This window comes from Patella vulgata, chromosome 4 (assembly GCF_932274485.2).
Source record: "Patella vulgata chromosome 4, xgPatVulg1.2, whole genome shotgun sequence".
NCBI lineage: Eukaryota > Metazoa > Mollusca > Gastropoda > Patellidae > Patella > Patella vulgata.
In genome coordinates this window covers 10,440,132-10,495,370 of record NC_065882.2, presented here as the reverse complement: position 1 = coordinate 10,495,370, position 55,239 = coordinate 10,440,132, and the positions used below count along the sequence as shown (strand labels likewise).

General features: G+C 35.8%; 1 protein-coding gene across 2 annotated transcripts; it reads left to right on the top strand.

Moving 5' to 3' along the window:
- The first annotated feature begins 19,042 nt into the window (after positions 1-19,042).
- Positions 19,043-54,958, top strand: LOC126819028 (tubulin polyglutamylase ttll6). 2 transcript variants are annotated; one of them, XM_056100605.1, is made up of 18 exons: positions 19,043-19,184; positions 21,811-21,922; positions 23,393-23,630; positions 25,063-25,195; positions 31,265-31,305; positions 34,208-34,329; positions 35,423-35,553; positions 35,935-36,091; positions 37,513-37,656; positions 38,528-38,616; positions 38,963-39,188; positions 39,918-40,099; positions 40,431-40,616; positions 42,068-42,236; positions 42,949-43,176; positions 46,594-47,004; positions 51,998-52,202; positions 54,506-54,958. In XM_056100605.1, the coding sequence occupies exons 3-18, from the start codon at positions 23,435-23,437 to the stop codon at positions 54,766-54,768; spliced, it is 2,883 nt and encodes a 960-aa protein (XP_055956580.1). In that variant the 5' UTR covers positions 19,043-19,184; positions 21,811-21,922; positions 23,393-23,434; the 3' UTR covers positions 54,769-54,958. The 2 variants fall into 2 exon arrangements, with proteins under 2 accessions (XP_055956580.1, XP_055956581.1); XM_056100606.1 differs by having other exon boundaries at positions 46,927-47,004; positions 54,506-54,953.
- Positions 54,959-55,239: the final 281 nt, after the last annotated feature.

The following is a 55,239-nucleotide window of genomic DNA, read 5'->3' as shown; positions in this document are numbered from 1 at the left end:
ATAAAATCTTGGCCCGCCAGTTTTGAATGATTAGTAATGGTATCAGAAGTTATTTTAATTATGCTGAATAATACATTAAATAAGAGCCAAATCTGCATATTACAGGTCTTTCTAGAGTCATTCAGAATGAAGTAGTTTAGCTGACAATTTCAATATATTCCCTTTTCATTATCTATTTTTTAACTATTATAGTGAAAACTGTCAGTTCTTTATTGAAATCTTACATAGAACATCTTTAAACCATTATGCCAAGAACTTTTAGCTCTTTTTTTTTTATCCAAATCTTACATATTGTTTAATATCTCTTTATCCAAATCTTAAAACAGTAGGACGTTAAACCCCAATTCATTTCCAAATCTTACATAATGCATCTTTAATATCTCTTTATCTAAATCTTACATAATGCATCTTTAAATAATAATAGAAACATAACGGCTGATTTAAAGGCCCCAAATGACCTCAACATATTGGTCTTGTTGTTAAATTCTTTGCTAAATACGAGAGAACCATCGTCGAAACGTCGCCAGTAATAAATATTTTAAGTAAATCATATTCCATATAATTGTGTCATGTGTTATATTGGTGGTGGAAACGGGGATGGTGAATATGAAATCAATATTCTGAACAAAAAATTCAATTTCAAATATCCCAGATGACTTCAATATGTTGGTAATTGAGCACGAAAATCTCAAAACAAAAATTTTACGGGACGACCCGCAGACGTTCACCGCAGCCGTAGATTTGGCCAGTGCCGAACAAAATATTAGGAAAAGATTTGCGTTAAGATTAGGCGGGCAACACGCACATGTATATACAAATAGCGCACATGAACCCATGGATGTCGATTATGTAAGAAACCGCACGTGTGGAATATGTTTTCGTCGTGGTCATGTAAGTCGTGAATGTCGACAAAGACGAGGCGTAAACGAGGTTAAGGCGAGTTTTCAGAGAAATTTGACTTGTTGGTTTTGTGGCATAGAAGGACATTTTAAACGTGACTGTAAGGGATTTGCTGACTATCTTAAATCAAATCCAAAATTAAAACGACGAGATACATCAGTTAAGCCTAAAACACTACGAAAACGGGAAAACTAAGATACTCTTTTCGGGCGGCCTACGGAAGGAGTAGATATCAAAGGCCTTTGTCTGGTGTAAATGTTTCTGGCTCTTCTAGTTCGTGTTTGATTAAAATAGAAAAACGAAATTTTCGATCATTAGTTGACACTGGGGCTCAAGTTTCTTTAATTAGTAAACAGGTGTATGATTCTTTAAAATATAAACCAAAACTGCAGTCAGTAAATGGTATTGAACTCAAATTGGTAGGTTCTGCACACTTGGAATTTAAAATTAAAGGTAAAAATTTAAGACATGTGTTTCATGTTGTTTCCAATATGAATAGAAATGTAATTTTAGGTCGAGATTTTCTTGTTTCGCATGGCTGTAGGCTTTTCTTTGATTTAGGATGTATGAAAATAGGTAAAATGTATGTTTCCTTGGATAATGACGCAGTGATATCTTCTGTTTTGCGAGTAGCAAACGAAGTAATTTTAAAACCTCAGACAAGGTATGTCATTAATGTGAAATTGAAGAAACATAGTTACGATAGTGGGCAAGATTTATTCATGGTTGAACAAGCAAGTAAAGGGTTTGTGAGTAGTGAACCAGGACTTATGGTCAGCAATTCATTGTTCAGCATGAAACGTGCTAAAAGTTTAGGCAGAAGAATCCCAGTTTTTATTGTAAATGGTACGAACAAAACTTTTCGACTAAAAAGCGGGTGTGTTATTGGTCGCGCTGTCGAGGCGATTGACAGTACGATAGCCTCGGTAGATGAGGTTTTACGGGGAACTTCGGGGTGTACTGATGCTAATTTAAATGAAAAATTTGCTAAGATTAATGTGCCAGATACGGAACGCGTTAAGTTATTTAATCTTTTGAGGAAAAATCATGATTTATTTGCTGTAAGTGACTCAGAGTTAGGACAGATACTGTAAAAATGACTATTGACACGGGTCACCATTTCCCCATCAAACAACGGGCATATCGTACTCCGTTAACGTCTAGACCTATTGTTGATACTGCAATTGATGAGATTTTACGTAATAATATAATAAAAGAGAGTAATAGTCCTTGGTCGTTTCCTATTGTCTTAGTAGATAAGAAAGATGGAACAAAAAGATTTTGTGTTGATTTTCGGAAGCTTAATAAAATCACTAAAACTGTTAGTTGGCCCCTTCCATTGATTGAGGACATGTTAGGGAGATTAGATAAGTCAGAATACTTCACAACACTGGATATGAAATCAGGGTATTGGAAAGTTTTGGTAGAGGAAAAAGATAAGGAAAAGACAGCGTTCGTATGCCATAGAGGTTTGTTTGAATTTAATGTAATGCCATTTGGAATTAATAATTGTCCCAGCATTTTCTCGCATTTAATGGCACGCGTTCTTAAAGGACTCGAAGATTTTGCAATAGCATATATTAACGATATACTAATTTATTCTCGTTCGAAGCGAGAACATTATGAACATATTAAACTTGTATTTGATAGGTTGAGACAACGTGGATTGAAATTAAAACCCTCTAAATGTAATTTTTTTCAACAAGAAACTAAATATTTAGGCTTTGTAATCACTCCTAAAGGAATTAAAACAGATCAGGATAATGTTCGTGCTATTAAGGGTATGGATCAACCTCGTACGGTAAAAGAAGTTAGGAGTTTTATGGGAATGTGTAGTTATTATAGACGCTTTATTCCGAATTTTTCTAACATTGAGGAACCTCTAATCAAATTAACTTTACCCGCTTATTTTGAACAAGAAAGCGCGGTTGTACAGGTAGTATCTTTTGATAAAATTGTCAAATCGTTCAATAAAGCTTTAGATACTCTTTGGGAGCCTCTACACATTGCCCTTAGTAACTATACGCTTACTAAATTGCCACCAAAATTAGAACATTTAAGGGAAATTTCTATGGAAAGTTTAATTTGTGAGTTACATAATTTGAGGCAGTTAGAGAAAGACAAGGCCTGGCCATTTTGGTATTATATATTTATAATTCTTGGTTCAACACTGGTAATTCTTATTGGCTTTATATGTTGCTATAAACGCAACTCAAAATTTAAAAATTTCTTAAGTCATTGTTTTGGAATGAAATATTGTGGAAATCGTCCTGAGATCAGTGCAAAAGATGAAATGGTTCTATCAAGAAGGGGCGAGTTAACAACTAATGGAGATGAATTAGAGACCATAGAAACACACTCTGGTATTCTCCAATCAACTCCCGTGCCTGGTACATCCGATCCGACATCAAGCACAGCTGTTCCTGCCGCTACTGGTAATAGAATTCCAAAGGAAAGGAAATTAACGGAAAAGTTATCACACGACTTTGTTGTACCTGAATTAAGGGAGATGTTCCGTGTGACTTCATAAGAAGTGTTGTGTTAACAACAGTCACCCACTGAATGTGTGTATGTGTATTGTATACAACTATTGTGTTATGGGTGAATAACCCATTAATCAGCTATAACAGAACTTTTATTTCATAATCATTATCTATCTGAAAAAGAACGATTGTTAGTTTCTGGATTGTGAATAGGATTGAACGAACGTTTAACAACATGTTTTTTGTTTGTGTTTTACCATAGGAGTGTGAATCGTTATCGAGATTGACAGTAGGACACTTCAAGAATCAAAAACTTTTTTTTGAATTTGACTTAAAGTTTTTTTTATTATAGTCAAATTAAAGTGAACTTAGGACTTTGTAAGATAGTGCGGAATTTTTATCATATGGAAATATTTTATGCATGCCATTTTTAGTATATGTATGTAATTTTATTTCTTTTGCAAGGGTTCCTCGTTCTACAGTTTTCATTCACTCCCCCTAACACATATATTTTTTTTGCCATCATGTCTTAGCGATGGGAGGTATGTAGCACTATGGCCCTTGAGACAATTTTGGCTCTTTATAAAATTGTCTCTTCAATTTGGTCTATAAAGTCAAATCATAAGTACTAAATGAACGTGGTTATAGTTGTTCGTAAAAAACAGTGATGTTTTAGTTAAATTATAATCATTGTCAAAATAGTCATCAAATTCTAGCTGTTTATTGACCTATGGTCGGTTGACCAAAAATAGGTAATGTTGTCTGTCTTGTTTGTGGGAAATATAAAGTTATATTCCTTATATGGCGTGGAAATTCACGTCAAGGTTATTGAAGACCTGGGAAAGTAGGGGGTATAAATTAGGGTGTAGAGGAGAGCTAGATTAGAGCTCACCCAGAAATTCTTACCAGTCATTATATATTTGAGAACGAGGAGGAACCTGCAAAGTTATTTCCAGTTTACTAATAAAGCTGCGAAATCATTGTTGCTGTAGTATTATTTACGATCACAAGGAACACAACAAATAAAGAAGTCCGGTAGTACTACATCAGCTCTTTATATCTTACCTACTTCCTTTTTATATAAAACATAAATTCATATGGAAAACAATCACTGATTTTAATTAATATCCTTGATGTTTATTTTGTAATGTTATTATTGTACTTTTTATTAACCCTTTGATGGTTTCACATTAGTTATTGTTTTGTTACCTTTTCGTGCGTAATTGATTTCTTGCTATTATACTGTCATTACTTACTTGAGAACGACAAGAGGAACTTGTTGAAACGTAGTGTGAAATAAACCCAGTGATTGTTTTCCATATAAATTTTTGTTTTATATCATATGTTCAGTTATTAAATGCCGTATAAGGATTACTTCCTTTTTAATTGAATGTTAAATGATTGATCCATTCTCAGCTCAGATTGAAGTAATTTGACTGAAATTTTCAATATATTCAATTTTCGTTATCCATTTTTAAGTATTATAGCGAGAACTGCCAGCTCTTTATCTTATAAATTAAAAATAATCCCTATCTAAGTTAGAACTTCTTTGGGTACATGTAATTAAAAGGTATCTCTGATTGGTCAGCATTAATCAAGTATTGTTGTTTAAATGTATATATTGTCTTGTTATATTTTCAAATTTTATCATTGCTTGATAATGACTAGTTCAGCTCTGAACGTGGGTCTCATTACCCTCGACCTGTACGTTCAGGGAGTCCTATTGAATCCTTGTCGATAATCTAATCGCTTTCCAGTCTATTTTACTGAGCAACTTTTTACTGCTAAATGGTCGCGTCTCAGTCCCTGTGAACGCCTGAACAATATAAATGAACATTTTAGTGAGAAAATAAGACCTGGTTTACCTCGCTAGAACCAATATGGGCGACACAACACGCTGTTAACAAATACGTCCCCGTCTTCTAACCGACTTGGCGGACTTCATTGAAAGGGGAGCGCACAATTTACGAACTCGGCCATATAAGATGAAACGAATTTTTTTCAAAAATCCCAATTTTTTCCCCCAGGCTTGCCTAAATTTCGTTTCATTTATATTGTTCTGGCGTTCACAGGGACTGAGACGCGACCGTTTAGCAGTAAAAAGTTGCCCAGTAAAATTGACTGGGAAGCGATTAGATTATCGACATGGATTCAATAGGACAGTTCCTGAACGTACAGGCCGAGTGTAACGAGGCCAACGTTCAGAGCTGAACAAGATAATGACTAGAGAAGCCTAGTCGAAACGTCGTTCATTAATAAGCAGTAATTGTATTCCATAGAATTGTGACCTGTATCTTGTTACATAATTCCCCTGTAATAAAAGTCTGTAATGTTCAGTGTTAGCTGTTTCAATGCTGCAAGTACGTAACAATATGTCACGAAGATTTAAAACAGACATCTTGAATGGTTTCTGAGATGTGCTGGGACTGTTAATAATATACCAAATACCATACCAGTTAATTCTGTTTCCAGGAAGATTTGTCACTAATTTTAACCATACTGTTTTAATAGCGACGACATCTCGAAAATAAAACATTACGTGAATTTAATCCATACGGTGGCTGATTAGGGACATGAAAAGTAATATCATTTTTTTTTAATATTCACCCAAGTCAATTTTAATATAATTTGTTTTTTTTTATAATTTTCACCCAAGTCAATTTTAATTTTCACCCAAGTCAATTTTAATATTATTTGTTTTTTTATAATTTTCACCCAAGTCAATTTTAATATAATTTGTTTTTTTATAATTTTCACCCAAGTCAATTTTAATATAATTTGTTTTCTATAATTTTCACCCAAGTCAATTTTAATTTCCGCCCAAGTCAATTTTAATTACCACCCAAGTCAATTTTAATATAATTTGTTTTTTATAATTTCCACCCAAGTCAATTTTAATTTTCACCCGAGTCATTTGTAATATAATTTCAATTCTGTTGAATTTTCACCCATCGCGTGGTGTCATTTCAATTAGCCTTGTTTCCAATGTAATGTATTATGTTTTATCTTATATATAAGAGATATTTTTCTCATTCTGTAATTACATGTATCAGATTGTAATAGATTATGTTTTACCTTATATCAAAGAGATATTTTTATTCGCCCACATTTTCATGTGGACGTATAATTGTCGTCACCCCTGTATACAGGTCACAATTCTTATCCGATTTTGACGAGACTTGAAATATAGGTTTATCTCCAAAAGATCTAGGTTCCTTTCGATATTTGCATGTATCGGATTGAAACTTCATGGATTATGGCCCCTGATTGTACGAAAAGTCGCTCTTTTTTTTTTAGCGTGTGGACACTCTAGAGGTCACAATTATCATCTGATTTTGATTAAATTTGAAATGCATGTTTATAGCTCAAAGAGCTTGGTTCCTTTCGATATTCGCGCTTAACGGATCTTAACTTTCTGAATTATGGCCCTTGATTGTACGAAAAATCGCGTTTTTAGCGTGTGGTCCCTCTAGGTCACAATTTTTATCCGATTTAAAAAAAAACGTTTGAATATATCACCGTTACGCCCTAATGATGATTGAGTTCGAATTTTCTGAAAATCTGATCGAAACTGCCGGACAAAATGGCCGCCCCTCGAACGTCTGATAAAGAACAATCTCTAGTACGAGAATGGCATGCACATAAAAGCATCTTTGACAGGTCGAATTGCTGTTCTGGCAAAATTTCCCATTTGCATACTTCCTGTTGGTTGAGAAATTCATGCTACAAATCGAACAACTAGGGCATGTCCCTTAGACCCCACCCCGCCCCTCGTCAAAAATATACTTCGAAATGAGTTTACTAAGAAATAAAACTTACCCATGCTTGGATTTTATGGCCATACGATGGAATAATATCGTCGTTTAAAACTATTTCTTCTTTTACCAACCTAAAGAACAATATACAATCAGAAATTTCTGTGTACTGACTGTGGCAACTTCAAATCGCTGAACGTGATATGAGAGATTTGGAATATTTCGACTTAAAGAACAATGTTGGTGTCAGCCAATATAATCTATGTCAGGGCCCTGTTTCACTTAAACTTAAGGTAAAATCACAAAATAAATTTTAACTAAAATCAAAATGAAATTTTAGTCTAAGATGATTTTAATGAGATTTAAGTTTTTGTGAAACAGGGCCCAAGGGCCTATTGCTCAAAACTAAATTATGTTAAGGATCCGTTAAACTCTAACGGATCGTTATCTTGCTAACGTGTCGTTTGTTAACGGTCTATTAAATTTATGTTGCTTGAAAGTCAATTTCATTATCCGTTAGCTAACGGGCTGATTAAAGTTAATCCAAGGAAAGACTGTTTGTTCATTGGCTGAATTTTAAATTTTTAAATCGAATGTACATGTATAACAATTTCATTGAAGTTAGTATTAACGTGAAACTGAAGACAGGGTGACAACTGTGCAGTTTGTTCACAAAACTTGATAAAAGACAAAAAGATAACTGTATAATTTACAACAGGAAACAATATAAAAAAACTGTACACTACTTTAGTTTTACCTTTAGAAATTGTAGCATAAATTTGTAGGAAAAATGATTGGATTTGCACAACAGAAACCGTCGACTATCGGGGGCCATTTTTTCCTACAGGCCCCAAAAATTATGAGAATACTATAGAATTTCATCCTATAGAAAATAGAAAAGACCCCCCCCCCCCTCCCCGGACCACCCTCCAGAATGTACTATAGAAAATTACACTGGTAATATATGACTTTCTGCTAAGGGTATACTTCGACTGACAGCCGACTAATGCCATTGTTAAACAATAAAACAGTAATTAAAGTTAACGACATGTTAACGTTAACGGGGCTTCCAGTAACGGTTAGTGCTAGATGATAAGGCCAGCTCAATTTTTCGTCATAGGTCACGAAATGTAAACAGGGCTAGCGCTAATCCCAACTCTAACCCTAACCCTGCCCTAGCCCCAATGCTTACAGACTATCATCGCTTGACAAAGGATACCACTCCGAAATGTGCATCGCGAGTTAATCGAGGAACTTCACTACTATATTTCATGTAAGATTTTTTTTCTTTTTGCATATTTATTGTATATTTTATGTAACCCCCACACTTTTGTTATACTTGTAAAAATTTTTTTTATTTTTTGAACTGAATTATTGGGATTTAACCACACTACGGTGTGACCAATAAACACTTAAATTCAAACCATTTATTATATTTTCACAGTTACTGTTCTTCCAATTTCATTCCGTCACGTTACAATTCAGGGAAATTACTATAAACGCTTGAGCACAAGCCTTAATCAATCCGCCATTTAATTCCGCATTCTTTGTCTTAGCATCGCCGAATATCTGGCAAAGAACATAACTACATATATATTAGTTTAACTTGCATTTAGGTCTTACATTCACAAATATTACACCACATATATTACAGAGAACAGGTCCGAGCACAACCTATACACATCAATCCGCCATTTAATTCCACATTTCTTTGTCTTAGCATCGCCGAATATCAGGTAAAGAACATAACTGCATATATTTTGCATTTAGGTCTTACATTCACATATATTACACCACATATATTACAGACAACAGGTCCGAGCACAACCTATACACATCAATTTTTGTCCCCCTCTATTGTCTCGTCTCCCCCATTTGCATAATTACAAACACCTTCCCCAACCTTTGGAACATGGATAGGTCCCGCACCAGACGTCCTATTCTTCCCACGCCCACGCATCCACCAATGGACTGGCCTCAATTAAGAAATAGATTCCAACCACCACCAGGCTTCTACCAACCACCACCAAGATTCAACCAACCACCACCCGAATTCCATCAACCACCACCTGGATTCCACCAACCACCACCAGGATTCCAGCGCCGACCAAACCAGGACCTACCAAAGGAGCGCCAACCAAACCAACGTCTACCAAAGGAGCGCCAACCAAACCAACGCCTACCAAAGGAGCGTCAACCAAACCAACGCCTACCAAAGGAGCGCCAACAACACTCAGAGAATTCAGGTGTCATCAAGGCCTTCTTCCAGGTCCTCCACCATTTGACCATTATGGAGAGCCAAGAGAATGGAACACCCACCAGAAGTTTCGCCAGGAAGATCCAAGATCTGAACAAGTTCGTCAAGCCGGCAATGAAAACACCTACCATAGCCACTACAATTGAGACATTGCATCGAAATGGGCCAAGGACGTCGCCTCATCCCTGTCGACACACTACCGAGTCATGCTAGCGGAAAAACTGGAGTACTTGAAGTCACGTCACTAATTTACCAAAGATGCTGTACAAGAGTACTCTAGCCACGCCCTAGCATGGGCCAAGAAGTCCTACGGCAAGCGACTTCAGGATAGTGTGAAGACAGAGTTCCATCGCCTACTGTCCACGGTCTCTAAAACTGCCACGCCCCCTTCCCCCATCACCAATGCACATTACACACAACCTTCTCCGGGACACACCAAAACGAAACACACCCAACAAGAGAAAATTATCCCCGGAGATGGCACTTGCATTAACACTCCCTCGAAGAGTACAGCTAGATCAACCAGTTCGCCCCGGGTTGTATCTGGCTCACCTACTTCCTTGGGATCTATATCGCCACTGAACGCGCTTGTCGACTGTCTGTCCCCTAGATCGCCCATCATTCCTAACCCTAGAATCGCCACCAGATCTTCCACCAGATGTAGGCGATCACTCAACCTATCCCTAAAGAGACCTTACAGCTACAAAGGTAAAGACGAGAACGATTTATGGTACCTACCACCAGTCATGGCGAAGACCCTGGTTATTGGATCCTCTAACCTGGCTAGGATTGTATCCTTCCTCGGGGACTGGGAGATCCATAGCTATTCTGAAGCCAAGATCAGCCACATCAAACAGATCCTCCGGAACTACATGGGTCCTGCACCAGAGGAATTAGTGATACACGTCGGGCTCAACAACAGGGAGGAAAGTGGACCAAGGATACACGAGCAGATGCTAGATCTACTCAAGGTGACCAGAGCAGCTTTCCCAACAACCAAGCTCTTCGCCACACAGATCCCCACTTCTTCCCGACTCCGACAAGAAAACCCGATCGCCTACCAAAACATTACCAGCTACAACCAATTGATCTCCACGACACCTTCACCAAACGCCACAACATTACCAACCTTCAAGGGCAAAGTAGAACTGAAAGGTAACGACGCAATCCATTGGAGCCCAGACACGGCCAGAGAGATCATCAACTGCTGGATGAGGAATTTAAACTAGGATTAGGGAAAAGGAATGAGAAGCCGTCTTTAGGACAGACAGTTGTCAATTTGAGCGACAGACTTCTCAGCCCCCTAGAAATGAACATTCCCAACCCCCACAATAACATCCATAGACCCCATCACCCAGGCAACCAATCGCTTCCAAAGAACACTTTCGTTGACGTATTTTTTCAGGAACAAACCCGGCAGAGGTAAAAAATTATTCACAGAAAAATCCACATGGAAACCACCTAAAAAGTCATTATCACCAGCCATCCTAAAAACTTTCGACGAAATGAACACAGAAATAGCATCCCTTCAACCACAATCACAAAAACCAAATCTCAACCGAGCAACTAAAACAGCATTAAACGCCCTCAAAAAAGACAAAAACATAATAATTAAGAAAAGCGACAAAGGCCCGTGTTGTGTCATAATGAATCGCGCAGACTATATCTCAGAGGCAGAAAAACAACTAAGTAATCTTATACATTACACTAAATTAGACCAACCCATCTTTAAGGACACCGCAACTTTGATAAACAACATCTTACATGAATTGCAAGACAAGGAATACATAACAGCAAAACAATATAATTATCTATCTGCTAAATCTGATTGCCGACAAAGACATCTCTATACACTACCAAAAATACATAAAAATCCAGAAACAGAATGGTTTATACCTAATAAATTACCCAAGGGGCGCCCAATAATATCAGACTGTGGCAGCGAATCATACAACGTATCACAATATATAGACCATTTCTTATTACCCCTAGCATGCCAACACCCATCCTACCTTAAAGACACTAACGATTTCATTCACAAAATCAAACAGTTAAGAGTCCCCGAACACACCATTTTAATATCCATCGACGTACAGAAGATCGATAATAACACGGGTATTGAAGCAGTTAGGAAAGCATTTCTTAGGAACCCGCAAGCATCCAGGCCGGACGAAGAAATCCTCAAACTACTCGACATTTGTCTGAGGAGGAATGACTTCGCTTTCAACGACCAAGTATACCTCCAGTCTTCCGGAACTGCGATGGGAAAACGATTTGCCCCGAGTTATGCAAACCTCTTCATGGCGGGGTGGGAAAGGGAAGTTCTGCCGCTCTGCCCATTAAAGCCGGATTTCTATGGGCGCTTTCTAGATGACGTTTTCATAGTCTGGACGTACACACTAGACGAATTTTGGACGTTTTTCAACATTCTGAACAATCATCACCCATCTGTCAAATTAACCGCAAATGTAAGTCATAACAGCATAGATTTTCTTGACACCACCATCTTTAAAAGTAGCAACACCAAAAACACCGGCCAACTGGAAACTAAAGTATTTTTCAAAGAAACCGATACACATCAATTATTGTTCAAGTGCTCCTTTCACCCCAAACATACCTTCTCTGGCATCATAAAATCGCAGATTCTCCGTTTTCATAGGATATGTACTCAGAAGACCGACTTTGAGTCAGCATGTACGCTGGTATTTGGCAAACTAAGAGAAAGGGGATACTCCAAACGCTATCTACGTCGTATTAAAAACAACACTCTAGCTGAACTTGCCGCCAAAGAAACAAATAATATGCAATCAGCAGTTACAACCAAAACTTGTGGCCATCCAAGATGTCAAACATGCAAAATCTTAAACATATCCGACCATTACCATAACAAAACATCTGACACACAATTCCCAATATTAGACCAACTTTCATGCAGTAGTCCAAATATAATTTATCTAATTTCATGCAGAAAATGTGACAAGCAATACGTAGGGGAGACTCAAAATGCACTTAGGGAAAGAATTAACGGTCACCGATCAGACATAGTCACCAAAAAAGACAAACCTGTCTCAATTCATTTCAACCAACCAAATCATGGCATTTCTGATCTCATTGTCACGCCAATAGAAAAGACCAAGAGCGACTTTGAAACTACAGAAGAAATTAAAACGTTTAGGCTAACAAGAGAAAAATTCTGGATTGACAAATTGAAAACAACAGCTCCCCTAGGTTTGAATATTCATACGGCTAGCGCTATAGCCCCTTTTGTAGTCCCATTTAGCGCAACAGCAGCAAGTGCATCCAAAATCATCAGAAAACACTATATACTGATCTCCAAGGAAATCACCCGAAAATATTCACACAGAAACTAATAATTGCATATTCTAAAAATAAAAATCTGAACGATATCCTAGTGCACGGTAAATTAGATTAACTAAGACTAGTCTCCACCCTAACCCAAAACAAACCATATATCAAATCCTATCCCTAACCGTTAGTAAATAAAATCAACTAGATATAAGAATCCCTAGCCGTAACCAGGTGATGTGGAACAAACACGATTTTTTAGAAAATCCAATTCGTAGTAGGAAACACACTTATGTGGCTCTCCCCCGAGAGCCTCAAATTTATTCTTTTTTCTTCTTCAGAAACAAAAATACCAGAATACCAGAAGTACCATCCAAGGAAGACCATCAGCGCCACCAACACCAAAAACAGTGAAATTACTTTTATAAATTAATCTAATGTATTGCATGTATTTTTAATAAAACTAGGAAATATCGCGAACTAACTTTTCATCATCCTAGGTCAGTGCTTATGTGGAGACTTAACCTGTCCCCCAAATTCTTAAACCTAACCTACAATCTCGCCAACAAGCACGTGTTCTAACCTTATTTACATCTCAGTGGCCTTGACAAAAATTGAGCTGGCCTTAACAAATATATTTAGCCTTCCAGCAACAGACTTCTCTCTGTTAAAGATAACGATCCGGTAACTAAGTGTTAACGAGTCGTTAAAAGTTAACCGATCTTTGAACAACCGGTCTCTAGTTAAATACAGCTCAAATATAATTCTAACACATAAATCTTGCCACGGTTGATCTGTAACAGAGATTTAATGAATTAGGAAGAGAAGCAAAGATAATGGAAAACACGAGTTTCAGTTATCCTTACTATTGAAGTAGAGAGCGATAACAGATACACAGTCGATTTTCAGCTCACTGATAATTCCTTTGAAGTCGTAAAGTTGTTATACGAGACCGTGAGAGGACACCAGTTCGAAACGAACTATACATAAAATGAATCGACTTTCACGGGATAAGAGAAGGATAGAAAAAGTCAGTGCATTCCCTTGGTTTTAATAATTCTCTATTTAAATTCTCTGAACGTGATTTGAGAGATTTGGAATTCCACGCATTGGTGAACCTCAAAGGCACTGATGTCACTGAACGTGATTTGAGAGATTGATGAATCTCTTACAAACTACAATGCACTGTGAAAGTTGAATCCCTAAGAGGAATATCATTCTGATCAGTATGTATACATTTAGATATAATGGATTGAACATTTCTAAACATTTTGGCATCTTTGCAGATGATATAAAGCATTTTTACAAGGTTATGCTCTGACCATAATGAGCGGGTGATCCCCATAATGAGAGAGAGCGAGAAAGAGAGAGAGAGAGAGAGAGAGAGTTTACCGTCCAATCGACACAAACTAAGTCATTTCGGGACTAAGATACACTAATCTGTACACGGGACCTCGGTAGTTCGTACCATCCGAATGACTAGGCACTGACCATTGCTTGACAGGCCCTCAGTCCAACACCACTGACACCAGGAAACCAAATCGCAAAACCCCGAGGAGCTTTCGCGGCCAACACCGGGAAAGAACCGAAGATCTGGTTAGCGAACAAACGTTTTCGCACTGATACAAATGTAAAAAAGAAAACATTATAGTAAAGACTTCCGGGTTATAAATGTAGGCGTAGCCTGTAGACTATGGAAAACCAAACAGCTCTTTATTCAGTGTTCTTAATTCTTAGTTCTTAATTCATAGTCCTTAATTCTTATTTCATTATTTGTTGTCATATTTCGGCATCTGTATCCCAAAATTGACAGCTGTATCTTAAAATCAATATTTGTTTTACAAATCAGATATTTGTCATATCAAATTTGTAATTGTTTCTTTGTTTAATTTATTTGTATTTTAATATAATGATAAAATTTCTTTTAGAAAATCAAAAAAAAAAAAAAATACATTTACATTTCATTAGAAACATACAACGAAATACAAATCTCAAGCAACAAACTTCCAAATACAAATCTCCAAATACCAATCTTGTGGAAAACATTTCTCCAAATTCATCTAACCTGAATATTATGACGACAGAGGACGCTAGTGGTGGGTGGTCAAACGATAAAACAGTAGCTATATTATACGGGTCTTTGATAATATAATTCTTCCTTATAATTTAAAGATATATATAATAATTATTAAACTCTTTATATAATTCTAATTTTAAACAATGTACTTATAATTTCGTATGGAAGATGAACTATACTAAAATTATTTCAGATTGATAGAAAGACGTATATTGTCATTATTTTAATAAACGTTGCATTGGTTGTTTTAATAACCATGCATGTCGTGTAAAAATTTCTTTTGTGCTTTGAGTAGAGTATTTTCAATTAAATTCATCAGCATTTTATACTAAAATATAATAGAGGTATATAAAAAAAACCCGTATATCGACATTATTTTAATAAATGTTGCATTGGATACAATCTATCTGATGAAATATTGCCCTACAGGTGTTTACTAACACTATTTATGCAATTAACAGAACACAATGTTTACATATTAATATAAAAAGAGTTAAGGAATCTGAAAACAAGCCGTGGGTTATACAAATTCATCTCCTCTATAAGAAATTATTTACATAATTATAAGTAGTTTAGAATTATAATTATATAAAGTTTTAATTAATTACACAGAAAAATATTATACATATACATTGTTTAATAATTCTTGTAATTATTAATTATATAAAGCTTTAAAGCACAATATTGGTGTCAGCCATTATCATGTATGTGATAGAACTAGTTATACGCATTCCAGATATAATTTTAACGCAGAGATCATTGCTACGATAGATGCGAAGAAACGGAAGTGACGCAAAAACTGAAAAACAAGAGTTATCCTTCTATATAACTGACTAAATAACGACCGATAACAGATAAACAGGCGAGTTTCCGCTCATTGATAATTCCTTTGAAGACTAAAAGTTGTTATATGAGTCGGTGAGAGGATATCTGACAATTCATAAAAAGAATTGACTGTCACTAGATTAAATTATATTTAGAGCGTATTTAAAGGACAATATTGGTGTCAGTCATAATTACATATGTGATAGAACTGGTTAAATACAATCCAAATATAATTTTAACACAGAGATCATTGCTACAGGAGATGTGTAACAAGCACGTGAAGAAACGGGAAGTGACGCCAAACATGACAAACACGAGTTATCCTTCTATGTATCTGACTGATATAACGAGCGATAACATACAAACGATCGAATTTCATTTCACTGATAATTCCGTTGAAGTTGAAAAGTTATTATATGGGACGGTGAGAGGGTATTGCACAATTCAAAAATAGAATTGGCTGTCACTAGATAAGGGAAAACGAGAAGAATAGAAAAATCCCGTGCATTCCCCCGTTTTTATTCATTCTGCTCTTAATAAAAACATGGTAATGCACGGACTTTTTCTAATTTGTTCGTTATCTTTTATCTAATGACAGCCAATTCTTTTTTTGAATTGTCAGATATCCTCTCACCGTCTCATATAATAGCTTTTCATCTTCAACCGAATTATCAGTGAAATGAAATTCGGTCGCGTGTCTGTTATCGCTCGTTGCTTCAATCAGTTATATAGTAGGATAACTCGTGTTTGTCATGTTTGTCGTCACTTCCCGTTTCTTCACGTGCTTGTTACACATCTCCCGTAGCAATGATCTCTGTGTTAAAGTTATATCGCATATTTTATAATGACTGACACCAATATTGTCCTTTAACCAGTTCTATTATACATGTGATAATGGCTGACAACAATATTGTCCTTTAAGCACGGCGTACATCAACACGGTGACAGGAAGTAACGCAACTGGTCGGTTGCATCGCTCTACGTGTTCGGCGTACATCGACACTTTGGCAACTGGTTGGTTGCTTAATACATCGACATCAGTGAAACAGAAAAACAGTTCATGTGATTTTTTTTTCTTCAAAATGGCTGCCCAAGTTATCAGCTTTTAGAAAATATCAATTTTGTCCATATGTTGAGCCGTACGAGCAGTTGGTGGGTTTCAAAACGCACACGTGTAAACCGACAAAACCGGCAACTGGTCGTATCCTCTCAGTTGCTGTCAGTTGCCGGCAAGTTGTCTCCAGTCGAAAGGCGGGGGGGGGGGGGCGAATAGTTAGCGTGTGCACGCTGCATCATAAGGTCTTTCATTGAGTCAACTGGCGTGGTTTCGATTCCCCGATTGTACGTGACAAGGAGTTGGGTCGCATGTCCAACCTCGTGGATTTTCTCCGGGTCCTTCGACTTCCCCTCACTACTAAAGACCCATGCACGCAAGCTAGTTAATGAAATTAAATTCAACCATATGTTAGTCCCGAAATTACCTAGTTTGTGTCGAGTGGACGTTAAACACCATTTCTCTCCCTCTCTCTCTAGTTGAAAGAGCCGATGTACGCCATGCATTAAATTGCAAGGAAAACTATATTTATCAAAATTCTGAAAATAAGCCCGAGTTTATATAAATTCAAATATTAAGATACAAATTTTAAATTTGTATAGGCCTACATATCGAAATACGAAATTTTAATGAAGAAATAAGAATAAAGAACTATGAATTAAGAACTAAGAAGTAAGAACGCTGAATAAAGCGTTGTTTGGTCTTCCATAGTAGACTGCTAACGAGAAATATACGACCTCATAATGAGTTTATTTTCTTTATAAAACAATTAAACTTGTAAAAATGTATTGATACCGAAATTAACCTACCCAAAAGATTTTTCAAACGACAAAAAAAAATATCTATAATTAAATCGATTTGTCAGGGCCTTAAAATCACCCAACGTTAAATATTCCTTAGTTCTGTGAACAGCAATTGTGACTTTCACTGGATGCAGGGTGTATTCTGAGTACAAAAAATATACGATCTTCATGACAAATAAAAGTCAATTTCTGCTTTCGGATTGTCTGGAAAACCCCGCGTTTTTTTGTTTTTTTTACTCTTGCAACGTCATTTTTATTGTTAAAATACTAAACGACAATTTTACCCGAAACGAAATTATGACAAGTCGAAGAACTCTTTGGAACTCGCTGAATAATTTTGATAAAAAAGCCCGAGCTTTTAACTTTTGTGAAGTTGCTTTTATTCTAAAAACAAAATTGAATGTTTTTTTGTGCCCCCATCCTCGCCAAACCCCCAACAGCATGATATTAAGTTCCCATGAATGTTTTAGTTAAACTCTTAACGTGAAAAAACATTATTTTCCTATCGATATCAGTTGTTAATTAACACAAAAGTGTTTTTCTTCGTATTTTCCACAACAGTCAGAATCCCCCAACATTGGCGTGCACGCAAAAGAACCTCTGGTAGTTCGAATTTAACAAAGAGTAGGCGAAAACACCGCTGATCGGAAAATCCTTCACCCATAGCAATATAGGCCTAAGTTGCTGTAGAATAGTAGGAAAACGCGTTTCGGGCTTTTCAGGGCAGCACCGACAATGGGAACCCATCCTGAAAAATGCGTGGTGCTGGACGGAGGACATGGGAAGCCTCTAGCTGCTCGGAAGTTCCATGGACACGGGCTTGCAGTAAAAGAACCCTTGATGTTAAACACCATTTCATTTCATTGGGTTACTCACTGAGTAACCGTTGCTCGATTTTCCATACAGCCAGAGCTGCATAACGAATAGAAATATTAGATCAATTTGTAGGATACGCGAATTATTGAAATAAACATATATTACTCCCGAAATTACCAAACAGTGCCGTCAGCGATCCCTTGAAAACTTGACAGAAAAGCCGCTATTCAAACAAAATTCTAAACACAGAAAATATATGAAGGCGATGTTTCCGAGAATACTTTCCAATACATATATTCATTCATTAAAATAAATTAGCGCCCAGGCTATTCCCCGAATTATATGGCATATTTGATTGGTGTCAAGCGAAGCAATTGGAATTTGTGTTTAGCAGTATGGCACCCTCATAGGAAAAGAGCACTTTTTCATTGACAGATTTACAGTTATTCTTTTGCATCCTCCTTTTTTCTGAAAGCGTCCGGATCAGTGAGTCCAAATTACAGAATAAGGGGAATAACTCCGTTATTCTGTGCTAGATTATCCCCCCTTTTCACGCAGGTTGGGGTCAATTTCTATAGCAACCAAACTATTAATGGAAAAAAGGCAAAATATGTGCAGTAAAGTAATGAAGAGCAGTACAGTCCCAAAAATTAAATCTTTTTATTAAAAGGTATCCCAAATTACTGCTATTATGTTGACGTATAACTATGGAAGCGCCGGTGAAAGATGCCAACTCGTCTTCCGGTTAGAAACTAGTCGGCCATGTTTAAACAATATGGCGGATATCTGTTCGTCTGAGAAAGAATTTTTTCCCGAAAACCCGTTTCAAAACAGACACATATAGATTTAAAAACTAACTTAAAAATATTGGAATAGTTGATGGAACAGACAGACATTTTAAGCTCCAGGTAATACTATTTACCATATAAAATGAGTTATCTATAATTGGATTTGGAACCCTTCAATTATTTTGTTTTTTTGTCATAAAAATGTTTTTTTTTGTTTTTTTTCGGTAACCTAGCCTAGTCACTTTTTTTTTTTTTTGATCGATCGATTATTTATCGCATTGTTGTGTAGCTTGTCTTGCCCGTTGTCATTCTGATGACATTTCATTCTTGGTTCAATTTATTTTGATGTAGGCATAATGACGATGATACTAGCAACCAAGGAATGTGTCAAATAATTAGGCCTATTCAAATAGTACAAAACAACATGTTTTTGATGAAAAAAATCCACACCACACTTCAATTCCCCAATTAATGGAAATAAGTGCTTGTGATATTTTAACATTTTTTCATAATTTTATTTATTTCATTTGTGCTTTTTCCAAATAGCAGAGATCTACCGGTATCGATAGAATACAGTATAGGGTCTATTCTATCAACAATTTTTTTTCAATTCTTCATGTGTGTTATGTAGTTGATAGTGATAATATGATTTGTTAGAGTTTAAATGTGTGCATAGTCGTTCGAGTGACACGAAAACTCAAGGTCGAAGAACAGTATGCTACCAGTAGGCTGCTGCTCCTGAGGTAAAATTCACACTACCCATGTTGACATCTTGATGCAGAACCATGATGGTTCAGTGAGTAACAGATTCAGTCGCTAAGCTGGAGGTCCCATGTTCGATCCTGATGTCTTCTGAGAAAGTTCATCAGGATTTTTCCGGTGTGTTTCCCCTTAGAGGGGCCTGACTAGGGATAACATATAGTCGTTGAGATGGTACGAGCCAACGTCTATTTATGGGATCTACATGGATGTTGTGTTTTGAAGTTAAGATTGTGACCTAAATATGTGTAATGATTACAGCTTTAAATATGTATGTGATGCATACGCTAATATCGTGACCGTATTTAACAGTTATATTTGTAGATTAAATGAAATGAAATGAAATGGAGTTTAACGTCCTACTGTTCTGCTCCTAACTGTCTTTGAAATACTATATAGGTAAAAATAAACTTATTGGGAGTTAACAGCCTCTACTATGATCCTGTGTACATGTTGGCGTAGAGTAATCTGTAGTAACGCCACTATCCAGGCAAAATTTCCATCCGTCATAGCACAATGTATGGCATCTGCCCGTTTTCATTAGCTTAGTTGGTGCAGAAAATTAGGAAATTAAACCATATTTCATAATCAAACAAACACAAAGTAAGAAAATACAATAAAATTATAAATTCGACATTTACAAAGTAAACCTTGACACAAGACCAAATAAAAAAAATATTGGAAGAGTTTCCACCCAAATTGAGGTTTGTCTTCAAAATATGGCTTATTTCCCACCATAAAACACTATTTTTGTTCACTTATCATCAACTAATTACATTTTTCACCTAATTGTATACTTTGGCGTGGAATTGCCCTAAGGGCAAAATTTCCTTCACTGCACACTGTATGGCATATGCCCGTCTTCATTGGCCCAGTTGGAGCAGAACAGTAGGACATTTACACTCATTTCATTGCTATCCCGTGATGTATATATACCAGTGACATTATGTTAAAGATCTTCTGACAGTTAGAGATCAAGCTAAGATTAGGCCATAGCGCTGCTGTCAGCATACTAAACTTACGCTGTCTATTTACAATTAACTCCTCTTGAGAACAGATACTAAGCTAGAAGTAGACCTACATTTTTAGTCCTAATTAATAAACGATTAAGTCAAAAACATTAAGTACACTTCGAGAATTTTGAGAAGTATTTATTCCGCTTCCATTTAATACAATAGAAACGGTTTATTTATTTGGCCATGGCGGAGTAGAACCCCATTACAAAACAGTATACTAAATTTTGGATATGGCGTCCATTCAGAGCAGAGATCTATTCTCGAAGTAGATATATCTCTGTGTGCAAAATGAACTCTGTCCATAGTAGGGGGGTTGGATGGCCGAATGGTTAGCATGTACACGCTGTATCATAAGGTCTGTCATTGATTGAACTGGCGTAATTTCGATTCCCTGGTTGTACGTGACAAGGAGTTGGGTCGCCTGTCCAACCTCGTGGGTTTTCTCCAGGTCCTCCGGTTTCCTCCCACTGCTAAAGACCCCTACCCACATGTGAATTATTGAAATAAGATTGAACAATATGTTAGTCCCGAAATGACCTAGTTTGTGTCAAGTGAAGGTTAAACCACATCTCTCTCTCTCTCTGTTTTAATTAAAAAATGGTTCAGCATAAATCATAGGCTCTCTCTCTCTCTCTCTCTCTGTTTTAATTCAAAAATAGTTCAGCATAAATCATAGGCTCGCTCTCTCTCTCTCTCTCTCTCTCTCTCTCTACACTGTCTTCATTGGTCTGCTTGGTGCAGAAAAGTAAACCTTTAAACCTGATTTCATGACATTTCATTTCAATGCACACAGATGACTATCACGATAATTTGAACATATCAGTTGACTCTGTTGTTGATTCCTAGATAACTGGACATTTAATCTTAGTTGTCATTAAAAATACATAAAACTTGTACCAACTTCTATACGTTTATTGATTTATCGAACCTCTTCTTACACATGTTAACTATTTAATCTCATTTCCTAATAGGTCTGTATCACACAACATTTGGAACAAGACAGCTAATCAAACTATTAATCCGTGATTGAATCGCAATGCAAATTGGAGAATTTGGAAAATGCTATACTCATAGATATTGTCGGTAAGTTTTTTTTTTAAAAGTTAATTTCGAAAACATTATAGTTTTTTTCTTTCCTCCAATATGCCAAGAGAAATAATGTATGTGATGCCCTACCCTCTTTCAATTTATTTTTGATATTGAAAATTTAATTTTGGAATTACTCCTAGAATTCACTGGAAATGATCATATTCATTCACAGTTCTTAATATCTTGCACTATTTTTTATTGAATATTATTTAAATGAGATGTCTCAGTTTTGGCTGGATCTCTGCCATAATAGTTTATGAAATGCTAAATGTGTAGAAATACCCTATTTATCTCGTTTGAAAGTTTCAGTGTGTCCACCGTCAACTGTTCATTCAGTGACACGATTCTTTTATTCTGTTTGTAAACTTGCCAAAGGGTATAGCAATAGTCGGCAAAATTCTATTACTAGAAAAAAAAACTATGTACAGTACACTATAAAGTAAGCTTATAGTTTTCAATAGAGTGTCTCCACATGACAATTCAAACACACTTTGTTGAAGAATGAAATTCCTTAACTAAATGTGTTTTGTAACTAGCAAATCTAAATATTATTTCCAAATGCTTCAATATTTTGATTTGACATTTTCAGACAATCGTCACGTTTTGGCTATGATCATATATTTACTAGACTAGTCTTGATTGATTGACTGGGTGTGAAATAAACCAATGGAAGAACTTTACTGTCTTGTCATGAAATAGAATTTCAAAGAATACTGCTGCAGAATACAATAAATACAATTAAATTTATACAAAAATTGGGATAGTGCTAGAAACTGTCAAATTCTATGGAAAAAATATTGTGCTAGTCCAAAACTAAACGCGTTAAAAGTTGAAAGACTTGGTTATATATTTTTATTTATTTTTTTCCTACATTTTATCCAGATTATCACCTTTATTGTTCAAATTGTTTGACGTTCTATAACTCATGATGTCAACTGGCAGACTATCCCCATTGATGAGACACATTATTTCTGTTACTTCTTTCTTGTAAATCTTTTTTTTTAATTTTGAGAGTAGCCTGTACCATTACAGCCCCAGGACTTTTGACCGGTATATTTATTAAAGCAGTGTTTCTCAACCTTTTCTTGCCAACGACACACATTGGAACACATGAAAAAATAGCTGCACACCTGGCTAAATGTATATGAAAAATATTTGAATTTTGCAAAATAAAAACATGGCAAGTCATAGATGGCATACAACCGTAGACACAAACTAGTCATAGCCACATAGAATGACTCAAATGAAATAAAGAAAAACACAGTTATAAACTTGTTTTATTGCAGTGTTTTGAATTTCATCAGTCAAATAGCTGGCTTCTTTAGTGAGAAATTTTCATAGTGTGCCGTTCAAATTTTGCGGCACACTTAGGAAGATGGTTGAGAATCACTGGTAGCTTGCGAGGGATTTCTATAGCGCTAAAATCACGCTGAGAGTTTTTAATCAAAACTTGATTTTTTATAGGATTACATAATTATCGTGGATCTAACAATAGGAAAATAGACCATGGATAAGAAAGAAACAGACAGTAATTATAGTAGTTCAGATTCCGACAGTGATGTGGAAGAAACCGTGGATGTTAATTCAGAACTAGAAACCAGTACGCAAGCTTTAACTTTAGTAGATGATGAGGCTCCCCTATTAATACAACCATTGGAAGATGAGGGGGAAGGTGAAGGGGATCAGGGGGGTACATATGGGGGTAAGTATCATCATTTTTCAGTAGATTTCTTCTGTAATGTATAATATAATAATACGAGCAATAATGACATTAGATCTACCTTACAAACTGTCAATTACTAGAATAGGGCATTGACAGAGATCCAGGGTTTCCGGCGTGGGTAAGACGCTGGTTCGCTAGCCTGGAGGTCTGGTGTTTGATCCCTGCATTGGCCGAGAAAGTTCATCCAGATTTTCCGGTGTGGTTCTCCCTTGCCAGTGATGCAGGACGGAGGGCCTGACAAGGACAGTTGTCTAGTCTCTCGGATGGGACGGAAAACCGAGGTCCTGTGTACACATTGGCGTGCATGTAAATGATCCCTTGGCAGTCGAAATTTGATATAAGAGAAGGCCATAGTGCAAAATTTCCCTCACAGTGCATGTTTTTTTAGTAGTCGGCGGACCCAGAGAAAACTCCCGATGTTGGACTGACAGCCCTACTCCTTGTCATGTTCAAGTAGGGAATCGAAACCACACCTCTTGACTCAATGACAGACCTTTTGATTTTTCATGTGCACGTTGAACCACAAGATCACCGAACCCTCACCACCCAACCGCCCTCACAAATCTGTGCCAGGAAAGATGACAGGCACGAGAAGGATTTGACGATTTCCAAATTTATACAATATCCGGGAGCCATGGTGGCCCAGTGAGTAGGATGTTGACTCGCTAACCTGGAGGTCCCATTTTCGATCCATGCATTGGCCAAGAAAGTTCATAGGGATTTTCTGTCATGTTTCCTCCTTGTCAGTGGTGTAGGATGATACAAAAAACAAGGTCCTGTGTCAGATTGACATGCACATAAAAGAACCCTTGACTTTTCATTTATACAGTATCATTATTCAGTAGATTGTGAAAATTGGTATTTAATAATTGTTTTAAAAATGATAAAAGGACATATTTTATGGTATGTTATAGATTATAAAAATCCATATTTAATGTTATTTTATAGATTATAAAAATCCATATTTAATGTTATTTTATAGATTATTTAGATGTATATTTAACGTTATTTTATAGATTATTTAGATGTATATTTAACGTTATTTTATAGATAATTTAGATGTATAATTAACGTTATTTCTAAATTATAAGGATTCCAATTGATTTTATAGGTTATAAAATTCATATTTACTGTTATAAATTTTTTGACGTTGTTCCCTCTTGTCAGTGGTGCAGGACGGCATTTCTTAGGGAAAACATACAGTACACATTGGCGTGCACATAAAAGAATACTTGGCAGATGGAACTTGAAGTAAGACTAAGCAGATGCACGACTGTTTGGGCAAAATTTCCCTCATAGGGCACTACACGGCGAATCCCTGTCTTTATAAGCCCATTTGGTGTGGAACATTAGGACGTTAAACCCCATTTCATTTTTAAGATCCCTATTTAAATTGAACGCTATTTTCTAGATTATAAACGTCAGTATGAATACGAGGGAGAAGGGGAAGAAGAAACAATCGATAGAATAGATTCAAGTCAAACAACAGACACAGTGTTAAGTAAAGATGGCGAAAAGAAGAAAAAAAAGAAAAAGAAGAAAAAGTAAGATTGATTTAAATTAATAAATTGCATGTTTTTAATTTGATTAAATTTCTGTGAGAGACTTTTATAAATTTTCGGTCGCCCAAATATAAGGAGTGGCACTGGTCCCATGTTCCCCCATATTCCTGAAGCAATGGCCAAAGAAATCCCTCTTCAATCAAATCTATCCAAAAGTACAGCAACATGACAGCCCTTCGTTTTAATCAGGGGTCTTCCCTAAAACTTTGGACAGTGATTTAAGGTATTAAAAACTGTGAAAGTGTTGTTCGTCTCAAAACAATATTGTTTACATTATATGCACAGAGTAAAAATTGTGTTGACAGTTGATAGCCTTGTTTGTCACACAATTAGTTTTTCTGCAATATTCTGCTATGCACTGGTTAATTGGGCATAATAAAATCGGGAGTCATGACATAACGTTATGTAAACATATTTGGTCCTATTTGGAGCTCTGTTTGGTATTGTTACGCAGTTAGCTATTGGTTGTTAATCGGACTATTTAGTATTGACCAGTCATAATTTAGAACAAGAAATTGCTTTGTTTACAGCAGTGAGTAGTGGGATTAGCTCTAATCAAACGAAACACTGTGAGGAGTATGATGTTCCCCAGGCCTTTAAGCCATTGACAATTGCTATGACAAAGAGATGTTTTGTTTGGTTGTTGGTGTGTATGATGCTTTCTCCAGAAGACCCCAGTACACCAAGGAAAATAGTCCCTATCCCCAGTGAGCTAAAGATTCTGTAACAGCAACAGGTTTAGTGAGGTAAATCAGCTGGGGGTAGGGGACGAGGGGGGCATTGTATACCTCTATGCGGTTCTAGCAGGAAAAGAAGTGCCAGAATGTTTTTGAGATTTTTAATCCGTTTTGCTGTTAGAATTGTTTATCGGTAAAAGAATCCTGTCGGCAAAACAGGTTCAAAATTGCAAAAGTTTTGAGGGTCTTGTTGACTATAGAAAAGGAGGTGGATGTCCTCAGTTGGGGCAAAATTTCCTCATAGCACTCTGCATGGTGTATGCCCTGTCTCCATCCACATAGCACACTGCATGGTGTATGCCCGTCTTCATTTACCTCATAGCAGACTGCATGGTGTATGACTGACTTTATTACCCTCACAGCACACTGCATGGTGTATGGCCATCTTCATTACCCTCAAAACACAATTTTAATTTTTATACGGCATAATGATATTTCCTCCACTGATTGACTTCAACTAATGGTCTCTTGACACTCTCCAAATCAATTTCATTCATGTTTGTCTTTGGTCAATATCGTAACTCCTGTTGACTATTATTGATAAGATAACATTAAAAATACATTACCACGAAACAATTTATAGGATAGTTATTTCCAATAAAAGTATGGCATATTTGGTATATATATTGTCTACATGTATAAGGATAGTAGGGAGATTAGTTTGAATTTGTTTTTCGGTTTAATAATATCATCAAATCACACAGTTTATATGTGGGGATGCATATTTAATTCCTATCAGCCATTAAGAATAAGTTAACATTATAACTGAATGATATGGTTAACTAAATTTAATCAGAGGTAATAGTCTAACTTATTGATCGTTGTTTATTCTCCAGACATTTACTGGTTGTAAGGTTATTATGTCACAGGAAAGTTGTAAAGTTATTATGTCACAAGTGGGTTGTAAGGTTATTATGGCATGGGAGGGTTGTAAGGTTATTTCACAGGGGGTTGTAAGGTTATTATGTCACAGGGGAGTTGTAAAGTTATTATGTCACAGGGGGGTTGTAAGGTTATTATGTCACAAGGGGGTTGTGGGGTTATTATGCCACTGGGGGGAGGTTGGTAAGGTTTTTATGTCACAGGAGGGTTGTAAGGTTATTATATCACAAGAATGTTGTAGGGTTATTATATCACAAGGGGGTGTAAGGTTATTATGAGGGTTGTAAGGTTATTATATCACAAGGATGTTGTAGGGTTATTATATCACAAGGGGTTGTAAGGTTATTATGAGGGTTGTAAGGTTATTATATCACAGCCGTGACAGGAGGGTTGTAAGGTTATTACAAATGTATATCACAGAAGGGTTGTAAGGTTATTATATCACAAGGGGTTTATAAGGTTATTATATCACAGGGGGTTTATAAGTTTATTATATCACAGGAGGGTTGTAAGGTTATATCCCAGGGGGGTTGGTAAGGTTATTATATAACGGGGTGGGGGGGTTGTAAGGTTATGTCATGGGAGGGTTGTAAGGTTATTATATCACAGTGTGGGGTGGGGAGGTAAGTGGCCAAACGATCACAAGGTCTGTCATTGATTTCAATTCTTGGCTTGCACACAACAAGGAATGGGATCGCCTGTCCAACCTCTTGGGTTTTCTCAGGGTCCTCAGGTTCCTCCCACAGCATTTTTTCTCATCCTCGCATCAAGGTAAAGAAAAAAAAAAATGACTGTTTCCTTTCATCATATCACTGAAGAAAATGAAATGGAGTTTTTAAGGTCCTACTTTTTCTGCTGAATTTGTGCTAATAAAAACGTACTAACGTCGTACAGTGTGCTATGAGGGAAATTTTGTCTGGATAACAGTGCTATGATCTACTCTTATATCAAATTCCAATTTAATTAAGCATAAGATAACATTTATAATGAATGATAGGTGAAATAATTCAAATGGTAAATTATCTTAATGAACAAAGAATAAAGTCAGTGTTGATAGTTTCTTTTTTAACCCGAGACGCTTTTTATTCTGATTCACAAAGATTAATTGAATGGTCTTTAATATGATTTTTCCACATGATTTCATTTGATTAGAATAAGCACTCCAGTCAGCAACAAAAGGTAATAGAATTATTCTTAATACAGCTTGCATAAATAGGTTACGTTTATTCAGTACAGTAATATCTTAATAGTGTTTGGATTTTTGTCATTCACTTATTGTATAATAAAAGTTAAAGGGAAAAAAAATAAAGACTATTATTAATATTAAACGCCTACTTCCACTTTAGTAATGTCAAAGTTTTGTTAATGGCCGAAACTGATTTCAAATATTAGTTTAAAGCCACTGGTTTTGAATCACTTGCAAACTACAATATTGTGAAAGTTAATTTTCTTAAAGGAATATTAGTCCAAAATGGTTCAATTTCCTTCAATATTTATATAAAGATATGCGGTTTCCTCCCACAGCTAAAAGACCCTATGTGCAAGTGAATTATTGAAATAGAAATGAACCTTATGTTAGCCCCCAAATGACCTAGTTTGTGTGGAGTGAACTTAAACCCTCTCTCTCTCTCTCTCTCTCTCTCTCTCTCTCTCTCTCTCTCTCCCTCTCTCCCCCTCTCTCTCTCTATAAATATATAAAGATATGATAAATTGAAAATTTGTCAACATTAAACATTTCTGCAGTCGGTATATGCTTTAGATCAAAAGGTCTGTCCTTGAGTCAAGTTGGAGTAGAGTAGCTTGTCTGTCCTCGTGAGTTTTCTCTGGGTCCTCTGGTTTCCTCCCACTTCAGAAGACCTACATGTATGTGCAGGCGAATTCTTGAAATAAAATTTTGCTATATATATTATTAGTTATAATTAGTTCCTAAATGACTTGGTTTGTGTTGAGTGGACATTAAATCCTTGCTCTGCGTGATTTAGGCTGTTTTCGTTCAATATTTTGATTTGCTGTTTACAAATGCATAACTTCAAGTGTTCTATTCCTGTATTCTCTCTGGCCTTATTACCTGTTAAACAGGCATTATGCAAGAGATAAATCTGCCTATTGCAGGTCTTTCTTTAGGCCTGAAATGTTATCTAAATTATTAATTGGACATTAATTAACTTATTCAAACCATAACCAACCCTCGATGTCATCGCTAGCCTGCGATGTTTACTCGATTGGGTTCGGATTTCCTGTTCGACTTCCATTCATAATTTAATCAACAAATGGATAATCGAGACTATGATTTTTATCCTACCGACTTTAGTAATGATGATCGAGGCTAGTTCGAAAATTCAATCACTAAAATCTTGGTTCAGAGTGGATCAATTTGACTGAAATTTTCAGCAAATTCCATTTACATTATTTAGCTCTTTATCTAATCTTGCATAATGTATCTTTAAGTAATAAAAGTTTATTTGACGTTTATATTACTCATAACAGTTTAAAATATCCAGGACTTAAAGATACATTATGTAAGATGTAGATAAAGAGCTAGCCATTCTTGCTATAATAATTCGAAAATAGATAATGTAAAATGAATAATTTGAAAATTTCATTCAAATTACTCTATTGCGAGCGAAGATATTAGCCTTTGAAGGTTTGTCAAGACGTGTGCAATAATTTCAACCACCTACTGATTGTTCGAAGCTAAGGCTCGCTCCTCCATTTTTAGCTTAAATCAAAATATGGTTGAACCGTTCTAATCTATTTAATATCGGAGAAATCCGATGCCATCGAGAGTTGATTATGTCCTGGATAAGGTAATTAATGTCTAATTAATAATTATAAAAACATTTCAGGCCTAAAGAAAGACCTGCAATAAGCAGATTTAGCTCTTGCATAATGTATGTTTAATAAAAGTCAAGATCTTTAAATGAATGGTCCTGGTGTTGATCTTGTTCAATGCTTGTATATATAATAGATGGGTTGTATTCAATGGTTGTATATGATAGATAGGTTGGGTCGTATTCATTCAATGGTTGTATATAATAGATGGGTTGTTAATTAGGTGATATATATATGATGTTTGATTAGACGCACTTGAATATTGACATTTACATGATTTATTTGAAGTTTATCACAGTTTACCTGTTCAGGTGATGGTACTTAATGTACATGATAAGAGATCATAAATAAAAATCACAAAATTTAAACCATTGACTGTCTGACATTATTGATAAGGCACAGAAACATATCAAATTAAAGGGACTATCCCAATTATAATAGAGTCTCAGAAATAAAAGTACGTATGAAATTTAAGCGCCAAAATATAGAGGAATGGTGTTTTTATCTTGTCTTAAAATTTCAGCTCAAAATATTAAGTCGTTTGGACGTGAACGTCAAAACCGCTTATCTGGACACGTAACCCTTTTAAGATCTCAGGTCAATTTTTTCGTTGGGTGACCTGATAATCTATTGCCGATCGTTTAGAGGTCTATACTGATACAGTGCATGACCCATGTGCTGTACTTGATAACAAAAGGTAAATTTCACCTACACGTTTTTTTTATAAAATAAAAGTCTGATTTTATCCAGACACCGTATAATACAGCTTGGGACACCAGTCTCCATTTCCAGATGAAGACTGACAGGTTTAAGTTGTTTGAAAACATATCCATATATTGAGTTAGTTGCCTGGCTGTAAGGTAGAGGATTTTAAAGGCTTTAACACCAAAATAAACAGCTTTATTCTCCAAATAAATCGAGATTGACCCTTTAAATTCTTTTTGATAAGGCATAGAAACATAGCAAATTAAATTAAATTCTGTTTCAATGTTTTCATTTATAGAATGGTACCATGAATTCACGTGTGAGTGTGTGGTGCATATTGGAATCAGTAATAAAATCTTAGTATATATAATAATGATTTATTCTATTTGGTTGTTCAAACAGTTCTGATTATCAAAATGAGTTCCTTGGTTAGAATAATTAAAGAATTAAAAAGGCCATTAAAAAGACCATTGAGACAAAGCCTACACATCGTACCACATGCCCTAAAAGGTCGTAAGGACAAACTCTGTTTTATGAAATGAAATGAAACGGGCATACGCTATATAATATGAGGAAACTTTTGCCCAGACAGTGGCACTACAGCCTACTCTTATATTGAATTCCAACTGCCAAGCGACTGTAAAGGATAACGCTATTGACTTTCAGAGTCAAGATTTTTTTTTACACAGAGTTATTGTTCTTTGTCCCAGAAAACTTAATCCATATTCCTAATCTCGGTTTTTGAGATGGTTTTATATTTTCAATTGTCATAATACATCTGCATCTTCTGAGGTTGTTGCTTTCTCCCTTTACAAAGCTGCTGGTGGAAATTTTATGTTACTTAGAAACTCGTGCCTCATTTTTTTGTTCATATTGTTTTCTATTTCAATTTCAGATGGCTTCATATTTGTTTAACAAACTGTAAATATGACGTAGGTATGGTTACAATATTTTTCTACTTCTTATTCTCGTCAGTTGTGGGAAGGGGTGTTACATCTACTCCGGGAGCCCACCTTGACTCAGTGAGTAGGACGTTCGCTAGCTAACCAGGAATTCCCGAGTTCTGTCCCAGTGTTGGCTGAGAAAGTTCCTTGGCACTTTCCAGCATGGTCTCCTCTTCTCAGTGGGGGGGTTGGATGGCCAAATGGTTAGCATGTGCGCACTGCGCTGTATCATACGGTCTGTCATTGAGACAACTGGCGGGGTTTCGATTCCCCGGTTGTACGTTACAAGGAGTAGGGTCGCCTGTCCAACCTCGTGTGTTTTCTCCAGATCCTCCGGTTTCCTCCCACGGCTAAAGACCCCTATGCGCAAGAGAATTATTGAAATAAAATTGAATCATGTGTTAGTTCCGAAATGACCTAGTTTGTGTCGAGTGGACGTTAAACCCCATTTCTCTCTCCTCTTCTCAGTGGTGCAGAAAGGAGGGCCTGACAAGCAACTGTCTAGTCATTCAGAAGGGATAAAAAATAGAAGTCCTGTGTACATATTGGTGTGCACTTAAAAAAACACTTGACAGTTGGAATTCAAAATAAAATTCCCCACATAGCATGTACCCATCTTAATTAGTCCAGGCAGTGGAGAACAGTAGGATGTTAAACCCCATTTAATTTATATCTACTCTAGTGAGTCATGGAACTGGGTGTTATATCTACTCTTGTGAGTCAGGGGACTGGGTGTTATATACTACTCTAGTGATTCATGGAACTGGGTGTTATATCTACTCTAGTGATTCATGGAACTGGGTGTTATATACTACTCTAGTGATACATGGAACTGGGTGTTATATCTACTCTAGTGAATCATGGGACTGGGTGTTATATCTACTCTAGTGAATCATGGAACTGGGTGTTATATCTACTCTAGTGAGTCATGGAACTGGGTGTTATATCTACTATTGTGAGTCATGGTACTGGTTGTTATATCTACTCTAGTGAGTCATGGAACTGGGTGTTATATTTACTCTAGTGAGTCATGGAACTGGGTGTTATGTCTACTCTAGTGAATCATGGGACTGGGTGTTATATCTACTCTAGTGAGCCATGGAACTGGGTGTTATATCTACTCTAGTGATACATGGAACTGGGTGATATATCTACTCTAGTGAATCATGGGACTGGGTGTTTATTTACTTTAGTGAGTCAGGGGACTGGGTGTTATATCTACTCTAGTGAATCATGGAACTGGGTGATATATCTACTCTAGTGATTCGTGGGACTGGGTGTTATATCTACTCTAGTGATACATGGAACTGGGTGTTATATCTACTCTAGTGCGTCAGGGGACTGGGTGTTATATCTACTCTAGTGAATCATGGGACTGGGTGTTGTATTTACTTTAGTGAGTCATGGAATTGGGTGTTATATCTACTCTAGTGAATCATGGGACTGGGTGTTATATCTACTCTAGTGATTCATGGGACTGGGTGTTATATCTACTCTAGTGAGTCAGGGGACTGGGTGTTATTTCTACTCTAGTGAGTCAGGGGACTGGGTGTTATATCTACTCTAGTGATTCATGGAACTGGGTGTTATATACTACTCTAGTGAGTCATGGGACTGGGTGTTATATCTACTCTAGTGAATCATGGAACTGGGTGTTATATCTACTCTAGTGAATCATGGGACTGGGTGCTATATCTACTTTGGTCAGTCGTGAGACTTGGTGTTCTAGTTGTATGAAACATTACACTGAATATGTAGTTGTTGGACTGGGAGATCTACTGACTGGCCTAAACAAGTGTTTTCAATCCATAAAAACCTTTTTGCTAGTCCAGAACGTCAATTTAAGGAGTCTGCCGGTTGTCCAAGAAAAAAAACGGGGCGGCAAATGAAGCTAGCCTATTATTCAGTAGCTGATATCAGAGTCGTATTACAAACAGTGGGGATCATCTTGCTAGATGTTGATTAGAATGAATGTTAATAACTCGCACATGATAGTTGATACATAGTTTCAGGTGCCTCCTGACCCCCGGCTATTGAGTACTAGGTTAATGTAGTATTTCTGTATAGCGAAACACATTTTTAGAATTTCCTGACAAGGACAGCTGTCTAGTCTGGAACGAAAAACCGAGGTCCAGTGTACACATTGCACGTAAAAGATCCCTTGACAGTTGGAATTCAATATAAGAGTAGGCTGTAGTGCCGCTGTCCCGGCACAATTTCCCTCATAGCACAGAGTATGGTGTATGCCTATCTTTATTAGCCCAGTTTGGAGCAGAACAGTTGGACGTTAAACCCCATTTCATTTCATTCATTCATTCATTCATTCATTCATTTTAAAATTTATCATCTATTCATTTATTTTAGAATTTCTAACTTGTCCAATAATAGTACCCTTCTCCATTATAATTTGATTTGTGTAAAATACGTGATGATGATGATATGATGTATAATTTGAAATGATGACGTACAATCTGATTAAAACACAGATCCTATTTCGTTTCGTTTTTTATAGTTCAAACCATTGTTACGACTTCTTGCCATGTGATGCACGGAACTGTGGGTAAACTACTAGATTGATTAATCAATATCTGACTTCATATGATCAAAAGTCGTTCATATGACCACTGACACGACTTTTTACTACAACTGGTCAGATCTTGTAGAAAACTCAACTCTTGTGCTACGAGCATACTGTCAGTGTGGAATAGTCCTATACAAATGTTCACATTATTATTATTATTATCTTCATGTAGTGTAGGCCATCGAAAGTATAAAAAAACGAAACGAAATATAGATCTGTAGTTTAATCAGATTGGATGATGTATAATTTATGACAATAATGATGATGCATAATTTGTGATGATGATGATGATGATGTATAATTTGTTTTTTAGTGCGAAAGATGAGTCGTAAGTTTGGTTTTAAAGAAGTATCAGAAGATGATTCTGATTGGACGTTATACTGGACAGATTATTCTGTAGCATTAGAACGAGTTATGGACATGAAAAAATACCAGGTAGTCTTTATCTTCGGCCATTAAAATTTCCTAGACACAATTATTATATTCACTACAAAACCATATGCTCCTGAGACCATTCTCTCAATTTAATAACACTTTTATTTATTACTATTTTCTGCACGTTCATTTTCTTGGTTTCGATTTGGTTGTTTTGTTTAGACTGTCTGCCAAATAAAGGGTGCGGTGGATGGCCAAATGGTTAGCGCATGTGCGTTATATCATATGGTCTGTCATTGAGTCAACTAGTATGGTTTCGATTCCCCAGACAAGGAGTAGGGTTGGCTATTAAACTTCATGGTTTTCTCTGGGTCCTCCAGTTTCCTCCCACTGCTAAAGACCCCTACGCACAAGCGAATTATTGAATTAAAATTGAACCATATTTTAGTCTCAAAATGACCTAGTTTGTGTTGAGTGGACGTTTAACCCTCTCTCTCTCTCTCTCTCTCTCTCTCTCTCTCTCTAAAAGTTGCATGCCTAGAAATTTGTGATAATCTCAGAACTTAATACATGTAACATATTCAAAGATTTTGTCAAGAAAAACCTTTTGTATTTGTCAAGCCCTAGTCCTGAGTTCACAAAGTATTCTCAGACTTAAGTTAAGAATTTACTCAAATTGGGTCGCCTTATCTAAACTAAAATATAACCATTTATAAAACTTTTGCTGTTTTAATTTATCAAATACATCTGTAAGAAACTATGTGCAAAGTTTTGTGATTCTGAATCAAAGATATTTCTCATAAACAATGATTGAAAGTTGGGTAACTTCTTCTCCCAAGCAATTCATACACATACATGTAGCCATAGAAATTAAATTTACTACATTGTCTCAAAATGACCAAAGTATTTTGTTGACCGTAGTTTGAACCCATGTTCTTTCCATTCCATTGTCTTTGTGATAAAGTTACTTCAGATTACTGAAGTTTTCTGCAGTGTTATTGTTGAGATTTTGTATTTTAAACAATTAAAAAATTTGGTTAAAAAATCTACAATTTTTTTTAAGATGTTAATTTTGATTTTCAAAAAGTTTAAAGGTTTTTGCGATGTAATATTTGTTTTCATTTCTCTTTTTCTTTCTTTTGTGTTTTTTCAGAAAATAAATCATTTCCCGGGAATGAATGAAATATGTCGGAAAGATTTGTTGAGTCGGAATCTGAATCGAATGTTTAAACTATATCCAAAAGAATACAATGTTTTCCCCAAAACATGGTGCCTTCCTGCAGAGTATGTATAAATTTATTCTTTCATTTCTTGAAGTGTAGGGATCCAAGTTGGCTCGCTAATCAGGAGGTCAGGGGTTCGATTCCCAGTGTTGGCAGAGAAAGTTTCCCCAGGATTTTCAGTGTGGTTTCCTCTGGTCAGTGGACAAGCATGGAGAACCTGGCAAGGAGAAGTGATCAATTGTTCAGATGATACATAGAACCCTTGGCATAGGAAATCGAAACTAGAACAGAACACCGCATGTCAAATTTCCATCTTCATTGGTCATTCCATTAATTTGGGTACCAAATTATACTAGAATTTCAAACTAATTTTTTAAAATATTTCCACAGGTGCTTTAATATATAAACTAATTCTTTAAACATTTCATATTTTTTTTTGTAGTCATGGTGATTTTCTTTCTTACACAAGACAAAAAAAGAATAAAACATATATTCTGAAACCGGAATCTGGTTGCCAAGGTAAAGGTATCTGGGTGACGAAAAATCCTAAAGAAGTAAAACCTCATGAACACCAAATATGTCAGGTCTACCTCAACAAGGTACAATTCTTATATCATATTCTTAAAGATACATATTTAAGAGATAAATCTGCCTATTGCAAGTTTTTGTTTTGGCTTCAAATATTATATAAACTATTATTTATTAATCAAATAACATACTATTTATGGATAACAATTACTATGGTTTATTTCACTGAGACGTTTCAACAAGATTTCACAAGTCGTTATCAAGCATATAACACAAAAAAATAATAATAAAATCTTGTTGAAACGTGCATGGCAGTGAAATAAACCATAGTAATTGTTATTCATAAATAGTGTGTTATTTGATTATGTTCCAATTACTAAATGCCATTTAAAGAATATTATTTATTAACATGACAAGACCATATTCAACTCTCTAGATAATCGGATGGCGCAGATCTAAACAGATTGAAATATGATTGATTTTTAATGATTTAATTTAAAAATGGAGAAATGAGACTGAGTCTCGGTTAATAAGTAGCATCGCTATGATAATAAAAAATCTATGTCATAACTTCAATCAGTGATAACTTTTCTCAGAATAAAGTAATTTGAATGAAATTTTCAATATATTAATTTTCAATTATCTATTATTGAACTATCATAGGAAGAACGGCCAGCTCCTTTATCTAAGTCTTATGTAATGCATCTTTAATATCTTCCCACTGACACTCTGTGATGTGATGATTTATTTTAATTGGAAGAAAATTACTCCAAGCCGTAAAATCTATTATAAAGGACTTGTCACATCACTTGATTGAGGGGAGGGCGAATTTTCAGCTTGTAAAATTTGGCGTTACCCTGTGCTTTGAAAATCTCAAGTTTTCATGGCTTATTTCATGATAAAATTTGATTTATTCATTTTGATTATTTAATATAATGCAATGTATTGATATTGATTATTTAACTTTTGTTTAAGAAAAATGCAAAATATCAATGGTAGATAATCTCTCGGTTTTAATTAAAAATAGTTCAGCAAAAATCATAGGTTATGCTGGCTTCTTTTGACAATATCGTTTGCAGTGGATGTCAAATGTTGACCGATTTGTAAAATGTGCCAAGGAGTCTACGAATGGAAAAAAGTTTGCAAACTTCTGACTCTATTATTGAGATGCTGCGGTTACTTGGTGATAGAGACGCTGGCTGGCTAACCTGGAGGTACTTAGTTTGACCCTATGGTTGGCTGAGAAAGTCATGGTTCACCCTTGTCAGTGGCGCAGAATAGAGGGCATGGCGACTGGCAGTATCTGATTTTGGAGGGGACACATTAGCGTGTATGTATAAAAGAACCCTTGACAGTTGGAATTTGAAATAAAAGTAGGGCTGTAGCGCGGCTATCTAGGCAAAATTTCCTTCATATCACAATGCATGGTCTGTTTACATCATTTTATTTTTATTATTTAATAATGATAGTATGAATTTTTTTATTTTTCCAGCCATTTCTAATTGATGGTTTTAAATTTGATCTTCGTTTGTATGTTGTTGTCACATCCTGTGATCCATTACGAATATTTCTGTTTAAAGATGGTCTTGCACGATTTGCTACACACAAATATTCTGAACCTACTAATAATAATTCTGTAAGTATGATAACTTTTTAAAATAAATATCTATACAATGGGGAGTGTTGCAGAGTATTGTTTAAATATTTGAATTACAGGACAATGATTATATTATAATTACAGGACAATGTTTATATTATAATTACAGGACAATATTTATATTATGATTACAGGACACTGTTTTGTATTATAATTACAGGGCAATGTTTATATAGAGAATCTCCTACCAGTCTTTTTTGATATCAAAAAATATCAACACAAGTTGATATGCCAAGTTTTTTTTTACTTTATCAACAAGCGTTGATATTTTTTGATATCAAAAAAGACGAGTAGGAGATTTTATTTATCACTCAATCCCTTCTTACATGCACAAATAGATAAATATAATTCTTTGCTGTACTGAACATTATGGCGTAGTGATACATCATTTTTTGACAGCAATTCAACCATTGCAAAGTCCTTTATATTGACCCAGTGTTTCCATCAAGGTCAATTGAATAACAATATTTCATTTTTAATAAAAAAAAGTTACTTTTAATAAGAAATGAACTGTTCTTTGAAAATAAAAAAAAAGTAGTTCCTTTTCAACTGACCAATCAAATTCATGTAAAGCGATATCTACTGTAGAATGTATTATTGGGTGATAAATTATAATTACAGGGCAATGTTTATATTATAATTACAGGGCAATGTTTATATTATAATTACAGGACAATGTTTATATTATATATAATTATAGGACAATGTTTATATTTGAATTACAGGACAATGTTCATATTATAATTACAGGACAATGTTCATATTATTATAACAGGACAATGTTCATATTATTATAACAGGACAATGTTTATATTATAATAACAGGACAATGTTTATATTTTAATTACAGGACAATGTTTATATGCACCTCACTAACTATGCTATTAACAAACATAGTTCAGATTTTATCAAAGATGATGATGAAGCTGGTAGTAAAAGGTTTGTCAACATTTATAACATTTAATTTGATTGTTTGACATTTAATTTGATTGTTTGACATTTAATTTGTTTGGCTAAATGGCTAAAATTTAATTTAATAGGTCAAAATTTAATTTGATAGATCAAAATTTAATTTGATAGATCAAAATTTAATTGGATAGATCAAAATTTAATTTGATAAGTTAAAATTTGATTTGATAGGTCAATATTTAATTTGATTAGCTGACATTTTATTTGATTGATCAACACTTATTTTAAGGACCCTTGGCAGTTGAGATTTGATAAATGATACCTGGCTCCTAGTGTAAAAAAATGTTTAACTATAATTAAATGTTTATTTTTTTAGACGTATAACAACAATCATGAAATATTTACAAGATAAGGGTTACGATGTAGATAAATTATGGGATGATATCGATGATGTTATAACCAAAACGATGATATCGGCTCATTCTGTACTGAAACATAACTACCGCACGTGTTTCCCCAATCACGTTAAGGGAAGTGCCTGTTTTGAAATATTAGGTTTTGATATTCTTTTAGATAGAAAATTACGGCCCTTAGTTTTAGAGGTGAGTAAAGTTTTGTTTGATTTTTACGTATTATTAGACATATCATTACTCTTAAAATATGATCTTACCTTGCTTATAGGCCACTCAGACGTGAATATTTAAAATAGTTTGAAATACGCCGTGGTCTTTAAGATGGGGATAGTGTAGTGTTCTCAAATTAGTGCTGACACGATATATATTGTTGAATCGATGTATCGTGATTCACCTGAAATTCGCGTATTGAATCACAAGACACTGCATCGATGTTTCAGGATTCTTTTTTTTATTTTTTTTTTATGCTTCAGTAAGTAACCTGTCACTCTTAATTATCCATGTCACACATCATAGGTACACAAACACTCTTAAATTGTTTTGGTCCTTATTTGCCACACTTTTGCATTCAGAAAACAAAGTTAAACTGGCTTAACGACCGCCAGGGTTTTTAAAAAGTTTTCTCCACGTGAGTGGATTGGGAAAGATGTATCCAGCATGGCTTCCCTATATATATATATATATATATATATATCCTTAGTGGAGGACTAAAAGTCTGGCAAGGAAAAAGCATGGATGAGACAAAAACTCAAGGTCTAGCAGGTGTCCACGTAAAAGAACCCATGACAGTTGGCGTTAATGAAGAGTGTAAAACTTTACCAGCAAAATTTCCATCTTGTGTATGGCCGTTTTCATTAGATGTTAGAAAAGTAGAATGTTAGAAAGTAGGACGTTAAACGGTATTTTATTTGATTACAGGTAAATCATTCACCTAGTTTTAATACTGATGCCCAGATAGATAGAGATATAAAGGGCACATTAGTCTGGGATACGTTAAATATCGTTAATTTTGGTGCATGTGATAAACGTAGGTGTATTGAAGAAGAAAAGAAGAGAATAAAGGATAGATTGATGGGCAAATACACAAAAAAAGAAACAAAGTTAGTATAGTTAATATAATCAGGTAACATGTAGTTAATATTACCAGAAGGGTTGTTATAACCATGTTGTTTTATTTCTAGAGAAGGGTGTAACCATGTAGTGTTTTATTTCTAGAGAAGGGTGTAACCATGTTGTGTTTTATTTCTAAAGACGTGTGTGGGATGTTATAACCATGTTGTGTTTTATTTCTAGAGTAGAGTGTGGGATGTTATAACCATGTTGTGTTTTATTTCTAGAAAAGGGTGTGGCATGTTATAACCATGTTGTGTTTTATTTCTAGAAAAGGGTGTGGTGTGTTACATTTATAAACATGTTGTGTTTTATTTTTAGAGAAGAACTAGAAGCCGTTCAAGCCCAGTATTTAATACAACAAGAGAAATATGAAGGCCATCATTGTGGTAATCTCAGGAGGATCTATCCCAATGCTGGAAGTGAGAAATACGACAAATTCTTTCAGAGTAGTGGAACCTTATTTCAGGAAACGGCAGCATTTAAAGCCAGATCAGAAATGGCCAGGTAATATTCTCTCATCATATTGTTTGTGAAGTTTATCTTTCCAGTACATGACGAAGAGCTACGCCGCTACGGTGACTCAGTTCAGTATGTAAAGCGCTAGCTTGCTCACCAGGGAATCCCCAGTTTGTTCCCTCAGGGCGAGGGGCTGGCACACTGCATGGCCCATCTTCATTCAATCTGATTAAAACATAGATCTATATTTCATTTTGTTTTTTTTATACTTTCAACGGCCTACACTACATGAAGATCTGACCGGTTGTAGTAAAAGGTTGCGTCAGAGGTTGTACGAAAGGGTTTTGAACCCTATGAGTATGACGTCAGATATTGATTGATCAATCGGCGTTGACGTGTCTAGTGTTTTATCCACAGTTCGGTGCATCGCATGCCAAGAAGTCGCCATAACAGATGGTTTCATTGGCTAATTCCTCATGCCATCCAGAATGCAGATTATATAACAACTCTTCCAAATCCTAGTGTAGTACAGAGAAATAAAACAAAATATTGAAATATAAGTAACGAAACAAAATAGGATCTGTGTTTTAATCAGATTGATCTTCATTATGCCCGGTTTGTGCAGAAAAATAGGAATTGAATAATTCTTGGACTGATATTCTTTTTTGAAATTCAACTATCACAATGTTGTTTGCAAGGAATTATCTAGCACTAAAATCATACATAGAGTCTTTAAACTTAATGGTGCCACAGTGGCACAGTGAGTAAGACATTGGCTTGCTAACCTGGAGAACCTCTGTTGATCCTTGCGATAACCAAGAAAGTTCAACTTGTTAGTGGTGCAGGACAGGGGCCTGGCAAGGGACAACATATAGTCGTTCGAATTGGACGCAAAACTGAGGTCCTGTGTACACATTGGTGTGCACGTAAAAGAGGTCTTGACAGTTCAATATAAGGGTATGCCGTAGCACCACTGTCCGGGTACAATTGCTCTCATAGCACACTGTATGGCGTATACCTGTCTTCACTAGCTCAGTTGGAGCAGAACAGTAGGACGATAAACCTCACCTCATTTCATTTTAAACTTAAATAAGCATTATGTAAAATTTAGATAAAAAGCTGGATGTTCTTGCTATAGTAGTTCAAAAATAGAAATGCAAAATGAATATATTGAAAATTTCATTGAAATTTCTTTATTCTGAGTGAATGTATTAGCCTTTGAAAGTTTGACAAGATGTGTGCATTAACTGTAACCACTGTACTGGTTGTTTGAAGCTTAGCCACACATCTCCTTTTTAAAATTAAATCATTAAATGGCTGAACCGTTCTAATCTACTTAATATCGGAGACATTCGATGGCATCAATAATTCATTATGGTCTTGTCATGTTAATAAATGTCTATTTTAAATTAATACTTTATATAATAAGTCTTAAAGAACGACCTGCTATAGACAGAATTAGCTCTTGCATAATGCCTGTTTCATCATTAAATTTCTAGACAACAGCGAGAAGAAATCTTGCGTAAGAAAGAGAAACAGGATGCCATCATGAAAGGTAAAAAGAAAGATGGTTTACGACCAGAAAGTCCAACAGCTAGAAAGAGACGAACCTTAAGAAGAACAACAATGCCATCAAGAAAACTAAATGTTTCTCGCCTTAATGGAGACGTATGTATTGTTACTTTATTTTACTATAGTACATTTTGTTTTTCACCGTGGTAGGTCGGTGGTCTAACATTAGTTCAATGAGTCAAGTGGAGTAGTTAACATTCACAGCTTATATAGGGCCTCAAGATTTAGGTGTCCTCCTGCATAGATGTATTTTTCACATGGACCGTAGTCTTAAACATCTGTCATCATCACAGCTTTTCATTTCATCTGCCTCTAGTCGTGAGGGTAGGGGATTGGGTGGTTCCTCATAAGCCACTGTAGAATAGCCTATAGGGTATAAAACTGACGTACTGTGTACACGTTTGCGTGCATAGTAAAGGAACCCCTGACAGATGGAATTTGAAACTAGATAGGCCGTAGTGGTGATGTCCCAACAAAATTTACCTCATAGCACATTGCAAGGCATATGTCCGTCTTCATTAGCCCAGTTCATACAGAACAGTAGGACGTTAAACCCATTTCATTTCATTTCTTCCCGAAACATCACGTTGATCTATATTTGAACTAGTTGGTGCAGAAAATCGGGTGTCCAATCCCATTTCATTTATATTTGAACCATCTTGCTTTAGTGTGATTATGGTATATTTTAAATATTTTTTATGTCAAATTTTTGGTAATGATAGTGGAGCTGAATCATCTGGCTTTAGCGTGTTTATATTTGAACCATCTGGCTTTAGTGTGTTTATATTTTAAATATTTTTTATGTCAGATTTTTGGTAATGATAGTAGAGCCGAATCATCGGAAGATATCATCGATACGAAACATCCCATGGATATACTAGAAGAGGAGGAATTAGAGAGGATTAGTGGATTATTACAGCGAGATAATCTGGTGCGTGGATTAGGTATCGTGGAGCATGTCTATCGATTGTTGCACTGTACACCAGGTACTATGGGGGCACTCAAATCTGACGCTAGAACCTTGTCCGGGCCAATGGTAAGTTGTTAGTTTAGTTTCACTACCTAGACAGATTAATAGAAAAATGATTGTTTGGGTCAGTGATCAGCACCTTCTTTAGCTAAGAATGTTTGAAGGAAATAGTCCTGGTAAGGTTCCATCCAACACTTTAACTACTGTGTTTGCAGGAAATAGTCCTGATAAGGTTCCATCCAACACTTTAACTACTGTGTTTGCAGGAAATAGTCCTGATAAGGTTCCATCCAACACTTTAACTACTGTGTTTGCAAGAAAAAGTCCTGATAAGGTTCCATCAAACACTTGAACTACTGTGTTTGAAGGAAAGAGTCCTGATAAGGTTCCATCAAACACTTGAACTACTGTGTTTGGTCCTCCCATTTTTATTAATAAGCTGAATCTCAATGATGACTGGCTCTTTTGGCAATGATTCTTTGTTACAGATACTCCAATGCCTTCTTTAGCTAAGATCTTTGTGAAGGTTAGACATGGTTTAATACAAACCTAGACAGATTAATAGGTTTTAGATATTTTAGACATAGTTTGATACAACTTAAATACCAAAAATAGTGAATGACTTTTAGGTATTGTTATTCTGATATATCAGTATCCAGCCAGTAATTTGTTATTCTGATATATCAGTATCCAGCCAGTAATTTGTTATTCTGAGATATCAGTCATTTGTTATTCTGAAATATCAGTTTAATCAATCAAATGGTGTCAGTCATTTTGTCTTGCACGAAGTTAAATATGTCAGGTAGTGGTTCATTATTAGCGCCCAACATTTCGTCAGGCCAAACTAAAATTGTTGTTTTAAGATTTGTGACATTAATCCCCATAAAGGAACGAATAAATAAAATGTTTGAAATAAGATGTAAGAAAGATAAGCTATTGAGGATCTAACAAATTGATATACTTCACTATATGTCTATAAAACGATTGATATAATGAAATGTGTGATATAAGCTAAAGAATGAGTTGAGTATCTGACCCAGAAATATACATCGATGTATCTATTACCATTATATATTATAAATAATTCAATTACATAGTTTATATAATTTATAAAGTATGATAAATATATAGACATTAGCTAAAGAACTAGTTGAGTATCTGATCCATAGATATAGTAAATATATAATGTATGATAAATAACTGAATGACATAGTAAATATATAATGTATGATATATAATATTGTATGTTTAAATGTAGTTGAATATCTGAATGTTTTTATGTTTAATTTACTGCACTTTTAATAACTTCACCAGCACCCCAATTACACACATAATTTAATGCATGCCTTTTATATAAATCAGTGGTTCCCAACCTTTTCTACTCGCTGACCCCTTGGGACAAACCTCTGAGAACCCTTTATTTTTAGACTATTCAGTTAGGTTAACCATGTTAGGAAAATTAGGGCCTGTGGCACCCCATTTTCACATACATTCCTGATAATTCCTAACATTGGTCGTCGGAAACAAAACGTCATAGTTTCTGTTTGTATACAATTCACACTTCGTCTGATCAAATACATGCTACATAAACATACAACTAGATGATTGCTATTCATGTTTTTACCCATGAGTTGTGGAAGGCTTTAAACCAATATATAAATTTAGTCTGTTTGTTTCACGGACCTCCTTTTTGAATCCCATGATCACCCCTGGACACAGACCACCAGGATGGGAAACACTGATAGACCACAGTTGTTATATGCCCACATTTTGTTTTTTGTCCTATTTTGACAAAACTTAAATTATAGGTTTGCATCCCAAAGATCTTGGTTCCTTGTGATATTAGCACATATCTGATCGTAACTTCCTGGATTATGGCCCCTGATTGTACTCAGAATCGCTTTTCTAGCTTGTTCTCTGTCCACTTCTTGTAAAATGTGGGCATGCAACCGCTTGTTATAGTAGATATAGAGCTTTTATATGATATCTTTTTAGAGGATTTTGTGTGTTTACAATAAGAGATGACCGTTACCATGGTAATTTTGTACATTTTTCAAACCTGGTTAATTGCTGCAGGGCTGACCACGAAAATGTGTGTAGTCATTCAGATATCTCTAGAGCCTAACTCACTGTACCATTGTGGCCTTACCTCGTATTGTAAACACTCTTCAACCTTTTCCTAGTAGAGTATCATGCATGCACACTAGATATATTAATCCTTTATTTATGTTATTTTTATTTTCTTCTCTTTTCTTAACCTTTCTACGCACCTTGTATAGGATTTTTATCAACGAAGTAATATTTCCAGTAGAATGGGAGAAGCCTTCTTGAGTGGTAGACCGCCTGCAATTCGGATCAAAGATCGGCAATATTATAAAAAGTTGTTGGATCGTTATTTCGGCAATAATCATGTTTTATCTAACGATAGCGTGACATTGAAATACGAACGCAGCTTTCGTAACATAAAATGTGGCTCACCTGGATATTCAGGTCTGTCACGAAGTCAGAAAGACATCGCCACATACTTCCCCAATGTTCGCTTGTCGTATTCATCAGCCAAAGAGAATAAACTGCTGTCTATGGATTTAGATAAATGTGAAGATTTGGAAAACGAGAGTTTTTTACCTGAGAGTAACAGTCTAAATGAGGTGCGTACTGGTATTGTGGTTTGCGGTGATCTTACTCATGGCAAAACTTGAATTCAACTGAAGTGTGCTGTTTGAAATGATGTGCTTCGTGCTCAATCCCAAATTCTACATACTCTTAACGTTTTGATGATTAACATTGATTTTTTTAAAAAATATTTATGACATTAAAAAGATGAGCAAAATGATGGTAAACTGACCAACCATTTTTACGTAACTTTTACGTAAATATATTTAACATCATGATGTTATGTGGGATGCTGTTGAAATCATGTGATTCTTTCTTATAACGAAACTAAAAAAAAAAAAAATTGCTACATACTTTAACGCCTTCTATAATTAATTTTGATCTTTTTTATAAAAAAAATTTTAACATGCGTTTCGTTTGTAGTTTTTAACAATAGAAAATAGTTTTGATTGAAGAGATCAGGTTTATTTTAAGTGTTTTTCTATTTCTAATGTTTAGTTTAACCATTCTGGATAAATTTGTGGAGATATTTTTGGTAGTCATAGTGAATTGATTTACTCCATTTTAGAATTCCTTGTCCCTGTATTTTTTATATGGTTGATGGTATAGTTTTTATAGAGTGGTTGTAGTCATGGACTTTTACCTAGATTATAGGGTCCATGTTATAGTTTTTATCTCGTAAAAACAGATTTGTTTTGGTTAGTCTCTGTTTTAGTAGTTTTTATTTTCAATTTGATTTCTGGTTTCTCGTAGATTTTATAACTTCAGTATTTCTCTTTAAAACACTTTTGAAAATATATAGCTTCTTTTACAAATCATTCACAATACAATCTACTTTTGTTTTTCTTTTGTGGTTTTTAAACTTTTCAGAGTGGTGACGAATCTGCACACAACAGTAATCAGCTAGATTCTAATTCACATCACAGCCATTTTATCACGACTAGTTCCTCTCTACCCTATAGCACGACTAACATCAGTCTAACACAAAACAATTCTAACGTTCCCACATCCATTATTAATACCGTTCCCGCTAATACCATGCCGTTCGGCGCCGCTATACAATCTTATAGTAAATTATCTAATAGTAATTATGCTAGCATCCCTTTTCTTCCATTCTCTATACCACTTCCTACCATTTCTACATTCTCCGCTTCAAATCGGCAAAATGCTCAGTCATTAAATCAGTTGTCGTCTAACCCTCAGTATAATAATGGTAGCACCCGATGGCATAAAACAGGTAACCTGACCAACCTAATAGATCGTTCGACATTAAGTCTACAGGTATGTTGTATAAAGGTATAGATTAGTCGTAGATGTGCAGTTTTTTAATTGTTTCACTTCTGTAGATGTGTTTTTTTAGTTCCTCCACTCAGTGGTGTGCAGAGGTTTGGTGATGCCTGGGTCCATTTCCGTGATTGGATCACCACCCCACCCTCTACCCCATGGATGCCTGTGTCCATTTGCCATCTACTTCCCTGCAAACCACAGCCCCCACCAATTTACCCTTAGTATGAAAATCAAACCATCAAATTCCAAGTTGGATTATAGTTAAATTTCATGACATTTTAGAGTACTATATGTACCAGAATACATAATGCATAGCTAGATCGAGTTAACGTTTCATATGTTTCACAGTACTAGGATCTCCATGATCTAACTTGTAGTCTCAAGGTTTTACAATACTAGGATCTCCAGAATCTGACATGTTTCACAGTACTACGTCTCAAGGATCTCCAGGGTCTAACATGTTTAACGGTACTAGGTCTCAAGGGTCTCCAGGGTCTAACATGTTTAACAGTACTAGGTCTCAAGGGTCTAACATGTTTCACAGTACTAGGTCTCAAAGATCTCCAGGGTCTAACATGTTTAACAGTACTAGGTCTCAAGGACCTCCAGGGTTTAACATATTTCACAGTACTAGGTCTCAAGGATCTCCAGGTTTAACATATTTAACAGTACTAGGTCTCAAGGATCTCTAGGGTTTAACATGTTTAACAGTACTAGGTCTCAAGGATCTCCAAGGTCTAACATGTTTAACAGTACTAGGTCTCAAGGATCTCCAGGGTTTAACATATTTCACAGTACTAGGTCTCAAGGATCTCCAGGGTTTAACATGTTTCACAGTACTACGTCTCAAGGATCTCCAGGGTTTAACATGTTTAACAGTACTCGGTCTCAAGGATGTCTAGGGTTTAACATATTTCACAGTACTAGGTCTCCAGTGTCTCCGGGGTCTAACACGTTTAACAGTACTAGGTGTCAAGGATCTCCAAGGTCTAACATGTTTAACAGTACTAGGTCTCAAGGGTCTCCAGGGTTTAACATGTTTAACAGTACTAGGTCTCAAGGGTCTCCAGGGTTTAACATGTTTAACAGTACTAGGTCTCAAGGATCTTCAAGGTCTAACATGTTTAACAGTACAAGGTCTCAAGGGTCTCCAGGGTTTAACATGGTTAACAGTACTAGGTCTCAAGGGTCTCCAGGGTATAACATGTTTAGCAGTATTGGGTCTAACATGTTTAACAGTACTAGGTCTCAAGGGTCTAACATGTTTCACAGTACTAGGTCTCAAAGATCTCCAGGGTCTAACATGTTTAACAGTACTAGGTCTCAAGGGTCTCCAGGGTATAACATGTTTAACAGTACTAGGTCTCAAGGATCTCCAAGGTCTAACATGTTTAACAGTACTAGGTCTCAAGGGTCTCCAGGGTATAACATGTTTAACAGTACTAGGTCTCAAGGATCTCCAAGGTCTAACATGTTTAACAGTACTAGGTCTCAAGGGTCTCCAGGGTTTAACATGTTTCACAGTACTAGGTCTCGAAGGTTCAACGTATTTCACAGTACTAGATCTCTAGGGTCTGCGGGGTTTAACATATGAGAGAATCTAAACTTTACCCCTGCACTTCGGGAATCAGATCGGGGTCTCTGCGGCACGAATAGCGGCCATGCCGGAGTAAAATGAATTAAATACATATTTACGGGCCTGATTGTACTTGAATTGACTATTTTCGAAGATTGTCTCCCCTAAGAAGAAGAACCAGTTCCTGGTCCAAAAACATCTTTTCACTCTCAGTAAACGTAAACTTAGAGTAGTCTTTATCTCGTCTACATGTATCAGCTTATATTATTATTTTTTATCTTCATGTATTTTTTGTCCAATGTCTACTTTATGCGGCTGAATCCAAGCAAAAATGTACTCACATTAAATCATTTAAACATGCATTATGCAAGAGCTAAATCTGCCTATTGCAGATCTTTCTTTGGGCCTGAAATTAGACATTAATTTATTTATCCAGACCTGAATCAACTCTCGATGCCATCACTAGCTTGCGATATTTACTGAATTTGAATACATTTTGTGATGAATAATCTAACGTAAAAATGGATAATCGAGACTTACTTTGTTATGATACCAACATCAGTAATGACGACCAGGACTAGCTTAGAATTCAATGGCTAATATGTTATTCAACCTCGTGGGTTTTCTCCGGGTCCTCCGATTTCCTAACACTGCTAAAGACCCCTACGCACAAGCAAGTTATTGAAATAAAATTAAACCTTATGTTAGTGCCAAAATGATCTAGTTTGTGTCGAGTGGATGTTAAACACCATCTCTCTCTCTCTCTCTCTCTCTCTCAATCAGATTAAAAAGAGGCCCATCAAAAGATTTTATTCAACAATTATACCATATATAGTGCAATCTGATTAAAACACAGATCCAATTTCGTTTCGTTTTTATAGTTCAAAATTTCGTTTTACTTGTCTTTACTACACTTGGATCTGGAAGCATTGTTATTTAACTCGTGTTCTGCTTGAAATGAGGGGTCAGCCAATCAAATGGTCTGTTGAATCGAGCGTTTGACCTTTTTTGTGCAGGACTGTGGGTAGACATTAGCGGCAATAGAAATCAAAACAAAGCAAAAGTAGATAAAAAATACATGGCGGTCGCTAATTGGTTAATCGAATGACTGACGTAATCAGGTCAAATGTTGCTTGCTTGGTACCTGACGTCATAGAACGTGAACTCCCACTATATTTTGTTAGATCTACATGTAGTTTAGGCCATCGAAAGTATAAAAAACGAAACAAAATATAGATCTATATTTTAACTAGATTGTATAGTTAATGTGTTATGGCGTCTAAGTGGAATAGACTACAGTGTCTTTCTTCTTCTAAATTTAGCACTGGTGTGAAAGTTTCTGTATGTGTCTTTTCAAACTATAATGCACTTGTGAATTGGTTAAAAAGAGAGAATTTTTATACGTCCACATTCATAGATCTATATTTTAACTAGATTGTATAGTTAATGTGTTATGGCGTCTAAGTGGAATAGACTACAGTGTCTTTCTTCTTCTAAATTTAGCACTGGTGTGAAAGTTTCTGTATGTGTCTTTTCAAACTATAATGCACTTGTGAATTGGTTAAAAAGAGAGAATTTTTATACGTCCACATTCATAATGTGAACGTATTATGCCGTCGCCCCTGTCTGTGTGTGTGTGTGTGTGTATGTATGTGTGTGTGTGTGTGTGTGTGTGTGTGTGTGTGTGTGTCTGTGGTTCGCCTACAGGGCGCAATTCTTCATGGATTTTCTTCAAACTTGGTATACTTATTCCTTATACCCCAAGGAAGATCCCTATTGTTTTTGGTGCATGCCCGACCCCCCGGGGCAGAGCCACGCCCATTTCTAGTATTTGTTTGTTTGTCGTCTACAGGCCACATTTCTTAACTAATAATCTTGAAACTTTGCATACACATTCTTTGTACCCTAAGGAACATCCCTATCGTTTGGGGTGCATGCCCAACCCCCAGGGGCAGAGCCACGCCCATTTTCTTTTCGTGTGTCTTTGTGTCGCCTACAGGGCGCAATTCTTACTGGATTTTCTTCAAACTTGGTATACTTATTCCTTATACCCCAAGGAAGATCCCTATTGTTTTTGGTGCATGCCCGACCCCCAGGGGCAGAGCCACGCCCATTTTTTGTATTTGTCGTCTACAGGCCACATTTCTCAACGTATCATCTTGAAACTATGCATACTTATTCTTTGGACCCTAAGGAACATCCCTATCGTTTGGGGTGCATGCCCGAACCCCAGGGGCAGAGCCATGCCCATTTTCTTTTCTTTTTATGTCTGTGTATCACTAACAGGCCACAATTCTTAATCAATCGTCTTGAAAAATTTTCATATGAATTGCTTATACCCTAACGATGATCCCTATTGTTTTTGGTGCATGCCCGACCGCCAGGGGCAAAGCCACGCCCATTCCTTATATTTATTTATTTGTTTGTCATCTACAGATCGCATTCCTTATCCTATCACCTTGAAACTTAGCATACACATTACTTCTATCTTAAGGAACACCCAACCCCCAGGGGCAGAGCTACGCCCATTTTCTTTTTTTTATGTCTGTGTGTCTCTTGCAGACCGCATTTCTTAATCGATCATCTTGAAAACTTTTTTATACTTATTCCTTATAGCCCAAGGCTACTTTTTTATACTTATTCCTTAATCCTAAGACTGACCTCTATTATTATTTTTGGTGCATGCTCGACCCCTTGGGACAGAGCCACGCCTAATGTTTGTGTGTCTTGTGTTTTGCCTACAGGCCGCAATTCTTAACAGATCCTTTTGAAACTTTGCATACCTATTCGAAACGTCATGCTTTTAGAATAAAGACATCGATTGTTTTACCCGTCTTCATTAGCCCAGGTTAGGAGGAGAACAGTAGGACGTTAAACTCCATTTCATTTCATTTCATTTCGATTGTTTTAAAATAAAAATTGTGTTCTGTTAATGTGAACGAAATGTTAAACTGATAGCAGTCCTACAACCCAGTTTTATTTCACAGACCCTCAATGCAAACTGGACCATATCAAACAAAACAGGAATGTGGACGTATATTGCTGCGTTAGCGATGCTCTTGTTCACTTTATGATTTAAATTTAGATATGTCTTAGACTTTATCCAGGTATTGTTGCTTTGTATTATAATGATAATTGTATTGTATAATAATATCATTAACTATCTTGCTGTTTTCTATCAAACATATAACTATTGTAAGGTATATTGCATGAGTTAAACTATATCTAATTGCATGAAAAGTTAAATATATAAATAGCTAATAGCTTAAATATATCAAATAACAATTACAAACTTTAGATATATAAAACTATGTATTTCATATCATATACAAATATATTTATTGTTCAGGTATATTTATTAACACCTGTACACATTTATTACCCAATATTTAACTTATTTGTTTTATTTAGAGAAGTAAATTCCAGAAGAAACCTGTTGGTAGTGGTAGAAGTGGCCCTGTAACCGTGGTACCGGAACCAGATTATCGTAATTTTTTAGATACTGAGATGGAGAAGAGTCATATATTAGTTAAAAGTAGCAATGATTGGAGAAATGATTTAGTTACACCCACACAGAAAAATAGAGTAGTCAGTGCTCATAGTAAACGAGATTCAGGTATTTATTTGAAATGTCCCTGAGTAATAAACAGTAATTTTAACTGCGTGGTTTGGAATTCCCGTTTGTACGTGATAAGGAGTAGGCTAAAAGACCCCTACGCGCAAGCAAATTATAGAAATAAAATTGAACCACATGTAAGTCCCAAAATGACCTAGTTTGTGTCGAGTAGACTTTAAACATCATTTCTCTCTCTCTTTTAATGTCTCTCAGTAATAAACAGTAATTTTATTCCGTAGAATTGTATCCTGTATATTTGATAATGTCTAGAGAATGCTAAACGTCTTTCAGTAGGATGTTAAACCCTATTTCATTTTCTTGTCTGTGGTGCCGGGTGAAGAGTCCTTGAGAAACGCCACTGCCTTCATATTAGTTTCAAATCTGTGAACATGGATTCGATCTCAGGCATATGTATACAGGGATGTGCCTACTATTACAATTACCGGGCGGCACCGCCCGGCACGAATATTGTCCGCCCGGCAAAAATATCTTGACGCAGATTTCCGCCCACCTCCATTTTCTTGTAAAGAAAGATAATCTAAATTGGTAAAAGCGTTTTTATTTGTTGCTTTTAACCTCATAAATTGAATTAATTATTTTGACTTGCGTCAAACTGACCTCGTATCATAGACATCTAAATATAACGTTCGTTTTCGACGAAATATATTACTTTCCATTTCTTATTTGACGCGCAGAGTTATCTGATATTTAGACTCTTTTTAACTGGTCACATCAGTGCGATGTAACTAACATGACTGGTTAAACTAGCCTACAGCACCGTTATTGTTTAAAAATAGCACTAGCAGATGACTATTTTTGCTATTTAAACTATTTTTATAGATTCGTGCAATTCTATAATTCGTATCCACGTAAATTCAACCAAGTATAAGTATCATGGTACCAAACTTGCGTTGTAAATGAATACTTTGCCGTTGGAATTTCTTTCTATAACGTTCCGTCTAAAAATTATATTATATTAATTTATATGATATATTTTCCCGACCTAATTATTTGATTTGATCATATTTTCCAGTAAATTATTCATAGCCGTTATTTCTGGAAATTGTTTTGAACTTTTTAAATGATTAAATAAACCAGTCAACGAGCTGTGTGCATCTCCATTCCATTCACCAGCATGTGACGTTACGGTAGAATTAGGTCAGATGACTTGGGGGAATACGTGTTTTATTTATTTAGATATAAATACTTCATAATGCTATAAACTAGTGACAAACAGGTGAAAACATGCGTAGATGGTCAGTGTGAAATTCATAATTGTTACAAAATTGGCTGCTAGTGCTACCTGACTTCCAACCATTTGAGTAGGCGTACGACGACAATGGACCGTATACGTTCCATGGTACGACTGAACGAATGCCGACTTGTGTTTTCGATAGAAAAATACAGTCACGAGAACTGAGGAAAGAAACAAAACAATAATTAATAAATTCCTATTTTCGATTATGCCGTGGATTACGCAGGTATACAATGGTGGTTTCAGTGTCAACATTGGCAAATTGCCGTCGTCATATTCTTAAATAAATTACCACGGTAAAGATGCCGCCCGTAGTTCTTATTTATTTTCTACGGTAATTTCACTAAATACTACGGCGAGGTGCCGTTGTGAATTTTGACCCCTGGACTCGTGAAAATGCGCATTTTCGATCAAAAACACCCAATAATTTTCAGCCGAAGATTACCGCCCGGCATGAATATTTTTCTGGGCATATCCCTGCGTATATATGACAAGGAGTAGAGTCCTCTACCTAACCTCGTGGGTTGTCTCCGGGTCCTCTCCAGTTCCCGGGGGGTTGGATGGCTGAATGGTTAGCGCGCGCGCTGTATCATAAAGTCTGTCATTGAGTCGACTGGCGTGGTTTCGAATCCCCGGTTGTACGTGGCAAGGAGTAGGGTCGCCTGTCCAACCTCGTGGGTTTTCTCCGGGTCCTCCGGTTTCCTCCCACTGCTAAAGACCCCTACGCGCAAGCGAATTATGTAAATAAAATTAAACCAAATGTTAGTCCCGAAATGACCTAGTTTGTGTCGAGTGGACGTTAAACCCCATTTCTCTCTCTCTCTCTCTCTCCAGTTCCCTACCACTTTTAATGTTCCCTACATGGCAACACTTAGTATCTCAGAATGACCTGACTAATGTTGATTCTCTCCCTTCCCTTGATTATCAGGTTATTTCTAAACGGAAGTCATTATTGGATACATTCAAACAATTTTGGAGGATGTATCAGTTTGTTTGGTATTTAGTAAATCTTATATAACATGTTTTTTTTTTACATTCAATCTTTCAGAGTTACCACGATTTTCTCCACATCTTGCCTCACATGGTTTATCCGTTGTTTCTGCTCCCGCACCAGTTGTACAGAGACCAGATCTGGCGGTACGACAAGATCTCTCGTCTCCACACAGCGCTTTAAGTCGTATTTCGTCACAACATTCCGTCAATGAAAGCCCCACCAGATCCACAAAATCCCAGCGTATTCGAGGGGCGTCGAACAATCTTCGCTTGAGACAAATGGAAATGAGAGAAAATCACGCCTTCGTCTACAGCTGATTTATCGTAAATTAATATAAATGAAGTTTTAAAGATACATTATGTAAGATTTCGATAAAAACCTGATTGTTCTCACTATATTAGTTAAAAAATAGATAATAAAAATGGAATATGTTGAAAATTTCAGTAAAATTATTTTATTCTGAGCGGAGTTATTGCTGTTTGAAAAACAGTGTAGTCTAGATTGTCATTGCTACCTTTGTTACGATAATAAACAGAGTCTTGATTAACCATTTTTTAATTAAATTATTAACTAACAATCGTGTTTAAATCTGTGATCTGGAGTGTTGATTATGGGCTTGGCATGTGAATAAATGTCTAATTAATGATATATATAACATTTGTGATCAAAAAAAAGATCTGCAATAGTCAGATTTAGCTCTTACATAATGCATCTTTAATATATTAAGTTTTAAGGCTAAACCAATTTCATTTAGGTTTCTTCAAGATTTTGATAATAAATTGTCACTT

Bases quoted from the DNA above. Each gene is read 5' to 3' on its own strand.
- LOC126819028 (XM_056100605.1), top strand. From the start codon at position 23,435: ATGGATAAGAAAGAAACAGACAGTAATTATAGTAGTTCAGATTCCGAC. The intron at 34,330-35,422 runs GTAGTCTTTATC...GTGTTTTTTCAG, and splicing joins TGGACATGAAAAAATACCAG to AAAATAAATCATTTCCCGGG. The intron at 36,092-37,512 runs GTACAATTCTTA...TTATTTTTCCAG, and splicing joins GTCAGGTCTACCTCAACAAG to CCATTTCTAATTGATGGTTT.